This window comes from Quercus robur, chromosome 8 (genome assembly GCF_932294415.1).
Source record: "Quercus robur chromosome 8, dhQueRobu3.1, whole genome shotgun sequence".
NCBI classification, from domain to species: domain Eukaryota; kingdom Viridiplantae; phylum Streptophyta; class Magnoliopsida; order Fagales; family Fagaceae; genus Quercus; species Quercus robur.
In genome coordinates, this window is record NC_065541.1 from 44,217,156 (window position 1) to 44,289,244 (window position 72,089).

Here is a 72,089-nt window from a genome sequence, read left to right on the forward strand (position 1 = left end):
TTGTACTTGATTAAATGTGTTTTCACATGCTCAATCTTTGTTGATCAATCACAAAAATATTTTTGAGTGTTTTAGTTGTTTTTGGAAAGTACTTTGTTTTTGCAAAAATTGTCAAAAATTCAAAAATTGTGTTGCCCTGTTATGGCGACTTAGTCGTTGGTAGAACCAGTCGCATGCCCTAGTCGCGAGTCCGTAATAGAGATTTTTCGTGACTCACTGGCGACTCATTGGGGGGTAAATGTTTCAATCGCAAAAAAGACTTGGAATATTGTTCAAAATTTTGAAATTTTATGCTTTTCGCGGCTCAGGTTGGTGACTTGTTCACGGGTGGAAGGTCTAGTCGCGAGGGGTACATAGAGATTTTCGCGGCTCCATTCGCGACTCTCTCGCGAGTGGAACTTCCAGTCACAAAAACACTTAGAAAATTTTTCTAAAGTTTACCTTTCAAGTGTTCTGGCGGCTGGACCTAGCGACTTATACACGACTTGACTTAGTCGTGAAAATCGCATGTTTTGCATATTGAGGGTTATTTTCAAGGTCGTTTTCAAACACTTTTCATTTTTCCCTCATGCATCATTATCACTGTTCATACCTTCATCTCTTGCCCTCTTTTCTCATTGACCCCTTTGTCTATTCGTGTCAAAAAGGGGGAGAGTATACTATTTCTTGTGCATATTTGTAGGGGGAGAAATTCATTATACTTGTCCTTTTATTACTTGCTATACCTTGAGGGTCTAATGTTGAAAGTTCAAATAGTGTAAAAACACCCTTGAACGTTTAGACCCCCAATTTACAAATTAACCAATTCAAGCTTTATGTCAAACAACTAGTGTGCGGAAAATGAACAAAAGCTATAAAACAGAATTGGTAAACAATCTAAGCCAAATTAAAATCACAACCCACAGCAGATAATAAAAGGCATAAATAAAAAGGAAGGAAGATGCAAACACAAAGACAACACGCGATGTGTTGTCGAAGAGGAAACCGAAGCCCTCGGCGTAAAACCTCTCCGCCGCCCTCCAAGCGGTAAACAATCCACTAGAAAATGTAGTTGGGATACATAGACAGCAATAAACCCTCTAAGCCTAATCTACCCAGTGCACCTGAACCCTCCAAGCTTCTTGCTCCAACAAGGTTGCGCCGAACCTTTTTCTTTTCTAGCTTCCCGGATTCCGCTACTTGACCATAGCATCAACCAATGTAGATTGGTTCCTTCCTAATTGCTTCCCAAAACACCAAACAGCCCTCTCACAGTAATGAATATGGTGAGAACAAGGTTTTGGTAAAATGCCTCTCAAGGGTTTGACAATGGAAAGGAAGAGAGTTGAGGAATTTAAAGAGACTCTTATATAAAGATTGTAGATGAATCAATCTTGTTTTACTCTAGGGTTTCTCTCTCAAAATTCTCTCTGGAAACTCTTTCATTTGTGGGTATGAGGGGTATATATACTAGGGTGAGAGAGGAATGTGAAACGTCAGGTTTTTCAAAACAGGGGTGGCTCGCGGCTTGGCCTCGCGACTTGAGTGAGTCGCGAGATCCAGTCGCGAGATAACCGTATGGCCAGTTATCCTATTTTGTCCTGTAGTGCTCCAGCTAGCATGACTGTTCACCTTCTAGCATGCTTGGCACGTGTGCTACATTTGGTGGCTTGCAGCTGCGAGTCACCCGCGAGATCCAGCTGCGAGACTCTGTTTTCTTGCATACTCTTGAGCATTCAACACTCTATCTCACTCACTACCCTTACAACAAACCCACCTAAATACAGGGTTACTAAATGCTGAAATACAAGCAAATTTGGCACGGAATAAAGCCAACAAGATGGTTGATTAAATTCAACCTTACAATCTCCCCCTTTGGCTATTCCATGACAAAACCCTAAAACAGACTCTAGACTTAACATGTGAGTTGGGAACAGTTGAGTAAAACTCACTCACACCTAACTCTAGAAGCTATGAAGCACTTGAATCATATGAATATGAAACTCCTGAAACACAACAATACACCATGATCATTGTATGCAGAAAAGCATGAAATGCATATGAAACAGGCATAAAGTGATCAAGCAAAGATGAAGTTAAGAACCAAATCATGGCTTAATCAAACAAGTAATCACTTACAAGGTAGTGATCACAATGCTCGTTCACACTTGGAATGGACACTTGAACATACAAGCTAACAAGAGCAATGCAAGTTACTTGTATGCCCAACACTCAACCAATGCATAATACACTAAGTATATGCATCTAGGAACAATCCTACAAGGGCACAAGAGTGACAATACTTAAAAGAAAATGCAAGACATTTAGATAGAAGTACTGATTTAAACAAAGCATAAAAGGCTGCATAAAACATGGTACATACCATAAAGCCTACAAATATGCATAAAACATAACCCTAAAAGCTTACATAAGCAACATGGATACAGATCACAATATATACTGAATAACATTAACAATATATATAAAAAGAGTAAACCAAGTTTATAAGTTATGAGTTAGAAACAAAAATACACCAAAACCACAGTGTATCAAACCCATAGTAACACTAAATATCCAAAAACATAAACCTATAAATTTAAAGGATAAGTCTTAAAACAAAAGTATGTGTGTACTCCCCCTATTACTATACACACTTCCCTTTGAGCTTTCTCCCCCTTACTGAATGCTCTCCCCTTTTTTGGCACGAATAGCTAAAGGCTATCATCTAACTTTTGTTGAATAGCTTCTAGCTGATTCTCCATGGACTCAAGTCGCATTTGAACATGGTTGTTGGTGGAGTAGAGAAGTGTCACCATCTCATCAATGCGTTTCTGAATATTTGCAAGCAAACTAAATCAATAGCCTTCACTAGCTAAGCATGGACAAAGAGCAACAGCCGAAACAAAAACCCATCTCAAAACAGACACAAATGCGAATATTCAAGAGGGAAAAACACAAAATCAAGTAAAACAGAGTTTGAGAAAGAAAACCCATACCTGTTACTTGAAGATTTTGAGTTGAAAGGAAGTAACAATGGAGTTGGAAGTGGGTAACACGGTGTATTTGAGAAGTTTCAGATAGAAAAGACAATGAACAGTCACAAAAAGTTCGAGGGAAAACTGAAAAAGATTTTAAAAACTGCCCTCACTATGCAAAACACGCGTTTTTTGCAACTGAAGTGAGTCGCCAACAAGACGCCAGGTCAAGCAGCCAAAACACTCAAAGACAAAATTTTGAAAAAAAATTTCTAAGTGTTTTTCGCAACTGGAAGGTCTACCCGCGAGGGAGTCGCGAGCTGAGCCGCGAAAATCTCTGTGTAACCCTCGCGACTTGACCTTCCACTCGCGAGCAAGTCGCCAAAATTGACCCGCGAACTCACGATTGTGGCATGCGACTTGACTTACCTGCGACTGAGTCGCCAAAACAGGGCAAAAATGATTTTTGAAATTTTCAGTTTTTAAGAACAAAATACTTTCCAAAAACACTAAAAAATCTTTTTGTGCTTGAATCAACAAAGATTGAGCATGTGAAAACACATTTCATCAAGTACAATCACACAAATGAATATGGCATTTATTGAACATAAACTTGTGTGTTGTGTGTGGATATCAACAATGAGATAGTCCTTAGTCTAATGTGAAGTTTCAATGATCAATTCAATCAAGGCATACACAATTAGCACTAGATCATGTGACCCATCTCAATTATAGAAGTATGCATATATGACTTCCCACAAAACTTGATAATCATAACTTGGAGCTTTACATTTGACTCCACTTTCAATCATAACATTTGATCTTTTTGATCCTTTTGAAACAATCACCTCTCATTGTGAGAGTGATATTTGATATTTCACCTTGATGAGATAGCCTTTGGCTTTTTGAATAAACATTCACTTTAATTTTTGGTCGCTTTCCCTTTTTCCTAGTCGAATACTAATATGTGTGACAGGCTTTTGCAGCTCAATATCTCTTTCCATTTGGAGATTTACATTTGGTGAGCTCTTTTTAGCAAAAACAAAAATAAAAAGTGGGAAGATATATAGACACAAGTCTATGCATGTCTCAAGATCAACATAACCATTCACTAATCATTCATGACAAGTTTGAAGATCTATTTACAACAATCACATAGATTTCAAGATTTCTCCCACAGTGATAAGAGTGCAATGAAACAAGCTACGCTCGAAAATGCACAAAGCCATTAGCACAAAGGTACAAGGCAAAACAAGTTTTGAGACAAAACTCAACAATGTCACTCAAACTTTTTGATTTTCTATTTTTTTTATGTGTTTTTTGGATTTTTGACACATAAGAAGAAAAAGATTTATCAAAAACAAAATTGACCAAAAGTATGCACAAATAGACAAACAAACAACCATCAACATAAACAATAAGCTAACAATCAAACACCGTCACAAAGCATAGGAAGAATTAATGCATGGACATGTTGTAATGCTTATGCATGAGCACCCTTTTTCACCCACACGTCACTTGCGTTTGGGGTGATTTCCTTATAGGATTGGATACGGGAGTTAGGGCTTTCAAACCTTCGTGTGAAGCTTTCCAAGTAGTTGGTGAATGCATCAATCATCTTCATCACGTTCATCATTCCGAGATCACCGTTTTGATCTCTTGATGGTTCATCAACCCAATTTCTCCTATCATTTCTAGGTCCTCGTGACCTTTGAGAAGTTGCACTATTCATTGCTCTCAGCTTTTGACAGTTTGGTCTAGTATGCCCTTGAAGTCCGCAATGATGACACACATAATTTGATCTAGGACCTCTTTGTGGTCGTGGACGAGACTTGGCTCGGGATTCAGACCTACCTACAGATTAATTATGTGAATTCAACAACCGTTCGTTCCCCACATTCCTCTTCTCCTCTATCTTGGGCTTCTCAGCAGTAGGGCCAACATCAGCTGATTCTTTGGCCTTTATAAACTTCACTTCTTTAGTGACATTTCCAGATGAGCTACTTCCTCTGATATATCCCAATCCGGATTTGTCTGAAAAACTCTTTTGAGATGAAATAACATGATCTAGCTTTTTGGTGGTGACCCTCTCTATTTTAGCATTTACTTGCACAACCTCTTGCTCAAGAAATCTCACTTTTGTGTAAGCTTTTGACAGCTCACCGTTCAGTGTTTCTATCTCACATTTGGCCTCCCTATATCGAATTAGGAGACTTTTATAGTCCTCCTCTGCCTTCTTCATTTTTCTCACAGCTGTCTTGGCCACCCTTGTGTATTCACCCGACTTCTCCAGGAGTGAGTTATAATTCTCTTGAAGATTGGCTGTGCTTTCATCTTCTTCAGCATCTGATTCTTCAACAGCTCCCAATGATTCTTCATCACTATGTTCTCCAAGGTCTTGTACAAGCAGATTCAACTCGTCAGAAGACTCAACATGGGCAATAGTCATAAAAACTGAATAATTTCCTTCTCCATCACAGCTTTCTTCAGAATCTGAGTCGGATGAATCTGAGTCACTCAATGTCATGGCATACACTTTGCCTTTCGATTTTAAATAATTCAGACATTCTCTCTTAAAGTGTCCATGCCCATTCGAAACAAGTGACACCTTGTGTATATTGGGATTCTTTTCCATATTTCTTTTTGAATTCCCTTTTCTCCCTTCCTAAACTTTGGAATTTTCCTTTATCACCAAATTTGCCATTATTCTTGAATTTCAAGAATTTTCGGAAATTTTTTACAAGGTATGCAACATCTTTGTCAACCACATCTTCTTCTGATGAGTCATGGTCTTCTAACTTCTCATTAATGGTCTTAAGAGAAAGAGATTTACTCTTCCGTTGATTGGGTAGCGACATTTCATAAGTCTGAAGAGAACCAACCAGCTCCTGGACTTTTATATCATCAAGGTCCTTGCTCTCTTCAATCACTGTCACTTTGGCACGAAAACTTTTCGGCAATGATTGAACGATCTTCCTTACAATTTTAGAATACTCTGTTTTCTCTCCCAAATTGACCTTGCTTACAATCACCTCATTCAACCTGCTATAGAAAGAGTCAAAGGACTCATCCTCACTCATTTTTAACTCCTCAAACCGAGTGGTTAGCATCTGCAGCTTGGTGTCTTTTACTTTCTTCGTGCCTTCGTAAGTCGTCTCCAATATCTCCCATGCTTCTTTGGCAACGGTTATGTGAGAGATCTTGTGAAATTCATCTGGAGACACACCACATAAAATAGCATTGAGTGCTTTACTGTTAGCATTAGATGCAGCGAGTGCTGCCTTATCCCATGTGGATTTGGCTGCCTCAGGTCTGGTCCAACCAATCTCAACAGCATCCCAAACAAATTCATCAATGGAACACAGAAATGCTCTCATGCGAACCTTCCAAAAAGCATAATTACTACCATCAAAATATGGAGGTGCATTTAGGGATTGAGACCGATTCATCTCAATAGGGAGTCAAGGATCACACAATGGTAATGAAACCACTAGAAGTGTACTCGCTCTGATACCAATTGAAAGTTCAAATAGTGTAAAAACACCCTTGAACGTTTAGATCCCCAATTTACAAATTAACTAATTCAAGCTTTATGTCAAACAACTAGTGTGCGGAAAATGAACAAAAGCTATAAAACAGAATTGGTAAACAATCTAAGCCAAATTAAAATCACAACCCACAGCAAATAATAAAAGGCATAGATAAAAAGGAAGGAGGATGCAAACACAAAGACAACACGCGATGTGTTATCGATGAGGAAACCGAAGCCCTCGGCGTAAAACCTCTCCGCCGCCCTCCAAGCGGTAAACAATCCACTAGAAAATGTAGTTGGGATACATAGACAGCAATAGACCCTCCAAGCCTAATCTACCCAGTACACCTAATCTACCCAGTGCACCTAATCTACCCAGTGCACTTAAGCCCTCTAAGCTTCTTGCTCCAACGAGGTTGCGCCGAACCTTTTTCTTTTCTAGCTTCCGGATTCCGCTACTTGACCATAGCATCAACCAATGTAGATTGGTTCCTTCCTAACTGCTTCCCAGAACACCAAACAACCCTCTCATAGTAATGAATATGGTGAGAACAAGGTTTTGGTAAAATGCCTCTCAAGGGTTTGACAATGGAGAGGAAGAGAGTTGAGGAATTTGAAGAGACTCTTATATAAAGATTGTAGATGAATCAATCTTGTTTTACTCTAGGGTTTCTCTCTCAAAATTCTCTCTGGAAGCTCTCTTTCATTTGTGGGTATGAGGGGTATATATACTAGGGTGAGAAAGGAATGTGAAACGTCAGGTTTTTCAAAACAAGGGTGGCTCGCGGCTTGGCCTCGCGACTTGACTGAGTCGCGAGATCCAGTCGCGAGATCCAGTCGAGAGATAACCGTATGGCTAGTTGTCCTATTTTGTCCTGTAGTACTCCAGTTAGCATGACTGTTCACCTTCTGGCATGCTTGGCACATGTGCTGCATCTGGCGGCTTGCAGTCGCAAGTCACCCGCAAGATCTAGCCGCGAGACTCTATTTTCTTGCACACTCTTGAACATTCAACACTCTATCTCATTCACTACCCTTACAACAAACCCACCTAAATACAGGGTTACTAAATGCTGAAATACAAGCAAATTTGGTACGGAATAAAGCCAATAAGATGGTTGATTAAATTCAACCTTACAAATGTGTTTTGTGCAAGTGTTTCAGGTTACAGGTATAAATGTTTCAAGTTCATCACAGCTCCTATGATTTATGATAGGGGGAGTGATATGATAGGGGGAGCAAGAGCTTTGTGTTATATTAACTATATTTTTGCTTTGCTCATAGTTCATGATTATGCTTAGCTATTTAAAATGTTTTTAGTTTGTGCCCATGTTGCTTTTGTAAGCTTTTAGGGTTTGTTTCCATGTTTTTGTAGGCTTTTATGGTTTGTACCATGCTATGCAACCTTTATGTTCTGTTGCCAATACTTTTAGCTAAATGTTATGCATTTTCTTCAAGTATTTTCACTCTTGTGCCCTTGTAGGATTTTGTTCCTAGATGCATATACTTTATGTATTGTGCATTGGTTGAGTGTTGGGCATGCAAGTGATTTGCATTGAGCTTATTAGCTTGTATATCCGGATGTTCATTCCAAGTGTGAATGAGCATTGTGGTCACTATTTTATAGTGATTGTCTGTTTGGTCAAGCCATGGTTTATTTCTCATTCCATTTTGCTTGATCGCATTGTGCTTGTCTTATATGCAATTACAAGTTTTTCTGCATACAATGATGATACTATATTGTTATGTTTCAAGAGATTCTTATTCATATGATTCAAAAGCTTATCAGATTCTAGAGTTAGGTGTGAGTGAGTTTTGTTCAACTATTCCCAACTCACATGTTAAGTCTAGAGTTTGTTTTATGGTTTTGTCACGGAATAGCCAAAGATGGAGATTGTAAGGTTGAATTTTATCAACCATCTTGTTGGTTTTATTCCATGCCAAATTTTCTTGTATTTTAGCAATTAGTAACCCTGTATTTAGGTGGGAATCATGTAAAGGTAGTGAGTGAAAGAGTGTAAAGAAATGCTCAAGATTGTGCAAGGATGCAAAGACTCGCGGGTGACTCGCGACTGGCAAGCCGCCAAAGTTGGCACACGTGTGGAGCATGTAGGGGAGCTGAAGAGTCATGCTAGCTGTTGCACTACAGGACAAAAGTCCCAGACTGGCCAGGCCATTAGCTCGCGGCTTGAACTCGCAACTCAGCCCAGTCGCGAGGCCAAGTCGCAAGACCACCCTGTTTGGGAAAAAATGACTTTTCACATTCTTTCTCACCCTACTATATATAGACCCTTATACCCACGAAATTGAGAGAGTTTCTAGAGAGAATTTTGAGAGAGAAACCCTAGAGAAAAAGAAGATTGACTCATCCACAATCTTCACATAGAGACTCTTCAAATTCCTCTACTCTCTTCCTTTCCATTGTCAAATCCTTGAGAGATACATTACCAAAACCTTTTCTCACCATACCCATATCTGTGAGAAGGTCATTTGGTGTATGGGAAGCAGTTAAGAAGGGACCAATTTCATATTGGTTGATGTTATGGTCAAGTAGCAGAATCCAGTAAGCTAAAGAAGAAATAGGTTCGGCGTAACCTCGTTGGAGTAGGAGCTTGGAGGGCTTAGGTACATTGGGTAGATTAGGCTTGGAGGGTCTTCTACTATTCAAGTATCCCAACTACATTCTTTAGTGGATTGTTTACCGCTTGGAGGGCGGTGGACAGGTTTTACGCTGAGGGCTTCGGTTTCCTCTTCGATAACACATCGTGTGTTGTCCTTGTATTTACATCTCTCTTCCCTTAATCTTTTCCATTTAATTTCTGCTATGGATGTGATTTTATTTGGTTTAGATTGTTTATCAATTTTGTTTTAAGTTTAAGTTCATATTTCGCACATTAATTGTTTGACATTAAGCTTGAATTGGTAATTTGTAAATTGGGGGTCTAAACGTTCATAGTATTTTATACACTAATTGAACTTTCAAAGATATTGCCCATTACAATACAAAGCACTTCTGGGACCTCCCATTGTAGGCTAAAACCCAACTAAAATACAAATTAATGGGGGATTTGGGCCCAATCAGCCCAAGGTTGTTAGGAATGCACCATCACAATTGGCGCATTTAAATACCGCATTTTGTACCTCTTACAGCTCGAGCCCCCATTCCCCAATGATATTGGAATTCTAAAGCTCAAGGTTGGTTTTAGGCTTGATTAGATTGAAATTGACTTAAGGAAAGTGTTTTCAAAAAATATAACTTTTTCATGAACTAAATAAATCTATTTTTGGAAAATTAAGGCTAGGAAACCCTAAGGCATGCATACGCATACACGTGTATGCGCATGCATGCTCCAGACTTGCGTATGCATGCATAGCGTACACATGTACGAGCATACGTATGCATGTTAGGGTTTTAGAAACTATGAAAGACAAATTTTTCTGCATTAAAAATATATTTTGGAACGAATCTCACATTGTTTAGAAGCCGTTCCAAACCCCCATTTTCTCACTATATAAAGTCATACAAGGTACCTTTTCAAAACACACAGAAAATCCTAAGGAAAAACACAAGATTTACTAGAAATAGTGAATTAAAGAGGGAATTTTTCACAAAACATCCTCAAGTCAATATTTTTTTGATTGAGGCTTTTTCTGGCCTTGATGTTCAAGTTTCAAGCTTACTAATCACTTTTGTTTTTTATTGTGAAAAGATTGACTGAGAGGAATGGTCAAAATCAAGCTAAGGAACTTTGTTGCTTTGAGGTATAAGTTCTAGTCTCTCTTTTTTTTTTTCTTTTTTTTCTTGTTTTGTTTATATTTGTTTAAGCTTAGGGTTTCTTTGTGTTTATTTCTAAGCATGTTAGGTTGTTAGTTTCTTTGTTTTCGTGTTTCTGTTCTGTAGTTTCTGAGTTAGGGTTCTTTAGGGCGTGTGCATGCGTACGCATACAGCTGGATTAATACGGATAAATTAGAAAATAGATGTCTATTGCATGTATAGCAAAGAATAGCACAAACTAATCTCAACAAAATCTAAATGTAGCCGTTATACAATATTAATAAACTAACTACTCTAACCAATGGTTACACAACACCTATTTGCAGAACTACAAGTCGTATATTACGGCGTTTCTTATAATCTGTAAGTCGTTTCATACACACATGAATTTCTGCTGTTTATCATATTCTTCACTGCCCATACGACAATTTCTAATCTTGACATCAGCGAGGACCATGAATTTCTGCAGTGTATCATATTTTTCATTACCCAATAATTATTTGCCCCAAGGCAGAAAATTTCGTTTTTTTTTTTTTTTTTTTTTTAGTTTGGAAAAGTATGAATTTTCAAGAAAAGAAATCTTATGATATGTTAAAAATATTTTCTGATAATCATCCGTACAGTTGAGACCACCGCAAAAATTTTAAATCCCAATTCATCGAAATGTTAAACCATCTATAAATTGAATCTCAAGTTGACTTATAAAAAATTGATTCAAGATTAAGTTGAGTTTACATATCAACACAACAAATCATAATAAGAATTATATTCTGTATCTAATTCATAGCATTGTGTCCTGTATATTTGTCTTCTTAGGAGTAATGTCCATTGTATTGGCCCAATGGGAGAGGGCCACATAAAAATTCCATAATCACCACCACTGCAACCAGGACACAACATGAAAGAGGATCACGGCCCATGTATTGACCCCATGGGCGGGTGGTAGTAGTATAATCCATGGGCTATAAACTACATATAGGATTAAATATACTCAAGAAGGACCATGACATATATAAATACAATTATCACGCAAGATATAAGAATATTTAAGGCCGAATACAAGCGATATGCTATAAATTTCATTGATTTGAAACAAAAGGAACATCTCAAGGCATGTACAAACAAATAGAAACCTACAGCGACAAGTGAGAGCTAATAAGTAACAAGGCTATGAGTTCTAGATAATTTGCGAAAATATAATATTTTAAAGCGCATGTATAAGGAAGGAAAAGAAGAAACCATGATATTTCCAGAGAAAAGCTTTCTTGTGGCACCAAACATTTTTCCCATTAAAAATATATATATAAGTTCACATTACCAACTCATTCACAAAAATCTCTCATCCCAAAATTTGTCACCAAGATTCTCGGAACTTAAAGCCAAGCAAGCATAATATCACCGAAATTTTTTTTTTTTTTTTTAGATCTTACATTTACATTATCATGACACAAGAAAATATCTCTTAACTCCAAGATCCCCAACTTTTTCTTTAATCTATTACTTGCTATAATTAAACAGGACTTGAGTCAAATAGAACCTTAAATTTCATTTAGGAGGTGTCTGTTCAACTTTAAAAATCAAGCTTAATCATAACTCATAAGGGTTGGCAATGGGCATGGGCTAGGCCGACCTGCCTGCTTTTATTCGACCCAAGGGCTATGCGGGTTGAGCTTGGAGGCCTGTTGACCAATCAACGGGCCAGGTCAAGCCGGTTTTGAAGAACAACCCTAGCCCATGAACAATGCCCATTAGGCCTTTAGCCGAAGGGCAAGTGGGCCAAACCTAATGGGCTCAATATGGCCTTTTAATGGGGATTTTAACAAGCCATTTAATGGGCTTATGAAATTTAATAAAAATTATAATCATATTAGGGTGGCACGTGAAAGACATGTGCTACCTTTTGAGTAAGAAATTTAAAATAAAATTTATATTTGAAGAAGTATGAAATTATATATATAAAAAATGTATGTCATACAAAGTTAATTTATTCGTATAAAAAATTTTAATAGTTAATCACACACAAAGTAATGATAACTATTTAACATATAAATATCTATTTTAATATAATAGCTTCTTAGTACTTATTTCCTAAAAGCAATATCCACAAACTAAAAATTTCTAAGAATGACAACAACTATCATCATCATTCAACAATAAACAACTTACTTATACTAAGACATTGTCACAATATTTAAATTTTCATAATGAATGATGGCATATGCTACAATTGAAGTTTTTCATCAAATACCTTCAACCATACACAATGAAATTTTTTTTTTCATTCACACTTTTGTCTTTATCATTCTACATGAGTCTAGGTGCAATGTTTGTCTTACTTAGTTTTTAATGAACACCTAAAAAAAAGAAAAAAATAACAAAAGGCATGTGTCATTGAATTTCCCATTAGATAAATTATAAGTTTTGAATATTTAAACCTAGAAAATCAATGTTCTTTAGGTAATAAATAAAACATTTTATATCACCATTCCAACTTTCTAAGCATTACTACCATCTAAAACTCAAAATATGTGAAGAAAATTTTTGGAATGTTAAAATTTAGTAGGAGTATTTTAGACATTGCACAATGTAAAGAAATATAAGCTTTCATTAGGATTTAATTGAAAAAATAGCAATATGACATATTTGCTCTTTTCCAAAATATTAAGGGAAAAATTGTTTGATTTTAAAGTTTAAGAAGAAATTGTGAATTACCCCAAACTTAAAAGATGAAATGTGTTTTTATCCTAAGTTTTTTGTTTTTATTTTTTGTGTGTGTAAAACTATGTGTTTTTACTTAAAATGGTGTGTAAAGATAAAAATACAATAAAAAATGCAAAAAGTCAACCCAAGAAAACTGTATGTGAAATAGTAAATTTTGGGTTGACTAAACCAAAAAAAAAAAAAAAAAAAAAAAACATTTCTAGAAACACAACATAATGGTACAAAATTTTTGTAATACCTTTATAATTTTGTTGTATTTTATTTTGACTCGTAAAGAATTGATATTTTAATAGTTGTGAAAATATCATGACGACAACAAAAATGTCTTAATATTTTCACAAGAGAAATGCTATGTCCATAATATTTTTATGGGAAATGCTAATGAGTGCCCTTAAAGCACTCGTTAAGAATTCAGTTAAAGAAAGTTTTTATGAGAAAAGAAAAAAAAAACAATTAATGTTTTGACAGCTTTTTTCATTTCCCATAAAAGTGATGTCAAAACTTTCCTAAAATGGATTCCTAACGAGTGCCTAAGGGCACTCGTTATTCGTTAGCATGATCCTATTTTTATAACAAATCATAAAGCAGTAGATTATTATTGATGGGCAAAAAAATAATTTTGCTAGTAAGTTTTAATTAGAACCAAAAATAATTTACCGCCTATGATTTGTTATAAAAGTATTGTAAAAAATGTTGTTGATGTCGTACTTTTTTTTCACAATACCTTTATTTTTAGTTGTGGTTAGTTCCAATGTGATATTTTTTATATTTTATTTTAGCTTATAAAGATTTAATACCTCAACAATTGTAAAAATATTGTAGCAATTTGTTGTGATAATATTTTATATATTTAGAGTAATAGCTATATGTAGATAAAAATAAATAAATAAATAAATAAAAAACACGTTCAATAGGCAATATTTCCACAAAAAAAAAAAAAAAAAAAAAAAAAAAAATCAGTGAAACAATTTGAATTGAATAAACCAAAACTACTGTAGCTTTGAGCATTGACACTTTTTATATATAGAAATACAAATTGTTAAATTGAAGTATTAAACATATTTAAAAGCCAGTGATTGACTTTTATTTATTGGAATAAATAAGGCAAATTACACTTTATCACTTTAAACTATTTCCCATATTACATTTTGTACCCTAAACTTTTCAAATGCACGTTTTGCACCTTAAACTTTTCAAATGCACGTTTTGCACCCTAAACTATGACCCTTGTTAGATTTTGCACCCTAACATTAATTTTGTTGTTAACTTGGATAGAAATTCAAAATTTATAGTGTAAAGTGTAATCAAGAGTATAACTTAGGGAGGTAAAGTATACCTTATCTTTTGTTTTTAGAGTATTAATTAAGAAGAGGGGCAATTAAGTCTTTTCATGTGTTGCCATATTTTTCCATCCAAGATAACAGTAAAATTAATGTCGAGGTGCAAAGTTTAATAAGGATCATAATTTAAGGTGCAAAACATGCATTCAAAAAGTTTATGGTACCAAATGTAATCAAGGGTATAGTTTAGGGTTAAAAAATGTATTTTTTTTTTATAATAAATAAGTATATTAATGTATTTGTTATTCATAACTTTTTTAGAATAGTTGCATCAATACAAATTGACGTTTACATCTCAACTAGGTTGATACATACACACATGTCTATCATTTGCAATTCTCAATCCCTTTTTAAATATCAAATAATTTTTTTTCTAAAAACAAACGAAATATAACTTGTTACATGAACTAAAACTACAAAAAAAAAAAAAAAAAAAAAAAAAAAAAAAAAAAAAAACCTTATAAATTAAGGGTTGCTGGGTGGCCGTAGACGTTCTGGTTTGAGTATATATAATGGTCAAGATTATATACTCAGAATCTTCCTTGCTTATCTAGTTAAAAAAGTTTGACCACTGGATATGCTTTGATAATTTTTTATTATCTGCAACTTGTTGGAAATTTGGTTAGAAAACAAATAACAATAACATCAATAATAATATTTTTTAAGAAGAAAATAATAATAACTTGAGATTTATTTATTTATTTATTTTAATCTGGGCTAAAAATTCTATTCTAACATAATTTAAGTGTATATGTGTGTGAAACTTCTTCTTAAAAACTTGAACTTCTGTTCTTACCCCTAGATCCCCATCTCATAAAAACTTATACTTGTGGATAGGGGTAGAAAAATTGGACACGACCCGTGAACCGACATGACACGACATGAAATTAGTAAGTTATGAGTTAAGACTTAATAGGTTCATGTCATATTCGGGTTGACATAACTGACCCATTTAATAAATGGGTTGAGTTAGTATCCATCACATGGAACCTGTTTGACCTATCCGGCCTGTTAAATTAAATGACATTTTAGCAATATATACCCTTCAAACCCTAGGTATATAAACTTAATTATTAGTTGTTGTGGTTTTTTTTTTTTTTGACATATTATGATTAATTATTTGTGATATTGAGATATGCTTAATTTTGAATTATTATTTGTAATACAGTTACTTGTTAGTTTTAAATTTTATATTAAAAATATTTATTTGTTTGGTTTTTCATAATTTCTATCAATTTGATTAATAATAAAATTAGTTTTTTTTTTCTTTTGATAAAATCTGATAAATAAGTCTAACACGATTGACTCATTTAATAAATGGGTTGTGTTAGGGTTGATGAATTCTAATCCATTTAATAAACATGTCGAGTTAAGGTTGACTCATATAGTCGAATACTTATGAATCAACATGACACGAACTCGACATGTAAACACGAATTGCCACCCATACTTGTAAAGTAACTGTAGGGACACGAATCTCTAGCGACCCAACAACGATGGCGTTGGGCTCGCGCGTGATGGATCCCTCACAATAAAATTTGTAGAGAGTGGGCTTGAAAGGCTAGGGTTGGGTCACGGGGCGTTAGTTCAGGCCGGGCTTTAGATGAACCAAAACAAGAAAAGGCTTTAGTTTTGATATTCAGGCCTTACACCTTTGTAACTTGAGAGATTTGGCTCCTCGGATCATGTCCGAGGAGCACTAATGTTTTCTCCGGTTACCCGACGGTGGGTTTTTCGGGGTGATGCGCATATAGGGTGTGTTTGGTTGCTGGAAAACGTTTTCCGGAAAATACATATTTTCCGGAAATGCTAATTTCCGGAAAAGGAAAATGTATTCGGGTGTTTGGCTGTCTCGGAAATCGTTTTACGGAAAATCAATTCCGGTGTTTGATTCGTCCAAATATTTTACGGAAATCGTTTTACGGAAAATTAATTCCGGTGTTTGGTTCGTCTAAATATTTTACGGAAAATACTTTACGGAAAACGTTTTCCCATGTTTGGTTCGGAAAATACTTTACGGAAAATAATTTGGATCATTTTACGGAAAATGATCTAGAATCTGGCCCTAAAAAATCGTCCATCCTTGAATGATATATGCATGGAATTGGAGAAGATCAATGCTATATTTTGCTCTTATAGATAAAATTGAAGAACCTGCATTCCCTATACATATCTGTAACAATACAAAAATTGCAGCACATTTGGTTCAACATCAAACATAATCATTCGAAATACATAATTTGGGCAATTGTATCGTCCCAATAATACAAAAGAGTACATATATAATACATTGATACGTCAATATTAATACTACAATGTCTAGTTAATTCCTAAATCTACCATCACAGTCAACATGAAATAAGCAAATCAAATTTGTGAGAAAAAATAACCATCTAACCACAACTTCCTCAACCTAGCATTCTTTGCTAAAAATCCACGTGCCGTCTTCTCATTCTCACAAAGATGGTCGAAGGCAGTAGCGAGCATATCTTCGCTATATCCATCCGCCATCATAGCCATTACCTCATTATACAAAGTTGTGTAATCTACCGGGCCCCGATTAATTTCTTTTAGAGCGACAGCTATTTCCTTCAGCTGACCAGACAGATCAGTCAGCACACTATCATCAGCAGTAGAAGCTGCACGCCCTCTTTTGCGGGACTTGGAAATTCCCGACCCAGTGGTGGATGATTCATTTACGTTCTTCCCCTTTTCAACCACACATTCATCCACATTATCTGCCACAAACTCTGCACTATCCCCATTATCCCCATTATCTGGCTCATTTTCGATATCCACTCCAGACTTAGCAAAGGCACCTGTGGCTGTATCCTTCCCCACCACAATCGCTAATTCATCGTAAAACTCAATTTTTTTGTTCAGATACTCGGCATGCTTCCGATGTGCCTATAAGGGAGAAAAGAACGTATATAATAATGCAATAATAACTTCACTCATAAATTCAATATAAAAGACTTTGCAATAACAATGACACTATAAATTTCATATAACATGCAAAAACATATATTATTATCTATATTAAGAAAACATAGTTAGAAGCCATACCATAACTTCTTCTTGGTAGGTTTTAGCGTCACACGTTATCATTTTCAGATTTTCGTCCCAACCGAATCCACTCTTCTTTCTAAGCTCTTGAATAGTTGCCCACATGGACCTTAGAGTCCGCATCCGGTTCTCCACAAATACAGGGTGGCACTCAACCCCGAAATGGGCCGTTATCTCCTTCGCTACAAGAGCAAAGGAGCCGGCCCTAAAAGTATTAGAGGGCTTATTGCCCTTTCCAGCCTCCTCTGTTAATATCTTTAGCATCATCTCATGCATAGGTGGCAGCCACCTAAATTGCTTGCTGCCGCTAACTTTTTCCTTACCCTTTGACATTACTACATACGAAAATAGTATAGTGAGAGTAGCATTCAGTAATTACACTCGGAACATGAATAACAAATCAAACACACATACAACCACGCTTATGAATGTGCACAATAGAACGGAACATGCTAACTATGGAAATGACAATGTAATACCATCAAATAACAATGTAATGCTAAAAATACTTTTTCATTACATCACCAAAAGTCTATATTACATACATTGTCTTTAAAAAAAAACAAAAAGAAAAAACACATTACAATCATAAAAATCTAAATAAAGTACTACTCTCCACTCCTGATATAATCAGACCACATGGCTTGACATATCTCATCTCTCTTAGCATTCCATGATCTACTATCTTCGACGGACTCCCGACGAGACTGTGTTTCTTCTTGGTGGTCACTAAGCTCTACTTGGTTCATTGCATCTTCCATAATATGGTCATTTGGTTCAACCCCCATAATGTGATTATGAACCACACAACACGCTAACACTACTTTCACTTGGGTTGGGAAAGACCAATATGGTTCTGCATCCAACACTCGAAAACGTTTTTTCACCACTCCAAACCCTCGCTCAATGGTAGTTCTCAATGAAGAGTGTCGGAGATTGAACAATTCTTGCGCATTCTCAGGAGGACGATCACTAAACTCTTTCAAGTGATATCGTACACTCCGATACGGTGACAATATTCCATTTTTATTACCATACCCAGCATCACCAAGATAAAATTTACCTACATATATTAAAAAAAAAAACCAAATCACTACTATGTTTAGGAAAACACATAATATTTATTAAACTAACAAACCAAAAGGGTGAAGTAATCGTGTAATACCATTGGGAATTGAAAATCCCCCTGGCCTAGCAAATGCATCATTTAATACACGTGAATCATGTGCACTGCCTTCCCATCCAGCCAACACATAAGTGAACTTTAAGTCGAAACTAATGGCAGCTAACACATTTTGTGTGGTTCCATCTTTGCGACCACGAAATCTTCCTTGTATTTCAGGTGGCACAGATGCACGAACATGTGTACCATCTATTGCTCCAACACAATCCTAATTTTTGACAAACATAATGGTTTAAAATTACATAAATCTTCACAATTTACAAAAACACACAAGTCGCAATATTTACCTTAAAATATGGGTAAAACCTTCTGCTATTCCTTATCTCTGGAGGTGTATCTTCGCTACGCAGTCTTATTAGAGCTCTATATAATTTCAGGACCCCCCTAAGGACAACTTTGAAGTATCTATGAACAGTCTCAGTTGATCTATAGATCCGACCACCCATTACACGAAACCTCACATTATGACCAATAATGTGCAAGAAAATGAACACTTGCTCCGTAACAGACATGTGAACAGTCGGACGTACGTGCTCCCCCTCAGTGAGGGCGTGACATAAGTGGTGGAAAGCTATAGGCTTCATCCTAAGTTGATTCACACAATGTCTCTCACTTCCATGCAAAACACTATTTATGTATTTCTCTCTCTCGGCGGCATGGTTAACATAAGGCGCCCTAGGCAGATCTCTACGTCTACGTCGTAATTTCTTTAACAATGCAACCCCCACAAGGAGGACAGATGCAACTGATGCAAGAATTGCGGCTTTGGTTTTTTTCTTCATCTAACAAAATCACAAACATTGTAGTCTAAGAGATATGTAAACAAGTATGCTATTCATTACACCATAAATAAAATCAGCCACAAACATATAACATCCAAACCATCACATTGCATTCTATTTACACTATAACAATACCATCACATTGCATTCTACACAGAACCCAACTAACCAAATTCTAATAAAAATCACAGCAAAAACCAATCATGCATAACCAGTCAAGCCCCAAAAGAGCTTACAAAAAAATTCAAACCACAAAGCAATTGGGAATAACCTGCAATCAGAAAAGCCCCAAAATTGATATATGCATCACCCATAAATACACAGTTTCATAAACCAATCATTACATTTCATATGCATAATCCACAAATACACAGTTTAATCAACAATGGATAATTGAAAAAATTAATAAACCTGCAATCAGAAAAGTCCCAAAATTGATATATGCATCACCCATAAATACACAATTTCATAAACCAATCATTACATTTCATATGCATAATCCACAAATACACAGTTTAATCAACAATGGATAATTGAAAAAATTAATAAACCTGCAATCAGAAAAGTCCCAAAATTTTGATATACATTACCAACAAATACACAGTTATAAACAATGTATAATACAAAAATTAATATTCATCAAAAAAAAAAAAATACGAAAATTAATAAATAAAAACATGTAAAAAATTATATAAATATTTATATAAATAAACTGTTAGTATTTTATAGTGTGGATCGGATGTGAGTGGATCGGTGAGGTGAGTGGATCGGTGAGGTGAGTTTGAGCAGTGCATTTTCTCACCGTGGGTCTGCGGCGTTTGGCGCGGTGGTCGTCTGGCAGAGCTCGGCGTGACCGGTGTGAGGTAGATCGGAGCTCGGCGTGAAGGGTGGCTCTCGTGCTTTCTGTGTTTGGTTGGCCGGATCGGAGCTCTGGGTGGCTGGATCGATCGGCGTGGTCGGATCGTTGGCTGTCGTTGAAGCTATAAGCTTTGCTCGTTGGCCGGATCGGACTTCGTTGGCTTCGATCTCGCTCTCGCACTTCTCGTTGGCTTCGATCGACTTCGTTGGCGTCGATCTCGATCGTTGGCGGCGAGCTATTCCGCGCTTCGATCTCGTTCGTTGGCGTCAATCTATTCCGCACAATCTCTCTCTCTCGTTCGATTTTTTTTTTTTTTTTGTTCTTTCTCTCTCGCTTATGTTTGCTGTTCTCTGTTTTTTCTCTCTCTCTCTCTGCGTTTTGCAAGCCACGGAAATGAAATGAAGTGAAAATGAGGGCAGAATTTCATTTCCGTGGTCAAGGCTTCAAATTCTGGTCAACAGGAAAACGATTTCCGGAAAATAATATTTTCCTCCAGAGCCAAACGCCCTATTTTCCAGAAAACGATTTCCTGAATTCGTTTGAAGCCGAATCAAACGCACCCATAATCTCCGGGCATTCTCCCTCCTGAAGTCTTTTTCCTCAGGAAGTGGGACGGGATTCCCTTCCTTATTAGTTTACCTTTCCTTTTATATTAGCCTACGTTTGTTGTCCCTCGTCCACGTGTAGGGTCGATCTTTCCAGGACAGATATCTGTCCCATCAATCTAATCCCGAAATTGTTGGAGATGATCAGTAAAGCCTAAAAATCCGGCTATGTTGGGTGCAGTGTCATATCAGTGAAGGGTATTAAGGACAACTGCCCCAAGATATTTTCTGATCTCTCAAGTTAGCTTGTATTCCACTCTAATCCGGGAGACTTTGGGGTCTGCCGAGGACTAAGCTGTCCTCGGCGGTATCTTCGGGCCACTTTGAGCTTCCTATTTTTGGACTTGGGCCCTGGCCTCTTTTAGTTTGGGGCCTGTGGACTCCCCATAAGCGAGCGAGCCGGGCCCCTAAACTATTGGGCCACACAGTAACCATTACACAAAGGGTGCACAGTGGTATAACTCGAGATTTTTAACTACAACATTGTTTGGGCATGCTATTAAGCTAAAGCCAGAGATTATTTATTTATTGTTAGGTCAATTTTGGCTCAAAAAAAAAAAAAAAAAAAGTGTGTTACAACTACAATGATATTTCTAATATATAACATGTTAAAGTACAAACTACACCACTAAAGTTTAAGGTATTTGGATTTTATATTCTAAAATTTTAAAATTTGAATTTTACACCTTGAAATTATATTTTATTTGTAATAATAGCTCATACATCTATATTTTCTATTAAGAGCCACATAAGTTTGTCACGCATATTTTGGTTGAGTTTGGCATCAGCTTATAAGTTCAACTTTTAACTTTTATGTACATATTTTCTTTTTAAAACCTCACTTTTCCCGCATTTTCTCACTTTTTCAAATTTTTTCAAGGTATAAGTATATTTTAGTATACTTTCAGCAAAAAACTAAATAAGTTGTTCTCAAACAGACACTTAGTTCATTCAATAAAAATGATGTCTAGTCATCATTATAAAATGACATAGCATAATAAAAATGACGTGACATCATTTTATTGGACGAACTAAACATGCATGGGAAGATTATGTGGCATTTAACAGAAAATATGGACAAAAAAGCTACTAATGCAAATGAAATATAACTTTAGGGAGCAAAATCCAAATTTTAAAACTTTAGTATAAAATTCAAAAAATCTCAAACTTCAGTATTTTGCATTATATAATATGATAAAATCTTATAATAAAGTAAGACACAAGTTCGATTGTTAAGCGTAATCACCTTTGTCCTTACGCTTCCTTATGCAAATTTCCAACTAATCTTGTACCAATACTAAATAAGGCGTGAATTAGTTGGGTTATCATATTAATATATTATTATTATCAATATATTAAAGCCAACCTCTACATCAACACGTGCTTGTACAAAACCTATGTACTTTGTTATTATATATCTTTCCATTAACTAATCTTGTACTAATACTAAATGAGGCGTGAATTAGTTGGGGTATTATATTATTATTATCAATATGTTAAAGCCAACCTGTCCATCAACACATCCTTTGTACAAAAGCCTATGTACGTTCGTCATAATCATATGCGTGCTCTGTACTCGTTTACTTGTCCCTTTCTAATTGACTATTAATGCTTCCAAAGTCGATCTCCAATGTTTTCTTCTCATCTACCGCTCCCGATCACTTACAATTACCAAATATAAGCATTCATACTTATTAACCAAATCGTTTTAGACCTCATTCTATCTTTGAACATACCCAAGGAAAGTCTGTAAAGAAGAAACATGGAAAAGAAACTTGTATGTTTTTTCTTAGCCATCTTCTTTGTTACACTAGCTAGGTCCAGCCAGGGTCGACCTATTGCAAGTAACTACTCTACTACCTTCAATTTGGTCTCCGATGGAGTCCAAACTCTTCAGCAACCAAATCTACTTCATCTCAACCGCTTGTTTTCATCGGATACGTGCACGGAGACGTATGGATTTCTGCCATGCACCACCACTGTTCTAGGAAATGTTTTTCTCATTCTTGTCTATAGTTACTTCATGTTCTTGGGGGCCAAATTGTTGTCAAATGGAAGTGAGATTTTGCTTGAAATTCTTGGACCTGGAATCATTGGTGGGCTCTTCTTGCCTGTTCTGAGCTCTCTTCCTGATGCAACAATTATCCTTGGTAAGCTTTATTATTAAGCAAACAAACTCACATGTCTTAGTTAGTCCATTTCACTATTGATCAACTTCTCAGCTTGCATAGCAAGAAACCCTTCAGATTATATGAAATTAAATGGATTAGTTGTTCAAATTTTAAGGTCAAGCCAATTTTCTTAGGTGCTTAGCTAATATATTTCCAGTCAATTTTTCTGGGGATCATAAATTTCTCTCGTGGTCCACACCTAAAATTCACTCGAATTATAAAACTTGATATACAAAACTAATTTATGACACATGACGACGTTGCCGTCCTTTTTATATTTTGTTTATTTCTCATCTTTCTTGTACATTTAAAACTTCTCTTCAGTCATTTGATTGGCTTATTCTCCTATAAGTCAAGTTATGAAAGACTATCACCTAATTTAAAGATAGAAATTGCTTCACGTACGTAGATATCTCCATAAGTATGGCGTGTATGTTAGGAAGGCCAGCTTGTCAAAAGAAAAAGTTAGGAAATCCAAATTTGTTTGCCTATTTAAAAATTTATTAAAAAAAAAAAAAAAAAGATTAGAAATTTAATTAGCGTGTTGGAATTTCCCTTCCTTCTGATACGTGTAAGGAGGAATTGGAGATAGATTTGTGAAATTGTTTTAAACAAACAGGCCTAGATAGGCACTATTATTTTAAGCATTTGACTTTCAGTATACATGTGCTAATAACTCGTTTTTATACGTTTTAGACTTTTAGTAATTGGGCAGGTTTTCTATATCTTTTGCATACACCACTTGTAATAGAATAAGACTAAGTTTCCAGGAACGTGAAGTGAAATCAAGATAAAAAAAATTGGTCTTTGCTTAAAAAATAACCACAGCAACAATCTTTCTCATGTTATTTCGCTTTAGACATAATCAAGCTTATGTAGGCTACGATTCTGACATTAAGATTTACTAAATACGTGATTAAGCTAACTTTTATCTTCTTCGTTTTTTTCTTTTTTTCTTTTTATAAAAACCCTGATTAAGCTAGGTGTTTTTTTAAAAAGATTTTATTAAATTTGAAAAGAAGTGATTAAGCTAACTTAATCATTGAAGATACTACATAAAACATGGACAAGGATGCCACCTAGCTTCGTGTTATAAAGAATTACCCCTAGGTCCTTGCTCAAATTTAACAATTATCTTTTCCTTCCAATTAATGCACAAAGAACTTTAAATAAATACAAATGCTTAAGTATATGTATGTCGAAACCTGTTAGTCCTAATGTGTGAAATTGGAGCAGAGGTGCATCGCATTTACCATTGTTTTGGTAAATAATAAAGTTAAATGATCGGTAAAAGTATCAAACTGTTTGGTAATAGCCGTGTACAAATCCTAGAAAACAAATTCTTTCCATTTACAAGATTCAAACATGCTAGAAGGTCAGTTAACTGACCAGCTTTAAGATAAGCTAGCAAAAGTCAAAGCAAATCTGTTAATTTGATCTCTTATGTGGAATTTGGAGACTAGAGAGCTACAATTTTTTTTTTTTTTTTTTTTTTATGGGCATGTTTTGACATTAGACATTCACATGTAATCTTATCTCATGTTAAACCGTAAGGAAATATAAGGATTTTAAAATTACTTATGCTTGATTTTTCCTTTACAAGTTGTGCCTTATAAATGATAATATACTCAATTCAGTCTATGCATCATGGCTTTATTTACTTTTCGATTGCTCCCATTTCCTACGTTTGGGTTGCCCTAGTTTATTATTTTTTTTTTTATCCTCTAGGAGTTTTGCTATTATAGTCATAGTGGTCCCATATAATCTATATATGTAGCGTCGGTCTCACGTTTGCACATGGGAAAGATTGAACAAGACGTAGTGAATGTGAATGTGATTGCATAAAACAATTTTCTTCTATATCTATCTGTATGGCATATTCCAAATAGTCTGCTAAGAGCCTAAGAGAGAGCCTTAAATTTATTTTTCCTTAAAATTAAAAATAAAACAAACAAACAAACAAAATAAAGGTTAAATTGGTTATGTACGGCACCGAGACCCCAAAGCCCATACCGGCATTGAGCCCAAGCCCATACAGGCCCTGGGCCCAGGCCCATACCGGTTTTGGGTGTAGGCCCAGCGGAAAGGTCCAGTTACCCTACGCCCTTCTTGAAACTGTCTTAACGTGAAAACAAGTTTTGGGATCTGAGTTCCAACAAACGATCGGTTTAACTTTCCCGGGTAAGCGAATTGGCCGTGTCCGGGAAAGTCATGATATGCACGGGAAACTGAATTGCCGAACATAATCGATCAAGCTGGAACCAAGTTCCAAGGTCATAAATGTTGCACCGCCCTCTCACCTAAACATTCACTTTAACCAGATAATATTGGACCTTTAGTAGCACTAACGGTGGCTGTAATCATAATCTCCCCACTAACCTTGGCTATAAATAGAAGAAATTGGGGAGAAGAAGGGGTTCAGAAAAACGGAGAGAAAACAATCAAGTGAGAAAGAACAAACTGAGTGTTGCTTTGAGACTCTGCCGAGAACGACCCAAAGTAGGAAATCCTTAAACCCACTACAAATAAATTGTGAGCCCAAGTAATTTAAGACCCAGAAGTCTCGTACTTGGTTCTTACAGGTTATATTATGGCCCCATAGGATAGGAGGCAGGTAGCCATAGAATTGATACAGCTTACAAGCCCATGAACATGATATTGTATAGAGGTACAAGGAGAATTGTGGTGATGACAATATTGCCATGGTCTATAAGCCTTGGTTGCTCACTCGCAGAGTCATCTCTGTGTCTTTAGCAATTAGCATGACCAAAGGATAAAATAGATTTTCACATTTTGCCAATGTATTTTCACCACGCATGATAGGCAATTCTTACATAGTCCTGGAGCACTGCTCCAAGCTTGCACAAATTAAAGGGGGTGGACCCTATGGGTATGGTGGGTCCCACCCCCTATATAAGTTTTTTCCATGCATGATTATGAACGCTTTGAGCCAACGACATCTCGTTGATGAAAAGACTGGTGGTTTTGTTGATGGAATTTGCTACCAGAAATAGACGACAGTCGTTGCTTGCTGCACTTATGACGTTTGAAGTAGCACCTTACCACTGGACATAAGTGACCGCTGTGGCCTTCGACATGCCATGGAAGTCTGTGGCCTTTATATAAAAAAGAGTGATACACTTAAAAAAAATTAAAATTAAAAATGATGAATTGAAACTATTAGATTCTAAAGGAGCTAATTGAAACTTTGGTTCAATTTCTAAGCCCAAAATTTTATTTAAGAATTTTTTTTTTTTTGTTTTTCTAAGTTGAAAAATGATGGCCAAAATTTATGTAGAATTAATTTATTAAGGTCAATCTAGTAGCACATTTTGGGTATCAATCAATCAATCATGTACAGAAAGAATATACTAGAGATGGAAGAATATGAAAGAATGCAACAAAAGATTTCTTTGTCAAGAAAAATAAAAGCGAGGCTCCTTGTGGAAAGTGCAATTGAAAGTTCAAATCTTTTGCCATCAATGCAATTTTAGATTATGGGCTACTATAAAAAGTGTTTGAATTTTAGTAAGACTATACAGTGAAAAAGGATTTTTAAGTTCTTGTGAATATTACACTATGTCAATTAACTTCACTGAAATCTCAAATAGGTTGGTAGTCTAGACTAATTTAAAAACAAAACTATCGATTGGAATTGAACTTTTGGCTTTATTTTTTACTTTTCGACTTCTTACTGCGGTGTTGTTTCTCTAGTAAGAAAGAATTGATTCATCTTTTTTGCATAGGATGGCCTAGTGCGGGTCGTTTATAGTTTGTTAACTGAGAAGCCTAATTTTTTCTGTTCATATGAATGTGTCATGTGATCTGACTTGATTCTACAACTTTTGATTCACTCTATTATATTAGTTTCTTGTCAATGCATTCTTTGCTTATACTGGATAAACTTATATTGACATTTCTCTGGCTCTTCAATAGCATCTGGACTATCTGGGAGCACAGCAACTGCTCAAAGTCAGGTCTCGGTTGGAATGGGCTTGCTAGCTGGATCGACTGTAATGCTTTTGACAATTTTGTGGAGCACCTGTCTAGTAGTGGGCAAGTGTGACCTTGAGAATTCAGTTGCAGTAGATCAGAAAGATACAAAAGTATTTAGCTTAACTGGTAATTTCCTATACTTCTACTAAGGGTTTTTTTTTTCTTTTTTTCCCTCTCTCTGTGCAGTGTTTCCTTTAAAAATTCAATGATTCTCAAAAGAAAAGAAAAGTCCTACTTGCTTAGGCTCTATATCAGCATATGCTGTCTGTGAGTTCATGACACTTTGGAATGCAAAATATTTTGATTACTAATTATGATTGTTTGGATCGTGCAGCTTGTTAAAAAATAGATTACATGTTTACCTATTCTGCTTATGCAACTTTAAGTTGCTTTGCAAATTTTCGAAGTCTGATTTAGTCTTAAGATTATAAAACTTATGTTCAATGTAACAGCAACATTTATAGAAATTCAGTTCTTTTAGCCTTCTAATAGGAATATGATACTGAGAAAATATACATTTTTGAATAAAAATGTTCATGGTGTGGGTGTTATGTTTGTTGAACATGGTAGATTTTATTTTTGCAGGATCTGGGGTGAGCACTGATATCTGGACTAGCTATGCTGCTAGAATCATGATTATATCTCTTATCCCATTCATAGTAGTTCAAATACCAGAAGTTTTTCAAGCAACTTCTCAAAGTCGCTTAGCCATTATGATTTCGCTTATTGTCTCCATTTGTTTATTGCTTGCTTACAGCCTTTATCAGGTACTTAATGATTCATAAAATCTTCTTAACGATTCATATAATCTTATTTGCTTGCTGTTTTTAATAATGGATCTTCAGTGATCAAACCTTGTTATCAGGTAGCCCACTTTTCTGTCTTGTTATGTTTGTTTCCATTTTCAATACTGATTGCAGCATCTTTCTTTAAAATATAAATGCAGATTTTTCAGCCTTGGATTCAGAAGAGAAGACTTGCCTATGCAAAGCATAAGCATGTAATATCAGGAATTCTGAGAAATCTAAAAATGCTTACACTAGGAAAACTTTTTAAGGAAGATGGTAAACCAAATACAGATGTCATAGAAAGGTTCATCTTTGCTAACCTCTCAAATCTTTCCAATTGTTTATTTGAATTTTTCATTGCCATTCCAATAAAATATGCACCTCATAACTCATTGCATTACAAGCAACCTAGATCCTACAATTCATAAGAACAAAATGAGGGAAACTTTCCTTTTAGAGAATCTTCATTACAAATAAGGGCTTCAGTAAACCAAAGAATCCCATTAAACATTTAAATGTGCTGCTCTTACAACTTCCTTTACCTTACATCGTGGTTATGTACCTGAAAGAGATATCCAGGGCTACATATACCTTTTTTAACAAGGAGAAAATAAACATCTTCTTTCCATTCAACTAGATTAAGATATCCAATCATCTTAACCAACTAGGCTGTAATTCTGAGTACAATAGACACCATAGTCTGTAGGATGAATACACAGATAACCTATCAATTTAATTTCGTAGACTGAAAAACTTCCATTGACATTCAATATATATGATCTAATTTTAATATTCACTGCACCACAATGCTAGGTTGTTTAGAACAATTGATCAGAATTCAGACGGAAAGCTATCAGCAGTGGAGTTGAGAGCTCTGGTAGTAGGAATTCAGTTTGAGGAGATAGATTTAGATATTGAAGATGCAGTTGCACAAGTGATGGAAGATTTTGATAAATCTCATGATTCACAAGTTGATGTGGATGAATTTGTCACTGGAATTTCAAGATGGCTTAATCGGGCCAGGCACTTTGCAAAAAGTGGCAAAGGCCAAGATGACCTATCTATAAGACTTCTTAGCAATTTTCAACAGGTATGTTATTTCATGCAATTCCTCTAATCCTGAATGTTTGCATAATGACATCTATAAATGCATGTGTAGCAAACAAAGAAAGAACAATATCTGTTCGGAGATCAGAACGATGAGGTTGTGGAGACAATTGAAAATGCAAAGTGGCATGCCTACAAAGCAGTTTTCATGTTGCTTTTGGGAACCATAATTGCTGCGGTTACTGCAGATCCCCTAGTGGATGCTGTTGATAACTTCTCAACTGCAACAAGCATTCCTTCCTTCTTCGTCTCATTTGTCATTCTACCTTTTGCTAGCTCCAGTGAGGTAGTATCAACTCTTATTTTTGCAAGCAAGAAAAAGTCAAGAATGGCATCCTTGACGTATTCAGAGGTATGCTTCACCTTCCCACTTTCGTGTACACTAAATGCAGTTCTATTTTCGCTACTCTGTTTCCAGCAGTTGCAAGCCGTAACCTTCTCAGTTGTCTTTGGAAACTTGCATTTAAGAAACCTTAGAATAGACATGTCATTCCCAATTATCTGGCAGTTTCCTTTTCCTCCTTGTGAATGTCCCGAGGATAGTCCTTGGCTCAAGAACATGGCTAGAGTAGAGATGTAAAAAGAATCAAATAGCAGTTACTGTGGTTGACTAAATTATATAACTTTGCCACTTAGTCTTGGCACAATTTTTCTTCATCATGTCTGAGTTATTTAGCTAGGCACACATAGATACCCTCAAATCTACAAATTTTCTCATCTTGTTGCTTTCTTGAATTACAGAACAAGATGGCCTGTAGCTTTATCTCAGTTCTCAGGCTTCTGGCCATTTTGGTGGCTCATCTTGGACCTTCTCATTCTATGACTCCTGCATCATGTTTTGATTTAAGAACTTGCAGCCAAAAGGGCCTATAATCTATGTGGTTTTTGTGGTGCAGATATATGGTTCAGTGACCATGAGTAACATCCTTTCACTTGCAGTCTTCTTGGGTCTTGTTTACTTCCGCGACTTGACATGGAACTTCTCATCTGAGGTGCTAGTTATAATAATTGTTTGCATAGTGATGGGTATCATTGCCAGTTTCCGCACCACCTTCCCTCTTTGGATATCACTGGTGGCCTATGCGCTTTATCCACTTTCCTTGTTGCTGGTGTATATTCTTAACTACGTTGTTGGATGGTCATAGACTCTTTCTACTTTACAAGGTAGCAAATGGAAGCATCTATGCCACACTGCTTTTGGTTATGTCAATTAACAGCCAAACTTTATGTTCTACTCCTCTTGGTGTCACAAGTTCCACGCACATTTTTATTGTTGGAAAAATCATTAAATCAGTTATTCAAAATAAAAAGGATTTCGGTCTAAAAAGGTTCTGCATAATGAGCAGGTCCACTAATGCTATGTTTTGTAGTAGGAAAAGGTACATCCAGAAGATTGTTTTATAGAAGGTTTTTACTTTTCCCTTTTGCTGTTCAAGGATTTCAATGATACATTCTTGACATTTTCTATCATCCTCATTCCTCCATTATTGATTCCTGTAAGTCCTGTTTTGCTTTTGGGAATCAATTGAATAATCTATTTCATTCTAAAGAAGCAGTAGTATGATATGATGCAAAAATCTATAATAACATCAAAATGAAGGGAGATTGGAAAATCTACTTTCCCCTTTTCGTTTGCACTTGGCAGGCTCTGTGCTCAATAATTCAATATGCATGTGCTACAGTAATATAACATACCAACATCACATGTAATGATACAAGCCTCATCCAACAATGACAATGCCCTTCTTGGTACTTGTAGATACTCAAGCACAAGCTTTTGTGTTCTTTAAATTCTTTTTTATTCTAAAGATGTTCCACTCTCTTCATTTCTCATTGCCTCCAGCAAGGACAACCTTTTAATATGTGCTATTCTGCTATTGAAATATTAGCGGAATCTATAGGAAAGCACTTGGATTTTATGATGCCATGTATCATTCAAGCTTTCCAAGTATTTTGTCTGCTTCTACATTAAAGATTGTAGTTTCCCTTTCTGCCTACTTCAAAATCTGTTGTTTAAATACTTTTACCCACACGTATTTCCACAATACTTAAACAACATTGCTAAAATAACATTATCAAACCAGCAATTTTTGAGAGCTGGATGCCTTGAGTTTCTTCATTAGCTTGTACCTACTTGTGATATCATGAATTTGAAAAACAAAAGCAAAGATACAAAAGAAATAAAGGTCTTATGATATTTTATGATAACAAGTAACTACTTTTACATGAGGGATCTACTGCATTTCTCAATCAAATATGAAAGATTGGCCTAATAGCATGAATTATATATCCCACAAAGGATTAAGCAGGCAGAACGGAGATATTGATAACGAAATACCTTATCAGCGTGGTGATACAAACTAACATCTAACAATTTTCGTAGGAAATTTGGATTGGAATTATCTCTACAAAATTATTGGCATGGCATAGTGCGTATCAATAAGAAGTCAAAGATTCCTTGTATGGCAGCATAGTACAAAATGTTATTGACTAGCACCATTAGATGTAATTTATGTGAAAATTTGAACAAAAAAAAAAAAAGGTTTGCAGTTCATACTTCATACATTCTTATTTCCGTTGATTTCCTTTGTTACAACGGTACAAGTAAACAAATAAGTTTAGAATAGGCAAGACCTTCATTGGCTTGGTAAGAGACAGGACAAAGTTAAAACATTTATTTATTTTTTTTTAAAAATTGCATGTTGGGTGCAATTGCTACGAAACTGTCATAGAAATTAAAATCAATACAAAAACAAATCATGTGATCCTTTATTTATTTTTATTTTTTTATGGGAAGTAAGAGAATTTCATTCAACCGAAAATGAATTACAAAGGAGAGAAAAAGCTTGAGCTTTACAAACAGAGATCCTCAATAAGAAGATGCTCAAGGAAACTTGGAAAGACATTTTCCATACCTGTAAAACATCAGAATTCCCAGCTACCTTTGCAAGCTCATGGGCAACTCTGTTGCCTTCCCTTTTCAGATGTTTAAAAGAACACTAGGAAAACACAACAGCCATTTCTCTGATGTTTCTGATTATGTGCCCAAGCTCACCACCATGGATTCCATCATTAATTGCTAGAATAATGGATAAGGCGTCGGACTCAAAGATAGCGTGGGAGACATCCATTTCCGCTGCAAGAAGCACACCATCTTGCATGGCCAAAGCTTCTAAGATCTCAGCCGAGTATGATGCGGGTAGAACCTTGTTTGATGCTGCTAGAACTTCACCCATATTATCGCGAATGACTACACCGATGCACGAATTCCTCCCATCTTCAAAGGCTGCTGCATCAGTGTTGATTTTAATGAAGCCCGTAGGTGGAGCTTTCCCCTTGGACTGAGGGAAGGACTGAGAAAGTCTCGGACAGGAGCAAGCTGCCTTGAATTCGGCCAAGACTCCACCTGCCATTTCCTAAGCATGAATTGGAGGGGAACCCGAGTCCTCATGGATTGCTTGATTGTGATTCCACCAAATAGACCAAGCAACGGCAAAGAAAAGCTCTAAATCATTCGGGGAGCCTTTTGCAATAAAATCTAAGGCAATATCCACCAAGTCACCATAAGAGGAAGAGAGGTCCACAGGACAATTGTACCAAAATGCCCAAGTCATTTTTGCATGATCGCAATGAAGAAGTGCATGGGCTGTGGTCTCAATGGCTTTGTCACATAGAGGGTAGAAGCTAGAGCAATGAACACCTCTGTGGTTTAGATTTTTCATAGTTGGAAGACCATTGACACAAGACCTCCAAGCAAAAATTTTGATCTTCGGAGGGACCTTTTGCTGCCATATCCGCTTCCATAAAAGGGTCCATGAGTTGCTTGAGGTGCTTTCACCTTCCTCCATTGAATCCACAATACCTGAAGCTATATGATATGCACTTTTAACTGTAAACTCACCCCTCTTGTTGCCTATCCAAATAAAACAATCTTCGGGCAAATTATAGTATAATGGGATTTTAAGGATGGTGCTGGCTTCATGGGGTAGAAAAGTAGCATGAATTACATCAATCTTCCACCATCTAGTGTCAATGTCTATGAGGGAAGACACCCAAGGAAAGTCTCCATAGCCAGCTTGGGGGGAAATCACCTTGTGGGTTGATGGTGTTGGCAACCATCTATCATCCCAAATATGGATTCGCCGGCCATTGCCTACCCTCCATCTTGTGCCCCTTTTAATAACCTCAAGACTATTGTGGATGCTTCGCCAAGCATATGAGGGGTTACTCCCTTTTTTGGAATTGAGGACATCATCAAAAGGAAAGTATTTTGCTTTGAAAACTCGGGCCACTAGGGAGTCGGGGTTTGTGAGAATTCTCCAACCTTGCTTAGCTAACAAGGCAAGGTTAAAGGCTTGAATGTTTCTGAAGCCCATACCTCCATGGAGTTTAGATCGACACATCTTCTTCCAACTAACCCACGCAATCTTGTTATCTTTGTCCTTTTGCCCCCATCAAAAGCTCCTCATCATACTTTCCAAGTCTTGGCAAAGAGTCTTGGGGAGTTGGAAGTATCCCATAGTGTATGTAGGCACTGCTTGAGCCATCGCTTTGATTAGGATCTCCCTCCCACCAATTGAAAGGAGTTTACCCTTCCAACCGGCAAGCTTTTTTGCCACTCTGTCTTTAATTTCAGCAAACACCTTAGCTTTGGATTTCCCAATGATGGAAGGCAGCCCCAAATACTTGTTATGTCTGAAATCTTGCATTGGGCCGAGGATGTTTAGGATGCCATCCCTTAATTCTTGTGAAGTGTTCGGGCTAAAGAAAACTGAGGATTTATCAGTGTTAATTTTCTGCCCCGAAGCCTCTTCATATCTGTTTAGGATACTGACAAGTGTACGACATTCTTGCTCCTTTGCTTTACAAAACAAGAGGCTATCATCGGCGAAGAAAAGGTGAGTAATTAAAGGGCAGCCTCTGCAAATGGAAAATCCATTAATTTGCTGATTCATAGAAGCTTCATGAATAAGAGCTGAAAAGCCCTCAGCGCAGAGGAGGAAGAGGCAAGGGGAGAGTAGATCCCCCTGTCCAATGCCCCTTGAGGGAGAAATGTTCCCATAAGCTTCCCCATTTATAAACACTGAATAAGAAACAGAAGAGACACAATTCATAATAATATCAATCCATTTTTCCACAAAACCCAATTTCTCCATCACACCTTTAATAAAGCTCCATTCTACCCTATCAAAAGCTTTGCTCATGTCCAATTTAATAGACATGTAATTTTCTTTTCCTTCTTTTTTATGGTTTAGATAATGCATGAACTCGAAGGCAATAAGAACATTATCCGTGATCAAGCGATTAGGGGTAAATGCACCTTGGTTTTCGAATATGATGTTTGGTAGAATGTCTTTAAACCTATTGGCAAGGACCTTTGAAATGATTTTATAGGTGGTGTTACAGAGACTAATGGGATGGAATTCTGTCATTCTGGCTGGCTGGTTGGTTTTTGGTATGAGGGAGATGTTGGTTTTGTTTATTTCAGTCATGGGCAGATTGGAATTCAGCACATTTAAAACCATGTTTATAATGCTAGGTCCAATAATGTCCCAATAATTATGAAAGAAGATCGCGGACATACCGTCAAGCCCAGGTGCTTTGGTGGGGTGGAGTTGCTGAAGTGCCTTCAAGACTTCCTCACTTGTGAAAGTTTTGGTGAGCTTAGAGTTCATTTCATCTGTGATACGCCTAGGGATTGCATTAGTGACTTCATTGATTCCAGCGGGAAAAGATGTAGTATAGATTCTCTTAAAATAAGCTATAGCAGTGGGTGTGATACTTTCCTTACTTTCACACCAAACACCCTCCTCATTCCAAAGCCCCAAAATGGAATTCTTCTTCCTCCTCTCCGAAGCACGGGCATGAAAAAATTTCGTATTTCTGTCACCTTCCTTATACCAATGGACTTTGCTACGTTGTCGCCAAATGGTCTCCTCACTGTCTAGAAGGTCATTTATTTCCTTTCTAAGCTGATTAATTTTAGTTCCTCTGCTGCCTTGCCGATCAACATTTGTAATGGAGTTAAGAGCTTTTCTTTTCTCGGCTAATTTCTTTGGAATATTGCCTACTACATTCTGATTCCAGCTTGCCAATGCACTGGCACATTTTTGGAGATTTGAAGCTATCCCTTCAGGAGTGGCAGAGAGAGTACCGGAGTGCCATGCAGCCTCAATCACATCATGAAAATCCTCCCTTTTGACCCACATAGCTTTGAAATGGAAACGACGTTTACTTCTACGGGATGGAGGAGGAGAGTCAGTGATGGCAAGTATGCAGTGGTCGGATGTGGAATCAGCCAAATGGTGAACAGTAGGGTCCTTGAAGTGTCCGAGCCATTCATTAGTAGCAAAAGTTCTGTCAAGACGAAGCGAAATCCTGTTACTCCCTTCCTTCATGTTGCACCAAGTATAATCTGGGCCACAGTGATTTACAATTCTACGAAAGCCATCCATTTGATTTTGGGAACGTTGAGCTCCACCATCTTTTTCAGTCATTGAAAAGATTTTGTTAAAATCACCACAACAAAACCAAGGTAAATTAAATTGACTATGTAGATAGGAGAGGAGTTTCCAGGACTCTTCCCTAAGGTGGGTCTCCGGGTATCCATAAAACTCGGTGAATCTCCAAACAAGACCAGTGTCTGTCTCTGTAATTATCGCATCAATGTGATGGTTAGAATAGCTCTTAATCTCCAGCTTTGTGTCACTAGACCAAAGAAGAGCAAGCCCTCCACTTCGGCCCCTACTCGATACACATAATCCATTTGTAAAACCAAGTTTGAATTTTATTTTTTCCATACGTCTGCATTTTGATTTAGTTTCCGGGAGGAAAACTAAGTTGGGATTCCAGCGCCGCACATAATCGCGGAGTGTATAAACTGTCTGGGGGTTCCCAATTCCTCGACAATTCCAACAAAGGGAATTCATTGTTTTCAATGGTATGACCATTCTGTATTTTTCATATCTTAGTCTATACAAAGCGAAACCAACCAGGAGTAAAAATGCCCATTGAAACAAACAAAACATCCAAACAGAACCAAACAAGAGATAATCCCAAATTCAGAGCCTAGAAGCAATAGAGAAATACAAATCAGAATTACCCTTAAATGCCGGTGAATCGCCCTACAAATGTCCTTGCAGCAGTTGCATCAGGCAGAGAAGCCACCGAGAATCACCAGCACTAGATCAAGACCCACCCAGACCAAGAAAACCCACTCTCCAGAAGAACTTTGCTCATTCGGCGAGAGAGAAAAGCTCCAAAATGACCGGGATTTATTTAAACAGATGACAACCCATTTCCTTACTGAATCCGATGATTGAGCCACTAAAACCAGCAGACAAAATAAGCGGCAACTGTGAGAGATATGGGATGGTGGATGGTTGATATGCAACTGAGAATTTTGGGATTTTGATTTAGGGATTTTCGGAAAAATAGCAAAGTGACCACGAAGAGAACGGGTAGAGAAGACCCACACAATGGTGGAGAAACCCACCCACAGATGGTGGAGAAGACCACACAAGGTGGAGGAAGAGTCACACGGGATGTGTGAGAGAAAGCTCCTACTTGGGAGAGTTTTTATCAGAGAAAAAAAATTCTGCTCATTGCAGTGTTATGTGATCCTTTATTTAATGCATGTTACAAATAAAGACGCAATCATACCAATTTTTTTTTTTTTTTTTTTTTAGAGAGTTTCAACTTATGGCGTCCGCTCCTAATGAAAGCTCTTTATCATTAGACCAAGACACCAATCAGTTTTTGGTGTAGGTGGGGATTGAATCCCAGATCTCCTATACAACCATCAGAGACTTTACCAGTTGAGTTAACCGGAACCCACATACCAAATTTAATTTAACTGATACAACATCACTATCTTAGAGCATTCACAATTTTACATACTAAGTTTTGATTAATATAACACACTTTCTTATGCCACTAACATTTTGTTTATTATCCTTCTCAAAAAAAAAAAAAAAAAAAAAAAACCAAACAAACAAACATTTTGTTTATTATACATTTTTCACAACATATCATTTTAAAAAACGAGAAAGAAATTGTAAAAAATATTACCTCAGCTTGATTTTTTTATTTATTTTTTTTTTTTGGCTGAATACCTCAGCTTGATTTATTGGTTACAAAAACCACATGTTTGTAAGTAAGAGACAAAGTTTACATCAGCTTGATTTATTGATTACAAAAAAGTGCGTTACTTTTTGACATTGCTTATCCTCAAGGGGTACTTTTAACTATTAAACGTGACTTGTGAGTAGAATTAAAGCCAGAGTAACAACAAAAGCAAATTTTAAAATTTTAAAAAACAAAATAAATAAATAAAGGAAAAGAAGGGTCTAATAATAATAATTGTAGGAGCAAGGGCCCAAAATAGTATATTGGGTCTTGGGTCTTATCCGAGGATATTGATAGATTCGAGGAGGGGTAAATAGTTGTTAAATGTTTCCAATTAAAGTCTCAAAGGTGGGGAACAAGTGAAAGGTTGTCCGAGGAGGAACTCCTCCTCGGATATGATGAATATAGTTCACAATATGTACTCCATCAGTTAGCGTAATCCTATAAGAAACTCCAATGATAGAGACATGCCTCATGAACATACGAGAAGAAAGGAAACCTAAAAATATCTAAGGAAAAGCTGCTATCACCGCATTAAATGCACTGTAGCTACTTTTCTGGCCGCATTTATATGGAGAAGACCTTTGAACAATACTACCTTGGTTACCATAACTCACAGAAAATGAGAAAGGGTGTCTGATAGGACAGGTACTCAAGTAAGGGCTCAGATGATCAACAGGTGTATGGTAAAGATGGTCTAAAGGAGGATATATAAGGTGAAAGACTCTTCATGGAGAGGGGATCGGAAAAATAGAGAGAGAACACTATAGCAATCTAAATTATCTTTGTATCCAACTGTGATCAATATATACAATCGTGATCTCCTCAGACTGAAAGTCCATTAACATCAAAAACTTCTGATTTGTGTTTGATTGTCATTTAATTCAATACTAGCTGTTGTTCAACTTATTAGGGCCTAGTTCTTTGATCCACTCTCTACAAATTTATTATATTAGGCTCATTGGGCCGAGATCTCATACATTTGGACTTGGGCCACAAATCAGGACCCTACAATTGGCGCCGTCTGTGAGGAGAACTTGTGTGATGGTGAAAACAACAGTCAACTATGGCAAATTCAGGCTCACATCGAGCAGAATCCATAGCATCTCAACGTGAAAATCCTTTCGCCAACCTTGAGCGTAGAAGAGATCAGGAGGGCAGCGTGCACATTATGCACGCAAGCAAAAGCCAATCTCAAGTTGGGAGTCACGACTCTTAAGAACAACACAATAAAGCCATGTAAAGGAAAATTGACCAGCTTAAGAAGAAGTTACGCCATGCACAACGAAAACGAACTCCCACCCCTTTTGATTCCTCTTCCGACGATGAGAAGGATAGCGGTTATCGACATAGATCAAGGACTCCTCCTAGTGAATCCTTCTCATATGAAGAGGAGCACCATAGTAAACGCTGATGCAAGAGCCCCATTCACAAAGGATTGGGAAATGATGTGATGAGCAAAGCTTTGAACCAGATTGCCAAGTCACCCTTCACACATAGGATTGAAAGGGCAGCTCCTCCTTGGCGTTTCCATCAGCCAACATTCACCATCTACAATGGGTGACCAAACTCGATGGAGCATGTAAGCCATTTCAATCAGAGAATGGCTGTCTATTCTAAGGACGAAACCTTAATGTGTAAAGTGTTCCCATCCAGTTTAGAACCCATGGCGATGAGATGGTTTGACGGCTTAGGGATGGGTTCAATAAATTCCTTCAAGGAGCTTACTCAGGTGTTTGGCTCTCGTTTTATCACGTGTACCAAGGTCCCTCGGCCTTTAGACTCTCTACTGTCTTTGTCCATGTGAGAAGGGGAGACCCTGAAAATATACTCGGACAGGTATTGAGATATGTACAATGAGATAGAGGGTAACTTTAAGGACGTCGCTATCAGAACCTTCAAGAGTGGCCTCCCAACCGAGCATGGTTTAAGGAAATCCTTAACAGGAAAACCAGTCACCAGCCTGTGCCAGCTTATGGACTGGATTGACAAGTATAAAAGGGTTAAGGAAGACCAGCAACTAAGTAAAGGAAAGGTTAAGGTCATCCCTCAAGAGAGGAGAGATTTTAGGTCGAATCGATTCAATAACAACTGGCCCCGGAGAGATTTTACTGGATAATCAGGGTCTACCAACACCTAGACCGTTAATGCATTATTCCGAGAATCGATGCATCAGGTTCTAGAGAAAATTAAGAACGAGCCATTCTTCAAATGGCCAAACAAGATGGCCGAAAACCCTTTGAGACGCAACCAAAGCCTTTATTGCCAATATCATCAGGACCAGGGGCACACTATGGAAGACTACAGGAATCTGTTGGACCAGTTAGTCCTAGAAAGGAGGTTGAAGCAGCTACTGCACCATTATAGTGGCCAAGCGGGGCAGACAGGTTCGAATCCTCGGAGAGATTCTTCTTCAAGACCTCCTATGGGAACAATCAATGTCATCTTCGCTGCCCTCGGTAGGATCGGTTCTTGTCCGTCTAGAGTGATGTCTGTGGCTCGGCTATCAACCGAAGATAGCAATTCAGAACCAAAAAGAGCCAGAAAAGAGGCCCCGCTGGTCCTAGGCTTCTCGGCTGACGATAAGATTGGAACTATCCAACCCCATGACGATATTTTGGTGGTCACACTCAAGATAGAGGGGTACGATGTGAAAAGAGTGTTGGTAGATCAGGGAAGTGCTATTGAGATAATGTACCCCGACCTGTACAAAGGGCTAAATTTGAAACCCGAGGACTTAACAGCGTATGATTCCCCACTAGTAAGTTTCGAGGGGAAGACAGTTACTCCAAGAGGTCACATTAGACTGCTCATACAGACCGGTTCGGGTGTGGTGGAAGTGGACTTCATTAAGGTGGATGCTTATTCACCTTATACGACTATTGTGGCCAGGCCTTGGCTTCATGCCTTAGAAGCCGTTTCTTCTACCCTCCATCAAAAGGTGAAGTATCCATCCAACGGCCAAGTTAAAGAAATTGTAGGGAATCAATCCATGGCTAGGCAGTGCATGGTAGCTGCCATTTTGCATAGGCCCAATGCGGAGCCCTTGGCCTCTACTGAAAGGAACTTATAACAATCAAGAACTCTAGTACTGTCCAACAATGAATCAACCAAGGAAGCAAAGTGCAAAGATCTAGAAAAGGTTGTTGTTGGCAATGATCCGAAGAAGTTCTTTCAGGTCGACTCCCAGCTGCCTTCCCAAGAGATAGAAGAGTTAATCGAATTCTTGAGAAAAAACGTGGATGTATTCGCATGGAATACTTATGAAGCTCCAGGGGTGGACCCAAGTTTCATTTGCCACCATTTGAATGTCAGTCCATTTGTTACACCCAAAAAACAATCTCCTCAGCGCTCATCTAGAGAACATTCTGATACTGTCAAAGATGAGGTGACGAAGCTTAAGTGAGCAGGGGCTATCAAAGAGGTTTTCTACCCTGAATGGCTGGACAATACTATGGTAGTAAGGAAAAAGAACGAAAAATGGCGAGTATGTGTGGATTTCACGGATTTAAACAGGGCTTATCCAAAAGATCCCTTTCCTATGTCTCGGAAAGACCAACTGGTAGATACTACCGTAAGCCATCCTCGGATGAGCTTTTTAGATGCCTTTCAAGGATACCATCAAATACCGCTAGCACTAGATGACCAGGAAAAGACAGCTTTCATTACTCCTACTGGAAACTACCATTACAAGGTAACGCCCTTCGGCTTGAAAAATGCAGGATCCACCTATCAAAGGAGATGACTAAGATGTTTGAACCTCAATTGGGCAAGAATATTGAAGTCTATATAGATGACATGGTAGTGAAGAGTAAGGTGGTGTCCGAGCATGTGGGAAATCTCAGAAATATTTTTGAAATACTCAGAGAACACAAGTTGCACCTTAACGCCTCCAAATGTTCTTTTGGTGTGGGATTAGGAAAATTCCTAGGTTATATGGTAACCCACTGGGGAATTAAAGTTAATCCTGACTAGGTTAAGGCGATAAACAATTTGCAACCACCTCGGAAGCCCAAAGAAGTTCAGAAGCTAACCAAAATAACTGCTGCTTTAAACCAGTTTATTTCTCGGACCGTAGATAGATGCAGACCCTTCTTCCTATTGATGAATAAATATAAGGATTTAAGTGGACTGAAGAGTGTGCATTGGCATTTCAGCAACTTAAAGAATACCTATCTCAGCCACCTATCATGTCCAATCCTGGGATGGAAGAGGTCTTGTTTTCTTATATTGCGGTGGCCCCTTACACTGTGAGTTTGGTATTGGTACGGGTTGACAACGGAGTACAACGACCAATTTATTATGTGAGAAAATCACTATATGAGGCCAAGATTCGCTATCTACCGCTGAAGAAGGCCATCCTGGCAGTGGTGCATGGTACACGAAAACTTCCTCATTACTTCCAAGCACATACAGTTGTCGTCCTAACTCAACTTCCACTCAGGGCCATACTCTGAAGTGTTGATTATATGGGGAGGATTGCAAAGTGGGGCACAGTTCTAGGGGCTTTTGACATCAAATACATGCCTCGTACCTCTATCAAGGGTCAGGTACTAGCAGACCTCGTGGCCGAGTTCATCGAACCCCCGTTAGAAGAAACATCAACACAGAACATGGATGGAAAATCGGTTGGCACAATCTCCCTGTGAGAACCTTTATTCTGGAAGGTAAACGTTGATGGTGCTACAAATCAAAGGGGCTCTGGAGTGGGGCTAGTTCTGATCTCACCTGAGAAGCTCACCATAGAAAAGTCACCAAGATTGGGCTTCTCAACCACAAATAATGAAGCTGAGTATAAAGCCTTACTAAAGGGAATGTCCATGGTTCAAAGAATGGGAGGAAAGGCAGTAAAGATGTTCTCAGACTCGAGTTTTGCACCAAACATACACCAGCCAGGAGGAGTTCTTCACCCCCTGTCTAGCCCCTGGCCTTTTGCTCAATGGGGCTTAGACATAGTTGGCCCTTTCCCCAAAGCAGCAGGGAACAAAAGATATTTGCTGGTCGGCACTGACTATTTCACTAAAAGGGTTGAAGTTGAACCTTTAGCAAATATCAGAAATATAGATGCTAAGAAGTTTATTTGGAAAAACATTGTTACCCAGTTCAGGGTCCTTCATTCCCTCATCTCAGATAATGGTCTTCAGTTTGACAATAAGTCCTTCAGGAGATACTGTTGTGAATTGGGAATTACGAACAGATATTCTACCCTAGCTTATCCTTAGGGAAATGGACAAACCGAGACTGTTAATAAGGTCATAGTGAGTGGACTCAAGAAAAGGTTGGATGATGCGAAGGAAAAATGGGTGGAAGAACTACCATATGTCTTGTGGACATATCGAACCACGCCTTGCAAATCAACAGGAGAGACCCCATTTTTGATGACTTATGGAGTCGAGGCAGTTATTCTATTAGAGACAGGCTTCCCAACACCAAAGACCAGCTCATTTAGTCCAAGTAGTAACAATGAGTTGCTAGAAAGGAGCTTAGATCTTATCAAAGAAAGAAGAGAAAGTGCAATGGTCCAATTAGCATATTACCAACACAAACTCAAGCAAAGTTATGATGCCAAGGTAAAGCTAAGGCCATTAGTGCCTGATGACTTGGTATTGAGGAAAGTTCTAGGCACTGCAAATAACACAGCATGAGGAAAGCTAGGATCCAATTAGGAAGGACCATATTGCATCACCTCTATGGCTGGTATATGGGCCTATTTCCTTGAAGACTTAGATGAACGTGTAATAGCACGCCCTTAGAATGTAAACAACCTAAAAATGTATTATTATTAATGAAAATTTCATTTATCAATAAATTCTCTTTTTGTGTAAAAGCATTGCTCTTCATGTTACTCAATCTGTTCAAGTATTAAATAGAACCTAAGTCCTGCATGACTCCTCAGACTACAGGCTTAGGAGAAATTAATTACTTTTGACATTTGTTCAAGTATTAAACAGAATCTAAACCCTGCATGGCCCCTTGGACCATAGGTATAAGGGAAATTAATTACTTTTGACATCTGTTCAAGTATTAAACAGAACCTAAGTCCTGCATAACTCTTCGGACCACACACTTAGGGGAAATTAATTACTTTTGACATTTGTTCAAGTATTAAATAGAACCTAAGTCTTGCATGGCTTCTCGGACTACAGACTTAGGGGAAATTGATTACTTTTGACATCTGTTCAAGTATTAAACGAAACATAAGCCCTGCATGGCCCCTCGGACCACAAGTTTAAGGGAAATTAATTACTTTTGACATCTGGTCAAGTATTAAACAGAACCTAAGTCTTGCATAGCTCCTCGAACCACAGGCTTAGGGGAAATTAATTACTTTTGACATCTGTTCAAGTATTAAACAGAACCTAAGTCCTGCATGGCTCCTCGGACCATAGGCTTAGGGGAAATTAACTACTTTTAACATCTGTTCAAATATTAAACAGATCCTAAGATATGTCAGGTCTCTCGGACCACATATTTGGGTGAAATTAATACTCAAGGGCATGTACATAAGTGTTTAAACAGATCCTAAGATATGTCAGATCTCTCGAACCACATGTTTGGATGAAATTAATGCTTAAAGGTATCTATACTAGCATATAAACAGAACCTAAGGTCAAAACAGATCCAAGTCTATGTTTATGTCCTCGAGTTGAAATATTTAAGCAAATTTAAACTTATATTTATTTACATAAGTGATGAGCAATATGCAGATTGTTTGCCTCTTTTATTTTCCCTCACATGATATAAGTCTATCAATATCGATCTTCATAAGATTCAATTCACAATACAAACACTTAATACACAACTTTGCTCCTGGCACTTAATCAAATTACTTATACTATTAAGCAACGTATTATTGTTGGCTTTTATTGAAGGCACGGTAACGGCAATTCAATGCTATGTATAAAAATAATAAAATTCAAATTACATAAGTTAAGAGAACAAAAGATGAAATGAATAACATTCTCATTGAGTGATAAAGAAAGTACATTGTACACATTGACATAGTGTCATTCAAAAAAAAAAAAAAAAAAAAAAACTACTATAAGGGGAATTAGAAAAGGAATCCTAAAGGCTAAGCTTTAGCAAGAGGGTCAGGAAGATCTTCCTTCTGGCTTGGCTGGAAAGTAGGAGCATCCTTGGCCTTAGGGTCAACATCCTGATTCTCGGTCTCTGCTTCCTTCGCCTTGGCAGCATCTTTGGTCTCAACAGAGGGCTTTTTCCCTTTGCCTTTGCCTTTGCCTTTCTCCCCTTCAGCCCCTTAGCCTTGGTCACCAGCCTGACTGGATCCCTTCGAAACTTCAGGAAGAGGAAGGGCATTTGGGATAGCCAAAGGCTGCTCGGAAGATTCTGGGGCAGGGGCAAGAGGAGAGGAGATAGCAGCCGGGACTTCGCAGATATCCGAATGGTAATAGATACTCTCAGGCTGCCTCCAAACAGAATCTGTAGGGACTCCTGCAACGCTTAGGGACCTATCCCATGTCATGTTGCAATAATCCCTACACACCTCTATAAGCTCCTTGGCAAGCCTTACCTACGTCTCCTCCACACCAAGCAGATATGAAGCCTTCTTCTTAGCCTCGACTGCTTCCCTGACCAGTTAAGCTTCTTCCTTAGCCTTCTGTAACTTAACCTTAAGATCTATGACCAACTGCCTTTGTGTGGCCAGATCTATCTCGGTCAAGTGCAGTTTTTGAAGCTGATCCTCAACCTGCCTTTCAGCAATTTTCAAACCGGCCTCAGCACTTGGTCTGCCACTTTAAGTTTCTCAGATAGCTCAATTTGCTCCTGCCTAGAAGCCCTCAATGATTTCTCAACATCGGCACGAGTGAGGGCCTCAGCATCAGCCTACTTACGAGTATCACGGTACCACTCCTCAGTCACAAAAACTTGTTGAGTAATCTGCCCAAAGACAATAAAAAAATAAAAAAATAAAAAAATAATGTGAGTTAAAAACAAAGCATGATTTAGCATCTAAGTTCATAAATAGATAGACTGTTTACCATAGCAAGGTCCTTCTTCAAGGACAGGAAGAGGTCATTCTGTGTAAAACGCCTGTAAGCGTCCATATCCTTAGGAAGGAGTAGAGTCTGCTCCAGGGCTTCAGTTATATACCCCGCTCGACCCCTTTGAAATTCCCAGACTAAGGCATTCCAAGGAATGGGAGCCCCGTCCACTTCTAGCTGAGGACACCATATGCATTGTGTCATTTGCACATTAGCCCTATTTTGTTCTTCTTGGCTATCCACAGACTGGGATCTCTTGTCCCGAGCATTTGGGACCACCTTCTGTTGTTTCGTTCTCTTCCGAGGACCCACCTTGCCTTCCTTAAGAGCCTCGAGTGGCATTTTCTTCTTCAAATCAAGATTTGGCTTCAGGCTGAGGTCGGTGGGGATCTAGGGAGGAGGAGGGGGAAGATTGGAGGGAACTTGGGACTTAGAGGCTCCTTTCGATGTTAACTCCTTGTCCCTGGAAGCCATGAGTTCCTTTAAAATCTTATTGCTCTTGTTTAGTGTCATACTGTCTTCCTTTTCTTCGGAGGAGCTATCTGGGCGAGCGATCACTAGAATTGGAGTATGAACACTAGAATTCTTATCTGATTCACCCTCAGCGTCCGAGATGTTGATTAGAGGAGCCCTCAGATTATTTTCTTCCTCAAAATGGAATTTATCTATCTCCTCCTCTAGTGATAAACGAGACGAGGCAATCTCCTCTTCGGGTATTGCCACTACTTCAGGAAGAATCTGTGGAAGTGGCAGCATAACTGGTGGAAGATTCTATGGAATTGGCAACACAACCGGAGGAAGATCCCTCCGAGCCAAAAATCCTGGCTTGGAGATGTCAATCCAAGCCAATCTGGAACTTCCAGCCCTTATTGCTTGGCCTATGTCCTAGAAGATGCGAGATAATGGCTCATAGTCCAGGATTAGATGAGCAGCCCATAGCTGTCCGTCTTTACTCACAAAAATCTCTGGCCTCAGAAGGTAGTTAAGAGCCTGAATGTTGGTAAAACTAATCCTCGGAGCAACGTGGTTTTTATCTGCAGAAACATCCGAAAAGGAGATCATGGTCAAATCGATAAAAATATCACCAAAAGAAGATGAAATGTCAAAAATAAAAAGAACAAAGCTAAAAAGGCTAAATCCCCTTCCAAAGGGACTGATCTTAAAGGTACCCCACCTGGATCTCCTGCCCAAGTTAGACAATGAAGACCGTCGCTCCACTCCCCTGAGACAGTCAGGTAGTCATCCTTCAAGCCCTTATTAGACTTGGGGAGACAGGATATTAGCCTGACGACCTCGAACCGGGACTTGAGGTAGTATCCCACACCGACAAGCTTGTGGCACTCGTACATATGAACCACATCATGCCACATGAGCCCTAAGCCCAACTGCTCGTTGAGAGTGTCTACGCAGCCCAAGACCCTAAATAGGTTAGGGCGCACTGGTAAAGGGTCAATCTGTGGTTAATCAAATAGTCCCTGGTTATCCTACCCATGGGAAGCATCATTCCTCCCTCTATGAAAGCAATCATGGGAATGACGACTTGACCCACGTCCCTGTCAATAAGTACTCAATCTGGGGGACAATATTCTAAAACCACCCCTTGTGGGATATGGTACTTAGCCCTAAAATCCTCCATACCGGCTGGTGAGTCTACTAAGTGCTTGAACCTATCCATCTAAATAAACAGAAAGGCCGAGAAGAAAAATGAGAATATAAAGAAATAAAGACTTACGAGAACACGTATGTTAATCTCTGAAACTTTCGAAAAATTTCCAAAGACTTCTTACAGGAAATAGCTATGGAGACTCAAGAGTTTAAAGCGTTTTGTAAGACAGGGCATTGGAATTCTCTGAAGCTCTTGAAGATTTGTGAAGAAAAGAGGAAAATGGGTTCCCTTAAGGCTTTATATAGAGGGAGAAGATAAGTGGGAATACTCCCGCTCGAGGAAAAATGTTAGCCATTGGATTGGCGTTTCACCGTTGGATGCGGGGGACATAAAGCCGCCTGGAGTAATTAATAATGCCTTATGGACTACGAAGCGTCAGTGACAATTATGAAGCATGTAAAACCGCATTCTCACATGTGTAAATCAAAAAATCAGTTGATCTTATCTCTTAAAAATTAAAACCCCACTTTTTCTCCTCGAATGGGAGGGAAAAACCAGAATTTTAAAGGACTATTGTAGGGGCAAGGGCCCAAAATAGTATATTGGGCCTTGGGCCTTATCCAAGGACATTGATAGGTCCGAGGAGCAGCAAATAGTTGTTAAATGTTCCCAATTAAAGTCTCAAAGGTGGGGAACAAGTGCAAAGTTGTCCAAGGAGGAACTCCTTCTTGGATATGATGAATATAGTTCACAATATGTACTCCATCAGTTAGTGTAATCCTCCAAGAAGCTCTAATGATAAAGGCATGCCTCATGAACATACGAGAATGAAGAAAACCTAAAAATATCTAAGGGAAAACTGCCACAACCGCATTAAATGCACTGCAACTATTTTTTTGACCGCATTTATGGGGAGAAGATCTCTGAACAGTACTACCTTGGTTACCACAACTCATAAAAAACTAAAGAGGGTGTCTGATGGGACAGGTACTTAAGTAAGGGTTTGGATAATCAACAGGTGTATGGTAAAGATGGTCCAAAGAATGATATATAAGGTGAAAGACTGTTTATGGAGAGGGGATCGGAAAAATAGAGAGAGAACACTATAGCAATCTAAATTATCTCTGTATCCAACTATGATCAATATATACAATCATAATCTCCTCGGACTGAAAGTCCATTGACATCAAAAACTTCTTATTTGTGTTTGATTGTCATTTAATTCAATACTAGCCGTTGTTCAACTCATTAGAGCCTAGTTCTTTAACGCATTCTCTACAAATTTATTGTATTGGGCTCATTGGGCTAAGATCTCATACATTTTGAACTTGGGCTACAAATCGAGACCCTACAATAATAATATAATGGCCCAACAAATTTGTATAAGGCATTTCTCAATTCTCAAAATATTATAAGAAAAGTTAATGACTACTCTAAAGTCATTGATTTATGAAATATTTTTAAAAACAAATTATGAGAAAAAAAAATTAAGTATCATAATTTAATTGGCAGTTGCCACTTTCTAATCTTTTTTCAACTTTTCAAACTCATTTTATTTTTTTTTAAATAAAATTATAAATTAATATCAATGATTGTAATTATAGAATTATAAAAAAAATATTTTTATTAGAAATTGTTTTTAAAAATGTCCAGTTAATTGATATCCTTATGAAATTTGTTAATAGATAATTTTTAAAAAATTTTAATATCCCAGAAATATAAAAAATTTGTTTCCTTTTTTTTATTTTCTAATAAAAAATTTTTAAAAAATAAATACAAAACCAATACCCTAGCATTTGATAAATTTTCCAATTAAAAAAAAAAAAAACAAACAAACAAAAATACTTCTACAGTCAAAATAAATAAAGTCGGTTAATTAAGAGAGAAATAACCGGTAGAAGACAAATCATAGACACAGATCCCAGAAGTCAGTCTGAGTCAGTACCCGTTACTTGCACACTTTTGCAGTCTTGATACAATCAACACTCCCACTCGTCTTGTCTTCAAACACTCTTCTTTATTTTATTTTTTTTTTCCTTTCTTTAATTCCCCCATTTTCCCTTTCCCCATCCCCAACTCACTGTAACGGTTACTTTTCATTCCCTCTTCCCCCATAAACCCCACACTCCCTCTCACACTCCAAAACTGCTACATTTCCCTTCTCTCTCAGATCACCCAAAAAACAGCAACAATGGAAAAAAAATTTAATATCTTTTTCTTCTTGGTCCTCACGCTCCCACTCCTCGCCGCCGGCGCGTCGGTTTCCAAGGCCCAGGCCGCCGTCGTGGGCACGGAGCTGTGGTGCGTGGCGAAGAACAACGCGGAGGACGCGGCGCTGCAGACGGCGCTGAACTGGGCCTGTGGGCCCGGCGCCGCCGACTGCAGCCCAATACAGCAAGGTGGGCCCTGCTACGACGCGAGTGACATAGTGGTTACGGCGTCGTACGCGTTTAACGACTATTACTTGAAGCACGGCTTGAGCACCGACAGTTGCTCCTTCGATAACACTGCTGCCCTCACTTCTTTGAACCCCAGTCAGTACCAAAAACTCTTCTTTCTTTTCTTTTCCTTCGTTCCTAATTGGGATTTTTAGAATCTTTGGAAGGTTATTAGATCTGATTTTTGTAAAACCTTTGTCTTTTTTTCTTTTTCCTGTTAACTTTATTGATTATGAATCTCTTTGTGGAAATTGAGTTGGGGTTTTTGTGGATCTGAAAAGGCCCCAACCCTTATTGAGATATGATTATAGGATTTGATTTTTTTTTTTTTTTTTTTTCTATAATGCTTATTTGTTTCTAAATTTTCAATTTTTTCTTTATTGCAGGTCATGATAAATGCAAGTTTCCATCCAGGTAATTGTTCAGAATTCATTTTCATTTAGTTGGCTCTAAATGTGTTAAGATAGGCTCTGTCTCGTTATTGGGAAATTTTAATGTTTGGAATGTAATGTTATGAATGTGTCATACAAATTTTTTTTTTTTAATTTTTAATTGAGAGTGGTTGCTTTTAGTTCCTATAGAGTCATGATGTGTCAGTGGCAATCACTTTAAATTTCTAGGACTTAAAGAAATCACTTTAAAGTTTAAACTTCAGTGATTAAAAGAGATCACTTTAAACTTCTATCTTGAATATCTTCTTTTTTCTTTATGAAACATGATGTAGTTTACTAGTTAATGAGCAATAGCTATCTTAGATGAATAAGTTGTCAAGAAGAAAATAAAGATATCACAAAGTGGCCACAATTTATTCTTATAAATTTAATTATGTGAATCCCGGTTGATGTGTGAATGTTATACCATGAAATTAATTGCAGAATCACAACAGCTTGAGTAAATTTATTCTTGTTAAACACATTTGTTCATTAGATATTAGGGATAATAGCCATATTTTAAAGTGATCTGGTTTCCTTGATTGTGCAATAAATATGGATTTTTGTGATGCAGTTCGTCAGTGAGCAATGGAAGCTTTTCTGGTTCAACGACAGCAGTAGGAATGGGACCAAGTGAAGATATAAGCAGCTGCACTCGGATTGCTCTGCATTGGTTTTGGCCACTAATTACAGGTCAAATGTTTGTGGTGCTTTCACAGATTATTTTAGAACGGTAGAACTTGGTTATCTCCTTTACCTTTTCGATTAACCTGTCTGTGAAATCAAAAAGGAAAGGCTTTTTTGGGTGGCGAGATACACACGCTTAATGCAGGATTCAAATTTCAATCCACGGGATATAGTAGAGTAGGTTAGCTTTAATGAATTATTATCTTTTCTTATCTATATATTTAGCTGTTTGAGATTTGGCAATTTGTTAACTAAATCAAGCAGATTCAAATTCTTGTGCCTTCATCCAAGTGTAATTTTCAAGGCTTGCTTTGTGTGCTCTCTAAGACTGTTAGCTCGTCTTTCTAGCAAACTCAGAACTAGAGAGATGTCTGAGACACAGGGCATCCAATTATACACCGAAATCTCATTTTATCATGTTTTGAAGTTCTATAGCAACAACATAATGAATAAATTGGTCTGGGAAAGAGCATGATTATTGTGGACATTTCCAAGTTCTTGTGGAGACTTTTGCAGAATATCAGTAGTTTGAACTTTGAATACCTCCTTTTCATCACTTTCGGCATTAGTGTATACACACCAGAAATCTTTGAGAGAAAATTTGGTTGCATTTGCAACAAACAAATCCAGCTGCAAAAGGGGTCGCGTACCACGCCACTTTGGTAAAGAAACAAACAATATGGGGCCCTCTCCTTTGCCATGAAGCACCACAATACAATATGGGCACTTTAATTAAGCGAGATTAGTGTAGTTGTTTGCATTTCTTTAATTTCAATAAAATGGTGATAATTATAATTTAAGATCTTTATCAGCACAAGGGGAAACAGAAAAAATATTTATTTTGTTTTATTTTGACCAATAAAGCCAGCTGTTGTTAAAATATTGTGATAATTTAATGTGTCCAAATACTCAAACTCGGGCTGTAGGATTTGGATAATTATATGCGTATGATAATCGTGATTGGGCCCCACCAACACAAAATGTGAACTCAAATTTCTTAAACAATCTTCAATTGATCTTGCTGCTCCTTTGTGTGAGACCCACACCCACCTGTGGTCACAGCTGTGTACAAGGCTGTCCTCTAAGGCTCTTAAAATGGCTGTTTACTAAAAGGTGTTATTCAAGGGGGACTATTAATATTATTCAAATTTGATTTTATATCATGCATTCACTTGCGACAGTCGAACTATTACTGTTATCTCTGATGAGAAAAATTGATTTGTTCAGCATTAGAATTGGATCATAATTCAGTCAAAAAAAAAAAATGAAAAAAAATTGGATCATAATAAATAACACATTTTGCACCACCTCATAATATTTTCATAACATTCTTGTTTGAACTATGGCTTTTTTATTTTTATTTTATTTTTTTGGGTCCGGCTCCCCTCCCGTATAAACCCTCCATTTTTCTCCAGTTTTTATTTTGATGAATGACACCTGGCAAGCAAATGATCCAACGGCTAAAAAATAAAAGTAAGTCAATGCCATCTTCTTTACCACTTTCCTTCTCTTTTTTCTGCTACATCACCTATAGTATGAGAGAAGCCCCTCAAAGCGCACCATCATCACAAATTCTAATGAGCTTCTTTTCAACGAGCTAATATAAGTGTTCATTTATGTTTTCCTCTTTTGAAAGCCCCAAAAAAGAATTCTACTATAAAAAGGCTTTATTGTTTCCTGCTAAGTGCTAAATTGAAATCAATCTCTCCAAGATCCATTTCTTTGTTTTCTTCCTTCTTCTCATTGTAAGCATTAGAACACTTATATTTAAATTGAAAGTAGTGGGCTTTTGGGATTTGCAAAGTAGTGACTGGCAGGTGGAGGTCAACGAGGTTGGCTCTTGGCATTGGGTTTCATTGTGCCGTTACCACCTTATAGTTACCAACTTCTCTCTCTCTCTCTCTCTCTCTCAGTGTGTGCAATGGGATTTGAAAATTCTTATTTATGGCATTGGTGACCTTAAATTGCACAATTGATTTAGTTTATTCGTGGTTATTTTTTTGGGATGTACTAGTACAGACTTTGTGATAGGATAGACTTTTCTCATGCTCTAGCGGTGATGTTGCGAGAAGAGAACTTGCCTTTTAAAAACTATTGGGTTCCTCTCATATTGTTGGTGATGTTGCAGAAAAAAGGGGAGTATAGATTAGAGAGAAAAAAAAGAAGATGAGAATGAGTTGCTTTTATTTTTAACCGTGGGATTATTTGCTTGCCAAGTGTCATTCATCAAAATAAAAACGGGAGAAAAATGGAGGGATTTAAATGGGAGGGGAGTCGGATCCCCTTTTTTTTTTTTTTTGACATATGATAAGTTGACAACTTATTGATGGTAAAAAAGTCATAAAATTTTATTATGTCCATAAAACTCTAATTTTATTGTGAAATAAGAAAAACACTAACTCAAGTGTCTTTGCTACACCAACAACATGCACACTTGATACTATTTGTCATCGTTAATGTAAATCTTATTTTAGTGACACAAATGTCATCTCTTAATGTTCCCCGCCATTTTCCAAAAAGTGAAAAAAATTCTGTCTATAGCATTAGGATCAACCAATTAGCAACGACATTAATGTTGTCACTTTTATGTACTTATTAGCAGCGACTATAAATTACTGTCGCTAATGAGCACTTAATAAAGATGACTTTTTAAGTTGTCACAAATAATTTGGTTGCAAAACGCCAAATTTCTTGTAGTATGCCAGCGGCTTGCTACCATTCCTACCCTGGGCTTCCACGAACTCCAACACAACCTCCTCTACTTTTCAAATCAAAAACTCAGAGGCCTTTGAACCTTTACAGCTAAACGCAGCTCATTTTGATTCTTCCATAGAAACCACAGATGCTCACAAAAAATTCAGTATTTTGATGTTGGGTATGATCAAAAGCTAACTTGTTGGCATTCCATAATTTGTGAGCATAGGGGCATTTTTTCACAAAAAGCATGGGATATAGCTTCAAATTCAATGCCCTCTCCTCGAAAATCGCACGTATATGAATAAATTAATTACCTTCCTCTTGAACAGGGCAATCCTTTTTGGTAAGATTCTGTTGCAAGTCCTTCAAAAGAAAAGCTTTGCTTTGTTAGAGCAATTGCATCGGATGATGTAAAGTTGTGTAAAATGAAAAAAGTTACCCATTTTACACATTTTGAACAAAAAAATACTTACATCAGTGGGTGTTTTTTTGCTCAAAATGTGTAAAATGAGTAATTTTTTCCAAATATGCACGATTGCTGTAGTATACGTATTTAATATCTTAATAATTTTTTCTCTCTCCTCTCTGTACTTGACTCACATCCCCCTTTCTTTTTCTCATTTCATCATAGACTCTCTCAGGCGCACAGCTCTCTCTTTCTCTCATCTCATCAATCTTTCTTCCTCTAGCTTCCGCAATCACCATCGCCATTGCCATCGCCATCGCCACCACTCTCTCTTTCTTCCTCTTTCTTCCTTTGTTTCTCGTTGTTTTCGGGTTGAATGGGGTTGATCAATGGGTTTCAGGTTGAATGGGGTTGAATGTCTCTTGCCATCGCCATTGCCACCGCTTGCCTTTGTTTCTTATTGTTGCACAGTGAGAAGCCGAAGGCGTCGATCTTGTTGCTCAAGGCAAAGTGTCGATCTTGATAAGTGGATTTTGATCCATTTTTTATTCTACTGGGTTTGTTTTTCTAGTTTTTTGGTTAAGCTTGAGGTTGCTGTGATAGTGATTATTGGTGTAGGTGTGGGTCGGTGATATCGGTGATTGTGGGTGTGGGTCGGTGGGTTGTGTGGATTCTGGTGTGATACCGGGGTGGATTGTGGGGGTGGTTCAATGGGTTTTTTTTTTTTTTTTTTTTTTTTTTTTTTTTTTTTTTTTTTTTTTTTTTTTTTTTCGGATGCTAGTGTTGATCTTATTGCACAGTGGGAGAGAGATAGTGGCTGATGATGGTGGTTGTGTGTGGGTTGTGTTGGGTCTGTAAGAAAGATTATAGTGTTAAAGAAATGAATATTTTATTTGAATAAATGTGTATATTAGAGAAACTGATGGGTGTTTTGTAAAAATAGGAATGTAAAATAAAAATAAAAAAGTAGGTTTTAGATATACAAAATGGAAAAAATTTTGTATCAACTGATACAGTTGCTTTTAGGGACCCAACTTCCCAAATCCTGCCACAGATCTAGAGCACTCACCACACCACCATCTATATATTCTCCATAACAGATAGTAAGCACTACCGTGTAATCTCTAGTTTTAGTTCCACGCCAAACTAACCTATATGCACTTCTGGACCCACTCAATGGTATTCGTTTGATCAATTTTGCTTCATGGAGGAGAAAAATCTCATCAATCAACTAGTCATTCTATGTATTTGTTTGAATGAATTCATATCCAAGTTTTGCTATGCATCGCGTAGATAACTAGAGCCAAGATTTTAGTTCAGGTAGATAAATTAAAATAAAATTTTGATTACAACATTAATTTCAAACTAATTAATATAAGTAGTAAATAGATAGTCAAAAATTCAATTGGCATATAAAATATAATCTAAATGTAGAGTGAGCTTCATTTTTCCATGCATAGAGTTAGAATTGTTACTTGTCAGTACAATCATTGGTATGCTAAGCATCCACATTGGTAAAGCCATAACACCCAATCATTGGTATGCTAAGCACTACAAAAAGTTATTTTATCTATTTTACTACCTCACTTTACAAAACACCCAACATTAGTAGTTTTATTTTAGCTGTCAACATAATAAAATAATATAAACAACATAATAAAATAATATATCCACTATAATAAAATGATATTCCACTACAATAAATAATTTGAACTATAGTGGTGACACAAACTACCAACAACCACCGCACCTAAAACCCAATCACACCCAACAGCCACCAATTGCTACCATGTATAACTCACAGCCAAAAAACACCACACAAACCGATCAATGACACAAACCACAACCACTGCTAACCAAGAACAACCACCCATAACCACCCAATAACAACTAGCAAGCCAAGAATAACCACCCACAACCACTGCCAAAAACCCAAATTGGCCAAAAACCACCACACAAATCACCACCAACACAGCCACCACAAAACCCAAACAAACCCGCAAACCTAGCTAAACCCAACCAAAATCCACTGCCATAAACCCACTACTGCATCCAAAATCCACCACCATCAAACCTACAAACCATTAAACCCGCAAACCCTTTTAACTCGAAACCCAACCAAACTCAAAACCCACAGTGCTTCTACATTGCCTCACCAAGAAATCGATTTGGGACTTGGGGCTCTAGGCTTGGGTCGGCAGTGAGTGGAGGAAGAAATACGAGTCGGCATTTAGGTAGGGGAGTTGGGCCGGTGAAGAGTGGAGGAAGAAAGAAAAAAAAAATGAAAAGGAGAAGAGTACTAGTGGCTTAGGTCGGCGAGATGGGTCGGTGGAAGGGGTTGGTCGAAGCTCAGCAGGCGAGATTAGTGAGGTGGAGGAAGAGAGAAAAATTTGAGGGAAGAGTGGGAGAAGTGGAGAGTGTGAGGAGAGAGGAGCAACGGGAAGAAATGAGAAAGGAAGAGAAAAGAAAAAAGAAAAGAAAATAAATTATTTAAATAATGTAACCAATGTGAACACAAATTTTTTTTTTTTTTTTTCTTAACGTGTGAGCTACAATGCACAACCAAATATAGCTGTGCACTGTAGCTGAGATGCAAAATTTTTTTGCTTTAGCTCCATCAATGCAGCCCCAATTTTATAGTTTGTGATGCTAAAAATAACAATTTAGCTTTTTAGCATCACTAATACTAATGCTTAGGCCCTCCATAATCTAAAGTAGTTATAACTTATATAAGTAGATATTTCAAACAAGTAAAAGTTATAAATAAACTAAGACACGAAGTTAAAAAATAATCAAAATATAAGATATTCAAACAAGTTATTTGATTATTTAAGAGTAAAGTCGGAAAAAAAAAAACTACTTTTATATTATAATATAGTTTTTAAAAAAATACAATTCCTTTTTTTTTTTTTTTTTTGAAGAGGTTGTAGTTGTACAATATTTAATATTATAGTTGTCATGGGTTTATTTATTTATTGACGAAAAAAAGATGAGTTTATTGAAAGAAGAATAAAAAGAAGAAGAATTGTTATAGCATTGTAAAAGAATTAAAATAATAATAACAAAATAAATTTGGTACACATTAGTTATGGGTATTGTGGTAATATATCATTTTATAATTTTAAGAGTACATATAGAAGAAATTTTTTTTCTTCATTGAATATGGAGAGTTAAAACAAGTTAGTTTTGAGTCTTGATATACTTTTAACCAAAAAAGATTAATTAAAAATAAATAAATAAAGAAAAAAAGAAGAAGAAGAAATCTTCATATATATTTGAGGAGGGACTATGGAGTCCTTTAGGAGGAGGGGCCACCTCCCCGGCTCTACGAATCACCCATGTATATATAACAGCATCGAGTGAGAATATTATTTAAGACTATTCATAGACAATGTCATTTCACTTATATTGCTTTTTCATAAATTCTTTACATGATCATCCTAATTATGGTTCAATGAGACGGAAGTCAATTTCTGCCATGCTCTAATTTCCAACAAATCTGAACAACTTGCAAGTATCATTGACCATATTTTTGGAGCAAATTTGCATAATAGGATGGGAAACAAATATTAAATAAATAAATTATTTGAAGACTAAACAGAAGAACAACGGACTGGCAATTGACCTTTCCGCTTATCTAGAGTCAAAGAGAGAGAGAGAGAGAGAGAGAGAGATGGTCATAAGAGTATAGTCGAAAACCATGTTAGCTTCCATAGTTGAAAGTAGAGCCGTTCTTGTGAATGTAAAATGAAATGGTCAAAAATAATGGGCTTGGATTAGGTTAGGCTCCTTTTGTCAAAGTTCAATAAAAACTTTCCATGTTTGAGTAAAAAATACAGTTTAGGGTTGTACATTTGTTAAATCCTATCAAATCTTGATATGATTTTAATTGTAATTGTGAACTCTGATATATGATGTATCTAACTAGTTCTAACATATGGTACTGTTTCAAAAAGTATTTCAATATTTAAAAATGTGAAAAATGTTTTGAAAAATATATTTTTCGCCCTTGAGGTTATTCTCACCGTTATAGCTGATCAATTAAACCCACTCCCAGCAAGAACCATCCGACCCAAAGCCACCCTATTCGAAATATGTCGATTTCAAGAGTTAGTTTTGTCAACCGCCAGTTGCTATCCACAAAACTTGGTCAAATTGGATTGAGCATTGGATTTGGAAATTCAATAACCCAACTCATTTAAAGAGCTTTGTCCATTATCATGCTTCCATAATTAGGCTCAACTTAACTCTAGTGCACTGGAGCTGATACTATGTAATTACGTGTTCGATTTTTGTTACGTGTCCGAATAGTGTCAGTTCTGTTCAGTATCATGCTTCCCTAATTGGACTTAACTGTAGTATACTGGAACTGACACGATGCAAATAAGTGTTCGATTTTTGTCACGTGTCCGAACAGTGTTAATTCTAATGCACTGGAGCCAAGCCTTACCCTCCCTAATCAACATCATGCCATTATTCCTCTCCTCATCTTCACTTCGCTTGTTGTCATTCCTCTTCAACTTGATCTTTGCCTAAGTTTTAACAGAGAACTTAGGATGTCCACCAAATCCAACAGGCGTCTCTAATTTCCACCAAATCCTGACAAAAGGATCTCTAGATTTCCACAATATTTGGCAAAGAACTTGAGATTTTCATCGTCTCATGAAAATGCCATCCAAATCACCAGCTCTCTCATCAAGACACCATCCAAAATTCATCAACATCTCGAGACGACTTCTAGATTTAATCGATCTAACTGCTGATTTAAGTTTATGGAAACGATTACAACTAGCATACCACAGGCAGCAGCAGCTTAAAAACCTGACTTGATTGGGATAAAAGGTGGGTTGGCCATAAATCAGAGCCCTACCAACACCTAATTACCCCAGTTTCCTATTCATAAATTAATCTTGTTTATGCAATTTATATTTTACACAAACAGATAGAGCGGCCCACATTGCAGCTGGCCGCCTGGCCCTCCCTGATCTTGCCAGAGGGTTAATTTTGCGACTCGGTATCGATTTCATGACTTTAGATTTGAAAACCTTACCTGGTTATCCCCTGTGCTAGGACTAGGATAGGTCTCGATAAATAAAACAAAATTCTATTGTTAAAATAAAAAAAATAATAATAATATTAAAAACATCAAATAAACTCTAGCACACGTTAAACAACTAAAAATCCTTGTGTACACCCTGCCACCGATTATTCCCTCACAATAGAATAATTTTTTTTTTTAATATAAAAAAAAAAAATTGATTTTATTCCCCTTCATTCTTTAAAAATTAATTTCAGAGGATCAATACGAATCCCAAGGATCAACATCTTGACTTCCCAAAAAATAACTTATTCAGCCGATCAATTTGTGATAGCTTAGTTCACATGGAGAGCATCTACTATGCCCCAATTATATTAGTGGCTTTAGTTATTATCATTTCTTTTAGGTTACCAAACACCAAGTCCCTTTAGACCAAGTAAAATTACTAGTAAACAATGTATTAAGTACAAAATTGTCAAACTTTACAAAAATATATAGAAATTCTAAAAATCTGACAACCATTTTGTCTTGGTCTATTCATCACTAGAACCAAGTTTATGTAAATTTCTCTCTCTCTCATGTATATTTATGTACTCAATCATAAAGCTATAATCGAAATGTAGAATAATTACGCTTTATTCCAAAAGAGTAAAATCTTGCATTAGATTTTAACTTTAGTGTAATCACTGTCTCTCTAAATCTTCTATATCATCGTCTTCACCACAAGAATGAATCCTTTTCAATGATTTTTCCCTACTAAGCATCCTTTTGAATGAATTTAATCTTGAGCTTGAACCACTGACCTTTTCCAAAGAGTTGGTAACACCATATGAGGTCCCTTCCATGCATGACAAACCCGAATTGACACGATCCATAGGCATAGGTGGAGCATTGGGTGCACCACCACCACCACCAGCAGCAGCTGCTAGACCTGCCGGACCCTCACGGGGCACGGGAAGAACCCGCGGCTCAGCCTCGGTTCGACAAATAGGACACGTGGAGTGTGAACTCAACCACTTGTCTATGCACTCCGCATGGAAAATGTGCTTACAATTAGGAAGCAACCTTGCAATCTCTTCCTTCTCTAACACGCTTAAACAGACCGCGCACTCTATTATAGTCGAGGCAGCACCATCCTCAGCATCCCTTTGCTTGAACACAAACACGGGCAATGACTGAATGACCATAGGATCAAGACCCGTCTTGGGGGGCTCGTTAGAGCGAACATGAGCCACGGTTAAGCCTAGTTGACGCAAAGCAAACCGCTGGCGAGCTTGTCTCCTTAGAACACACCTTGCATATATGTGTAACGCAACAACAAGCACAATCACCCCAGATAATGATACAATAGCTGTGAGCATGATCTTGCTATTTAAATCACTCTCGTTGCTGTTTTTTGGAAAGAATGAATGCCCATCATTGTCACGATCACCAAAGAAATCTGCAGGGTAATCGGGGCCGGACATGTTTGTTTTTTTTTTTTTCCTTGGTGAGCTGAGATTGAGGGGGGTTATGGGATTATAAGGATCGAAGAAGTTAATGAATTGGGTTGTGATGAGAAAGTCGTGTTGTGTTGAGCTTTCTGTGTGGTGTGTGTATGTGACTTTTTTGTGAAATGCGTGGAAGATTGGGTTTCGTTAGGAGGAATCAGAAATGAGCCAAAATAACAAGCCAAGGTGTGTGTAATTGACTAGAACTCCCCCCTGCCCATCTTTTCCAAGAGGTTGACTGTTGAATGTTGACTTGCATCTCATCTCAAACACATTTTCACATTTTCTCTTTCTTCAATTTTCTTGTTTAAGATGGATGCAGTTTCCATTTTTAATTGCGTCGTTTTCGTTTTTTCAAAACCAGCAAAAATAGATTAGAATAATTTAAAGAGGGAAAGGAACATATGTATTTATCTATTTATAAAATTGAAATTGAATTATTCTTTTAGTTTCAATTTTTATCTTCTTTTGAAAATAACCTTATCATTTTTAATAAATAAATTAAAAAAAACCTTATTTACTTTGTGTGCCTTTGGTCTAGCTTAATTAATGAATTAAATAACCTTATTTATTAGATATAATTTTGAAATTTTCACTTTTTTAAAGTAGAACTTAGCCAATTCTAACTTATTTTTATTTCATCAAAAAAAAAAAAAAAACTAAATGCACGCCTAAACTTTGTGTCATGACCAAACAGAATAAGGGAAAGTTGAGATTGAACCATCATGTGAACAAGTAGATCAATTTCTTAACCCAAACAAGGGGTTAGCTAGTCTAATAGTTCCTTGACCCCAAAATTCTCACCATGAGGTCTTGAGTTCGATTAGCATCTAGTATCCAAAATTCCAATCAATATTTACAGATCATCTTCAAGGATTTAATCCCTTATTTAATTACCTTGTGTGTGAAAGACAAAATATTGCACCAGTTCTCAGCGAATGGTCAAATATCATGACTGATTATTTTATTATTATTATATTTGTATGTGTGTGAAACGACAACACATTTTTAAAGTCTCATTTTTTCTAGATATAAGTGTACTTTAACGCAATTTATTTTCCAAGCAAAACAAGTAAATGAAATAAACTCATCCAACCGAACTCTTTTAGTTAGAGTTGTAGACAATTTCTTTTTCTTGAGAAGATATTTCTTTTTCAAAGACGCAGCATATCATTAATTGAACGGACAAAAACAAGTTGATTTATTATTTTGGTTTATTTTGTTAAAAAACAACGCTATAACTCATATCCCCTTATTAGTTTTTTTTTTTTTTTTTTTTGATAAGTAAGAAAGGATTATTAAGCTCATCAACTTCCTTACAAAAGACCCATTAAGAGATGGAAGAAATGAGTTAAGGTCCTCAATTTGAAGAAAAAAAGCCCAATGAGCTAGCACATGGGCGAGATCATTATAAGAACAATAACAAAAAGAAAATTTATCAAACCCTCAAGATTCCATTCCTCATCAGATATATATTTTTATATGCTAAAAACTAAAAAGTCGTGAACATTTGTGCATTTATTTATTTTTATAATAATAGAGTTGCAATATTTTTAATAAAATAATTAAGAAGATTAGATGACCGCGCGGGAAGGATTAGGAGGAGGAGAAAGTCTAAAATATGGGGGGCCCCACGAAGAATAATGAATAAATGACTATGTGTGATACAGATACTGGTTGTACTGCGCACATGTCTGTCATCCTAACAACTACTTTACCAAGTTTTTTTTGGATAAAAAAAGAGTTAGAATAATTTTTTTGAAACTAAAGAGTTAGAATAATTGAACAAGTGTTACGTTATATTATATAAATAGTGTGTAGTGACGTAGTGTTATGCATATACACAAATATAATTAAAAATAATCACAATTATATAATATAATGTAACATTATTGATATAATATATGCATAGGACTACACACTATTTATATAATTTTAAGTCGTGTCTCAATAATTTATTTGTCACAAAAATTAAAAACTTAGATGGATACGTGGTGGAAAGTTGGACTTCAATTGAAATCCAATTTAGAATCTAATTGAATTTGGATTCTTCGATTTTTATATTCAATAATTTATTTGACACAAAATTAAAAATTAAATGGAATACAGTGCAAAATTGAGAATTTGATTAAAATCTAATTGATTTTTTTTTTTCAATTTTGGCTATTAATATATATATTTATATATATATATATATAGATTTTATGAAGAAAAAAAATACTATTAGTGACCAATCAAAATTTTGTGAAAGAATGAGGCAGTTTGGGTCCAATATCACTAACACCTAGATCTAATCTAGACCCGCCAAACCGGCCAAAGGATAATAAGCATGGTACAAAAAGGACCCTAGGCGGCCACATTATTAGCACATGTTTGTAACCAAAATCAATTATCATATGTTTTTTAGATTTTGTATTTTTATATATTATTAGTAGAACACACCAACACTTTAATCCAAGTACTTTCACTTTTCACAATGATTCCATGCCACCAAAATAACAGAATTCTCCTGTTAACACAAGTTGAAATGATCTAAAATTAACCCACTACTATCTATAGTTTGCCCCGGGTTCCCTAAGAAGGAAGGAACCATCGGTATTCAGTTTTTAACCCAATTCTGATCTTGGGGCTTGCAACTTGACCAAGGTGGGTTTCAACAAATAGGGCTTTAGGAACACCAATATCGGTTTTTTTTTTTTTTTTTTGGTTGTTGTTGTTGTTGCTGCTGAGAACACCAACATCAAGCAGAATTCAAAGTACCCGATTAAAGGAATCCTCCACAAGATTTGAAACATGACCTAGACAATTTAAACTTGTGGATCTTCCTCTGTACCTTTCTATCCAAAGAGATCAAAGTCAAAAAGTTAATAAAATATTAAAATGTTCCATAGGCAATTGATATTGGACAAAATTTCTCTCCAAACTAGTTTAGAAAGAAACTTTTCAAACTTTTTCTATATCTTTTTATTGGATGTGGATTTTGAAAATCTAAACGTTGAATTTCATGTATTTTATGTTCTTAACACGTATATCAAATTTCGTTCAAATTGAATGTTATTTACTATTTGATCAAAAAAACCTATTTTTTATGGGTAATTTTAAATCATAAAAACTTAAAATTTAAACATTTAATTGATGGCATAGCTGTTAATCTTTGATCTTCTTGAAATTTTGCAAGTATAGAGGGTATAATAAGAACATGCAATCCAATAATTATATTTTCATAATTTACATATAATAAAAAGATATTGGTAAAGTTTGATGAGTTTCTTGAGAGAAACATTTTCCTTTGATGTTTATAGAATGTCAGTATTGAGTTACATTTAGCATGTAACGACTCATAATGAGGAAAGCCAAAGGAAGAGATACATAAGCACTAGGTACACCTAATTTGTCCAAAATAGATCTAGTGACGAAGGCACTCATAGTGGTTGGGGATCAAGTTCCATGATTATATGGTAGTGTAGTTTATTGATTTTTTTTTTTAATAAAAAAAATGTCAAATAAACAGAAGGACAAAATTTAGTTACAAAATTAGTTGTAGCCTAAGACTACAACCTTAATATCTTTTTATTGGAGATGAATTTTGACAAATCCATCTTTGAATTACATCTTCTTCTTATATCCTCCATACTTGCAAAATTTCTAGAAAAGTTAAAATCTATAGTTATGTCATTGATAAATTGTTTAAATTGCAAATTTTTGTAGTTTAAAATTATGCATAAAATATAAATTTGTAGATCATATAATAAATAATATCCAATTGACACAAAATTTTATATGTGTATTAAGAGCGTAAAAAAAATGCAATTTAACAATTACATTTTTAAAATTTGTAGTAATATTTATTTTATTGTGTAAGGTTGTATCTTTAGGTTACAAAAAATTTTGTAGCTAAATTTTTTCCTAAACAGAAAAACTCAAATCAAAGTGGTATATAACATTAGGAATGAACACTACCAACTCAACCCCTAGGCAATTTTGCTCTTAAAGGTATAATACTATATTTATATAACAATCGAAAATAAAATTCTTGTCATACCTTTTTATTTATTTTCTTTTGAAGAAGTGTTTTTCTAGTTAATTTTAACAAATCCATATGTATTTTTTCTCTTTATCTCACTTACAAAAGTCATTTCATGATCATTTAAAAAAAAAAAAATTCCTTCCATTGTTCCATAAAAATATATTCAATAATCAAAATTTAAAATTATAAATACACAAAATGATTCACTTAAAATTACTAACTTAAGTTTAGTTTTTATGATTGGACAATTTAAAGAACTATATTTTCGTTTGAAATTCATGAGTTTCATCACTATTTGTTTCTTAGGCCAAAAGAAAAATTGGGAGCAAAAACACATAACGCCACTTATATTTATGGGTTGGGTTTAAGTTACACCTAGTATAATTTTAAGCAATGCTACACCAACCAATAGATTTTAATTGGATGCAAATTTTGACAAATCCACCGTTAGATTACATTACTTTCGTATATTCTCCATGCTTGCAAAATTTCAAGATGATCAAAGATCAATAGTCATGTCATCAATCAATTGTTTAAATTTAGGTTTTTGTAATTTGAAATAATGCATAAAAGATTAGTTTATGGATCAAATGGTAAATTACATTTGATTAGCATGAAATTTGGCATATATGTTAAGAACATATAGAATATGTAATTTAACGGTTGGATTTTCAAAATATGAATTCAATAATAAGTTATTGAGTGATGTAACATTGTTTAGATTTACACTAAGTGTAACTTGAACCAAACTATATATATATATATATATATATATAGTTGGGTTCAAGTTACACCTGGTGTAATTCTTTAGCGTTACACATTTTCTAAACTATTAGATTTAAGTAGATCCAATAGTCAAAAAAGACCTCATTAATGATCATATTCTAATTGATTTCATTTATTCTTCCTTATTTATGACATTCCATACTTATCTTTAAACCCTAAAAAGTGTATAGGCACCTCTCTCTCTCTCTCTCTCTCTCTCTCTCTCTCTCTCTCTCTCTCTCTCTCTCTCTCTCTCTCTCTCTCTCTCTCTCTCTCTCTCTCTCTCTCTCTCTCTCTCTCTCCCTCCCTCCCTCCCGCACAAAAAAGCCATAGCCACTATGAAGTAGTGTTTGTTTTAAGTCTATCACAATAAGCTATAAGCAATAAAGGCTTACATACCATTACTACCATCATGATCAAACAATAAGGTTATGGCCTATTGTAACCACGGTCATGTGTCAAACAGTCAAAGTGATTCCAGCAAGGTCATTGGACATAAACCATTACTACAAATAACCTGAATATGTCAGTTACTCTATTACTCAAAAAAAAAAAAAAAAAAAAAATGTAACCACAATCAAGATTGCAGGATTAGTTGCAAATCACTCATCAAGGTTTAAACATGTAGCTACAAATATGTCCGGTGGTTGCAGCATTTTTTTTTTTTTTTTTGGCTAGCGTCCTGGCTGTGGGGGGTAGAAAAGCAGTGGAGAGAGAGAGAGAGAGAAAAGTGCATATACACTTTTTTTTTTGGGTTTAGAGATAAGTATGGAATGCCATAAATAAGGAATAATAAATAAGATTAATTAGAATATTAACATTAATAAGAGTCTTTTTTTTATCGTTAAATCTACTTAAATTCAATGGTTTAGAAAAAATATAAATCTAAACTTCTAGCAAACATGTTCCCGGCCATCTCTAGGGAAATATTTTCAACGTTTCCTGTAATTTAATTCACCTACTAATGGCATAAAAATGGGGATGTGTATGAAAGAAAAAACAAATGTCATTGACTTGAAAATTTTGTTATGACATTAATTTAAGACTAGTAAAAGTTTGGTGGGTCTAGAAGACTTCTTAATTATGTCAATTTGGGAAGTTTTATTTCAACATCAAAATGTCCTCTCTCAGGTGGTGAAGTTCACCCCTTCTCATGGGTTGAACAACCAATAAGTTTTGATGTTGGTAATATCATTTTATTCATTTGCTAATAATATTCCTTTCTGATTAGATTAGTCTCTTTGCTTTTTAAACCTTCTTTAACATTGGTCCACGTACAGCACAAGGAGAAATTTGAAATTTTAGCTGGTGACTTGTATATGTGGGGGCATGAACTTGTATTATGGTCTTCAAAACTATAACGTTTGACGATAGTGTGTGAGTCGGTGACGAGTCTATTACACTTTCATACATTATTCAAAACAGGTAAGTTGTAAGAGTACGGGGGAAAGAAAAAAGACAACTAGAGTAAGGAGTGGGTTCAAATTCCTAACTTTAATGGAAAAAACTTTCAGTTGTCCAATTCAATAACTACCCTAAATTTTCATTTGGTAATGATGGTAAAAGACCAACTGTTCGAATTGATTGGTAATCTATTGATTGGAAACAGGATAATTAGTGGCGGTTCTACGTTGAAGTCAGAGAGTTCATACGAAGGCCCTGACTTGGGGGGGGAAAATTTATACTTACTAAAAAAAAAAAATTTAACTCCTAAATTAACCAGTTTTTTCTACTTAAAAAAAAATTATATATATATATATATTTAACGCTCTAACTTAAGAATCTCAAAATTTTGGATTCAATAAAAATAAGAGAAATATTACGTTTACAATATTTTCGCAACAAATCTGATATGGTAAGCTATTACTGGTTTTAATCTAAACTCACTATTAACATTACTTTTTAACCCACAATAATAACTTGCCCCTTAGGATTTGTTATAAAATTATTGTGAAAATGTTGTGGATGTAGTATATTAATATTACTCCAAAAATAAAGTTGGCCCCCAAATATAAACCTTAAGGACCTTAACCCCTTAAACAAAAACAAAAAAAAATAAAAAAAAAAACTCAAGCAACAACAATAAAAGTTAATCCAAATAACAACAAAAATAGCCCAAACAAAAATAAGACTAAGCTAAGCAATAACAAGGATGAACAAATTATTCAACAACAAAACCATTCAAACTTCCCAAAAAAAAAAAAAAAAAGACCTCATAATCAATCATTTAAATCAGTAACTCATTTAACCCATTTGGCCATTTCATAAAAAAAACCCTTAATCTCATTTTTTTCTTAAAAAGAATACTAAAAGAAATACTGTGACCATGAGTTCTCATTGGCAACGATGCCAATATATAACTCTATTCTCTTCAACTTTGCAATCGCAAGTCGTAACAACTCTACTTTCCTTGGGGACTTAACTCGCAGTCGCAGCAAGTATCATTTGTTGCTCTCTACTTCTCTCTCTCTCTCTCTCTTTCTAATCATTTCAAACGCTCTCTTACTTTTTTACAATGTTAATATATTCAAGTTTTCTTTTTATTAAATTTTATATAATAAATTAAAGTTTCTTAATGACTACTCTCCTAGAACTGTTATCCTAATACATTTTGAATGTGCAGGAGAGTAAATTGATTCAAGTTGCGGAAAAAAAAAATTGTTTCTACCTTTTAAAGTTATGAAAAACTAGTGAGATATGGGTTTCAATTAACTAAATTAGTAAAATTTCTGATGGTTGAATAAGAGATTTGTGGTTCAATTCTCGCCTATACAAAGCCAACGTTATAGGTTGAAACTCTATAAAGTATATATATATATATATAATAAAATAAAATAAAATAAACTGATGTGATATGTGGTCCTAAAATTATTGTGAGAAAAGCACTAATTTTGCTGGGTGAAAAAAAAAGAAAGAGATAAGCGTTGATTTAGCTCATCAAAGTTGTAATGAGCTGTCAATTTGATCCAGTGTTTTTATTTTGTCATTTCGGCGTTTCACACTTAAGCTTCATAGCCCAAAAACATAGCCCAAGACCCGTATTTATATAGCTACTACTACTAGCACCGCAGCCTAAACCCACAACCATGTTCCCCACATGCGGCCCAAGAACATCAAGGCTTAAGCCGAACCCCATGGTCCCCACATCCATATCCATCCCCTCAAATGATCAAAACCACCTACACGCTGCCAAACACCACAAATATAAAAAGGCTAATTGTTAGTACACACATTATTACACATACCATAAACACAAATTATTTTTTTTGAACTAAAATTGTGTCTTTTAGTCAAGATTTCAGTTTAAAAAGTAGGACTAGGGGCGGAGGTAAGGAATAGGGTGGGGGGCCTCTGCCAAGGAATAGGGTGGGGGGCCAAGGCCCCCCAAAATTTTGAATTTTTTTAATATATATAATTATTTTTATATTTTTAAAATTTAGTATACAAAAATAAGAGTTGGCCCCCCCAATATAATTGAATCAGTCCAATGATGCTCTTAAAAAAATAATTGGTCTAATAGTTATAGAGATATAACTTCATTTTTATCAATTCTATTTTATATTGTAAAATATGCTCTTATATCTGTAAAATATTTGATGAAGTTTGGCACCAAACATGTTTGACTCTATCTCTTTCAACCTGTTATGTGGCGATTAACAAGTTACTGACTCATTAAAAAAAATCTTGTCACTTAAACAACACATGAAATGTCTCTTTAGTAGTCACATAATGGGTTAGAGTAAGATAGCTTCAAATATGTTCGTAGCTTAACTTATTCTTCCAAGTTTTTGACCAGTTTTTGAAAATTGCATTAATTCAATTGAAAGATTTTTTTTACTAACTTTAGTATAAAATTTGATAATTTGTATCGAAAATAATACTTTTTTAGAATTTCACATTGAAAATGGTAAAAATGAATTTTATTTTATAAAAGATCGCCATCAAATATAATTTTGATTGAAAATATTAAGTTTTTTTTTTTTTTGTTTTTGTTGGGTGTGGTATATCTATATATCTATATCTATATGTATAGATATAACTTATCAAATAAAAAAGGTGTGTATATATAATAAAAAAGTGTATGTGTGTGTGGAGTTATTTTGATAAATATATTAGTGCCGCAACTTGGCCCCCTTCAAACAAAAATTTCTAGCTCCACCCCTAAATAGGACAGTGTAATAGACACTACCCAAAAAGGAAGGCTAGCTCACGATAAAAATGTAATGAAAAATTTTAACACTAAATCAATTTGGAACCATCTCCTTTCTCCTCTAATCTAGAGCCTATGTATAAGACTATCGATTTCTATTATTTTAAAAAAATTATATGATTTATTAAAAAAAGTTATGTGACTAAAACTGTACATGTATGGTTTCTTTAATCGCCATTTAGTGAATTGGAGAAAAATAACTTCAAACCGGTTTATAACTAAACTTTTTTTAAATGTAATGTCAGTCAATAGAATGAATAGATTGACCATATAGAAGACAAATTAAAATAAAATAAAATAAAATTTGAAATCTTATAGACCAAATTTATAATTCATGTATATTTTGAGGAATTAAATAGTATTTTAACCTAATAACCTCTCTTTTTATTTTATTTTTTCATTTGACATTATTGTCTTAATTTTATCTTTTTCCTTAATTGAAAAGGAAAAGACTGTTTGTTTGGATTTCTTTGTTTGGATGTGGACATTGCTTCTTTGGTTTTCCTATTTCAATATAGTTTGTAGTCCAAGACTCCTCGCAATCTAAAACAAGGACTAGTAACTACCTGATGGTATGTGTTCCAAAATACAACCTGCTGATCAGATGACAACTAAGATACCTAAGGGCACTTTTGTTTGCATTGAGATCTAATATTTTTTTTAATCATATAATTAGTGATGCACTATTTATCATAATTTTTAGTGTTTAGAAACAAAAATAAGAAACTTATACTTGTTTTCTAAAAGCAATATCAAAGATAAATTTTCATATCAAACGATAATGGAGGGAGAGCTCAGTGTTCAGGTGTTTTGGAAGGTAGGGAATGCATGGCTGAGATAGAAATTTTTTATTGGGTGTCAAAACATTTATGTATGGACCGAATTGACGAGTTGGTATATTTTTGAGGAATTAAATTCTAATTTTCCCTTCTTTTTCTTCATCAACGTTGTTATTTTAATCTTAACCTTTCTTAATTTGAAAAGAAAAGATAGGTTGTATCTGACAAAGGATGTTTAACATTTCTTTCTTTGGAATCTGGAGTTGTGGACATCTGGACATTGCGTCTTAGTTCTTATTAGGTATTCTTATTTCAATATAGGAGTTGTGGGCACTCTGTTAACATATAGGTCCTTTTTTTTTTACTAGTTTTGCATTATGTATAATGTTTTCAGAGTTAAGAAACAAAAAAGAATATCTTCTACTTGTACGTAAAAGCAAAATCAAAGGAATATATAAATATACATATATATATATATATATATTAGCAAGTAAATATTTTGAATAAAAACTTTTTAAATTATGAATAAAATCTTTATTTAAAAGATTTTTTTTGGGGGGGGGGGGGGTCATATATTCGGGAAGTTGAAGTGGAAACATATGAGGGTGATCACATTGTAATTTGGTGCACCCTCATGTATTTTTTTTCCCACCCTTGAAGTGATGATTTGCTTCACAGTATAGTTGTATTTTTTTTTTTTTTTTTGATGGGCTTGATGGTGAGATAACTCCTTGAGGAGACTCTAATTGAATAGTTAATAGAACATATAAGAACATCATTTAACTCAAAAGTTTTAGCATATGAATTTAGGCCCACCTATGTTAACTACTTAATTGAAGTCTCTCCAAAGTCTTATCTCCCTAACAATTGGTATCGAAGTCCATGGTGGTGCTACAAAGCGGTAAGGTTTTCAAAATGCTTTCGGAGTTAGAGCAGGAACAAGGTATATGTACTTGGAGTCCACACAAATGTACACATCACACAAACAAAACCCATAATGATCACTCAAAAATGATTTTGGAGAAAGACCCAACAAAATTGTGTTGTTAATGCATGCTATTAGGGAGGAAAAAAAAAAAAAAAAAAAGAAGGTGTGCCCAAGGTTCCTATGAACATAGAAGTGCAGGCCAATTTTCATGGATGAGCATGCGAGGTTGACACGTGATTTCCAAGGATGATGTACGAAAGGCCCATGAACGACATACTGGTGAAGGAAAAAACCTATAAGTAAGCGAGAGCTAGTAAAACTTCTTCATGGCCTACAAAGAAGCCTTGAAGCCCATATAAAGGCAAAGACTCAAATATGATGGGGAGATTATTGGGTATACATGTGTAAAGGAAGTCTCATATTAAGTAAAAATGACAAAAGAAAGTAGTTAATATAATATAGTTTAGTCCAAACTCATAAGTTTAAGTATTTGGGTTAAGTAGTATCCCTACATATATATTATATTACCCATCAGGGTTAAGTGGTGTTCATACGTTATAAATCCAGTAGTTCAAAACATCATTCACTCTAATCATCCAACATTCAAAACACTAGAAAGCTTCTCAGTAAAAGCTCTATATTGCAAAAACTCTATCACTAATTAGTGATAACTTAATGTAATATCATCTTTTGTGGTGCTCATGTTTTCTGCCTTTTGAACCCCACCATCCATCCCCCAAAAGCTCTATATTGCAAAAACTCTACTACTAACTAATGATAACTAATAGAAATGACATCCTTTCTTGTGTTTGTTTTTTGTCGTTTGAACCCCTCCATTAGTCCCCTACTATATACTTATTTCAACAACAAAAAAGTGCTCACTTGGCATTATTTTAGAAAGTAGAACTTAAATTGTAAAGCTTTTGTGGTATAGGGTTTTAATTGAAAAGGTCTTTAATGTTTTGAGTGTATGAAAAATTATAGTGAATAGTGTTTTAAAATTCCAGATTTCTAGAGTATATGAATAGTAAATTTGAGAATTTGTTCCTAAAGATCCAAATTTCAGCAGTTTTAAGGACCTAAGTTAAAGCATTTTTTTTAGTGGATTGCCAGACACCACCCTTTTTTTTTCCCAATTATTAAAGCTCTTTTGCGGGTTCTAAAACTCTATTTTAAATTCAACTTCCCACAAAATGCCGAACGAACACAAAAAATAAACAGTAAATTATAGGGCTTTTCTCTAAAAGTTTCAAATTTCAGGTTTAAAAAAAAAAAAAAAAAAAAAAAAACTATATAAAAGCTTTATGGAGATTTAAGGGTCGTCAATGGACCGGGTCGGGTCGGCCCGGCCCATTTTTACTTGGCCCATAGGCACAATGGACTAGGCATAATGGGCTATTAACTAGTTAACGGGCCGAGTCGGGTTGGGCCGAAAGAGAAAACCTCAGCCCATGACCCTACCCATGGGCAATGCCCATTTGGTCTTTAGCGAGGTGGGCTATCAGGTTGGGCTGAAAGAGAAAACCTCAGCCCATGACCCTACCCATGGACAATGCCCATTTGGTCTTTAGCGAGGTG

At 36.1% G+C, this 72,089-nt stretch overlaps 6 protein-coding genes across 7 annotated transcripts; 3 read left to right on the forward strand and 3 right to left on the reverse strand.

Annotated features, from left to right (window-relative positions):
* Positions 1-16,464: 16,464 nt before the first annotated feature.
* Positions 16,465-20,331, reverse strand: LOC126695655 (uncharacterized). Its single transcript, XM_050392482.1, has 3 exons — positions 20,156-20,331; positions 17,389-17,723; positions 16,465-17,229 (listed from the first exon to the last, which is right to left on the reverse strand). The coding sequence occupies exons 2-3, from the start codon at positions 17,719-17,721 to the stop codon at positions 16,690-16,692; spliced, it is 873 nt and encodes a 290-aa protein (XP_050248439.1). The 5' UTR covers positions 17,722-17,723; positions 20,156-20,331; the 3' UTR covers positions 16,465-16,689.
* Positions 20,332-22,373: 2,042 nt separating this feature from the next.
* LOC126695656 (sodium/calcium exchanger NCL-like) lies at positions 22,374-30,349 on the forward strand. Of its 2 annotated transcripts, none has more exons than XM_050392484.1 (7): positions 22,374-22,967; positions 26,925-27,110; positions 27,570-27,751; positions 27,931-28,076; positions 28,586-28,862; positions 28,932-29,231; positions 29,621-29,769. In XM_050392484.1, the coding sequence occupies exons 1-7, from the start codon at positions 22,580-22,582 to the stop codon at positions 29,750-29,752; spliced, it is 1,611 nt and encodes a 536-aa protein (XP_050248441.1). In that variant the 5' UTR covers positions 22,374-22,579; the 3' UTR covers positions 29,753-29,769. The 2 variants fall into 2 exon arrangements, with proteins under 2 accessions (XP_050248441.1, XP_050248440.1); XM_050392483.1 differs by lacking the exon at positions 29,621-29,769 and adding an exon at positions 29,776-30,349 and having other exon boundaries at positions 22,377-22,967.
* A 1,946-nt stretch (positions 30,350-32,295) lies between these two features.
* On the reverse strand, positions 32,296-33,255 carry LOC126696338 (uncharacterized). Its single transcript, XM_050393097.1, has one exon. It carries the CDS (start codon positions 33,253-33,255, stop codon positions 32,296-32,298), a length of 960 nt encoding a protein of 319 aa, XP_050249054.1.
* A 6,044-nt stretch (positions 33,256-39,299) lies between these two features.
* LOC126696339 (uncharacterized) lies at positions 39,300-40,079 on the forward strand. The gene has a single exon (XM_050393098.1). It carries the CDS (start codon positions 39,300-39,302, stop codon positions 40,077-40,079), a length of 780 nt encoding a protein of 259 aa, XP_050249055.1.
* An 8,488-nt stretch (positions 40,080-48,567) lies between these two features.
* Positions 48,568-50,658, forward strand: LOC126695657 (PLASMODESMATA CALLOSE-BINDING PROTEIN 5). The gene is made up of 3 exons (XM_050392485.1): positions 48,568-49,149; positions 49,440-49,467; positions 50,059-50,658. Exons 1-3 carry the CDS (start codon positions 48,807-48,809, stop codon positions 50,219-50,221), a joined length of 534 nt encoding a protein of 177 aa, XP_050248442.1. The 5' UTR covers positions 48,568-48,806; the 3' UTR covers positions 50,222-50,658.
* Positions 50,659-58,738: 8,080 nt separating this feature from the next.
* LOC126695658 (E3 ubiquitin-protein ligase ATL41-like) lies at positions 58,739-59,976 on the reverse strand. The gene has a single exon (XM_050392486.1). It carries the CDS (start codon positions 59,776-59,778, stop codon positions 58,996-58,998), a length of 783 nt encoding a protein of 260 aa, XP_050248443.1. The 5' UTR covers positions 59,779-59,976; the 3' UTR covers positions 58,739-58,995.
* Positions 59,977-72,089: the final 12,113 nt, after the last annotated feature.

Excerpts from the sequence above, each read along its gene's own strand:
- LOC126695655 (XM_050392482.1), bottom strand. The coding sequence starts at position 17,721 with ATGTCAAAGGGTAAGGAAAAAGTTAGCGGCAGCAAGCAATTTAGGTGG. Across the intron at positions 17,230-17,388 it reads CCTACCAAGAAGAAGTTATG|GCACATCGGAAGCATGCCGA; the intron begins GTATGGCTTCTA and ends TCTCCCTTATAG.
- LOC126695656 (XM_050392483.1), top strand. The coding sequence starts at position 22,580 with ATGGAAAAGAAACTTGTATGTTTTTTCTTAGCCATCTTCTTTGTTACA. Across the intron at positions 27,752-27,930 it reads TTGCTTACAGCCTTTATCAG|ATTTTTCAGCCTTGGATTCA; the intron begins GTACTTAATGAT and ends ATATAAATGCAG. Across the intron at positions 28,077-28,585 it reads AATACAGATGTCATAGAAAG|GTTGTTTAGAACAATTGATC; the intron begins GTTCATCTTTGC and ends CCACAATGCTAG.
- LOC126696338 (XM_050393097.1), bottom strand. The coding sequence starts at position 33,255 with ATGGGCTTCAGAAACATTCAAGCCTTTAACCTTGCCTTGTTAGCTAAG.
- LOC126696339 (XM_050393098.1), top strand. The coding sequence starts at position 39,300 with ATGGAAGACTACAGGAATCTGTTGGACCAGTTAGTCCTAGAAAGGAGG.
- LOC126695657 (XM_050392485.1), top strand. The coding sequence starts at position 48,807 with ATGGAAAAAAAATTTAATATCTTTTTCTTCTTGGTCCTCACGCTCCCA. Across the intron at positions 49,150-49,439 it reads CCTCACTTCTTTGAACCCCA|GTCATGATAAATGCAAGTTT; the intron begins GTCAGTACCAAA and ends TCTTTATTGCAG. Across the intron at positions 49,468-50,058 it reads AAATGCAAGTTTCCATCCAG|TTCGTCAGTGAGCAATGGAA; the intron begins GTAATTGTTCAG and ends TTTGTGATGCAG.
- LOC126695658 (XM_050392486.1), bottom strand. The coding sequence starts at position 59,778 with ATGTCCGGCCCCGATTACCCTGCAGATTTCTTTGGTGATCGTGACAAT.